The following is a 72,089-nucleotide window of genomic DNA, read 5'->3' as shown; positions in this document are numbered from 1 at the left end:
AGAGAAAACCAACACCACATGTTTCACTCATAAGTGGGAGTTGAACAATGAGAACACATGAACACAGGGAGGGGAACATCACCACCGGGGCCTGTTGGGGGATGGGGACATAGGAGGGACAGCATTAGGAGAAATACCTAATGTAGACAGGTGATGGGTGCAGCAATCCACCATGGCACGTAACAAACCTGCACGTTCTGCACATGTAGCCCAGAACTTAAAGTATAATATAAAAAAGCTTAAAACTAGAATAGATAAATATTTTTCACCAACTGTACACCTCCATGTAACAAGAACTTGAATAAATGTAAGAATAACAGCAGTGAAGAGGCCCTTCCATTCTCCCATCATCAGAGTAATAACTATCATTTATCTGATACCATAAGTTTGTCTTGCTAGTTGTTGATACAAATGGAATCCTATAGTATATATTTTTGGTCAAATCATAACGATGCTTTTCTGCACTGTAATTTGCACACTCAACACTACATACTTAGATTTTTTTCCTTTGGGTTTTCATGTACTTATAATGAGGTTGTATCATTCTGGTTATCAAATCACCAGATACTCTTTCAAATAAAATTGCTACCTCATTGGCATATTGTCATGTGCCCAGCACTTATCTAATGAATCCAAGTGTGTTCTAATTGTGACTTTCAAATTTTTCTGCTCAGTCACAGTGTTCTCACAGGTGCTTCATGGTAGGCCAAGTGAATGAACTGTGGAAGACCAATACATAAACACAATATGATCCCAACATGCTGCACAATGAGTATCCACTGATTTCTTTGCTTATTTTTTAAATGGATTCCATTTTGAGAATACTGAGATGATTCAATATATTTACAAATATAACTGGGCAGTCCTCATTGCCCAGACCTTGTTTCTGAAGGGTGCTTAAGGATTTTGAAACAAAATCTGAATGAGATGAGGGGAAGTTTTAAAAAAAAAAAAAGAAAAGAACCTGTGGTTATAAAGAGAAATTTAAAATTAACTGCATATAATAAACAGTTTATACTTAACATAGCATTCCTATACATGATATTATTTGTCTAGGCGTTACTATCATCAAGTGATGAATATAGTAAATAAAGGTCAGCTGTTGCCTACGTTTCCATGATTAGATGTTGGTCCATATAGAAATTCAAACTAAGGTTTTCTCACTTTCATTTCAGTGTTTTGACTTTTCCTAGTAACAACAAAATATGTCAGTTTAAACTGTATCTCTAGGTTGAAAATATGATTGTTGTGATTTTATGGCATCATAATATAGAATAATGTACTAGAATAAAGAAATTGCTTAGTGAGGCAATTCAAACTTAAGGGGCAGCAACAAACTAAAATTTCTAGGTAGTTCAATTATATATTAAATAGTAAAAACATAATAGGAAATGGTAAAAGGTAGTAGCATGCTTTAGAAAGGTACTTGCATTTATAATCAATAGGTAGCATCTAGCTGCCATCTAAAGATCTTAAGATTTCATACAGGAGGCTATCAAAAGCAATCTAGGAGGGATCAAGGTGTTTTCTATATTCTCCTATCTTGTGTTAAACAAAATAATCTAAAGATCAAACATTAAAATGGAATGTAGATTATGAAACCTTTTCAGAAATGTATTGTGATGTTTTTTCTGATCCTCATTTAGCCATTAAATTATTTTTATTTACTAAATCAGCTATAAAAACATAAATGACTCTTATTTGGAAAATGTATTTAGAGTAATTAAAATAATCATGGAAGAGTTTGATCGGTTATAATATACTTTACATAAGATTTATAAATGCCAATACTTTTTACTAACTACCTACCCTGGGTAATGTCTTGTTCTGAAATAATAATGGTGAACAACAAATATAAATGAGTATTAATATACAGCTCATATCTTCAGAGACTTAATATCTATAGAAAGGTATGAGAAAATATATATCAAGTATCAAAATGAGATATCATACTGTATAAATATTTTTGATTTTATAGGTGAATAGTTCAGAAGACTGTGATTAATTTGTCATAATTTGAAAATAAATAAGCATACTTAAAATTACATTTAAGCTTTTCATAGAAAATATGGGTCAGAAATAAGAAAGAGTACATGTTCTGTCTGCATTTCACAGGCACTGTCATTATCATCACTTTTACAATATTATATGTATTACATAAATATATATAAAATCAAAGTATTTGTTTCACGTCATTTAATTTTTATTTTGCCCTATCAAGGTTTAAATCTTATTTGAGAAACATTTTGTTTGGAAGCAATAACAAGTTTACTGGAAGCAAAACTGAAGATTTGCATCTTCTCATATTGAGGAAAAAAGGCAAGATTTTTCTAGCTCATCACCCTTTTTGAATTTAGATGCCTCTTCTTTCAGTTCTTAAAAATATTATGAAATATATAATATATTTTAAATTATACTTTAATTTCTAGGGTACATGTGCACAACGTTCAGGTTTGTTACATATATATACATGTACCATGTTGCTTTGCTGCACCCATTAGCTCGTCATTTATATTAGCCTATGAGATATATTTTTACAAATATATATTGGTCACAAATAGTAGACTTTGTTTTTCTTTTTGAGTTGAAGTCTTGCTCTGTCGCCCAGGCTGGAGTGCAGTGGCGTGATCTCGGCTCACTGCAAGCTCCGCCTACCGGGTTCACGCCATTCTCCTGCCTCAGCCTCCCGAGTAGCTGTGACTACAGGCGCCTGCCACCACGCCTGGCTAATTTTTTGTATTGTTAGTAGAGACGGGGTTTCACCGTGTTAGCCAGGATGGTCTCGATCTCCTAACCTCGTGATCCGCCTGCCTCAGCCTCCCAAAGTGCTGGGATTACAGGCATGAGTCACTGCGCCTGGCCGTAAGTAGGAGATTCTTGATGATAAAAATGAGATCCTGGGCCGGGCGCAGTGGCTCACGCCTGTAATCCCAGCACTTTGGGAGGCAGAGAGGCGGGTGGATCACGAGGTCAGGAGATTGAGACCATCCTGGCCAACATGGTGAAACCCCGTCTCTAGTAAAAACTGCAAAAAATTAGCCAGGCGTGGTGGTGGGCACCTGTAGTCCCAGCTACTCGGGAGGCTGAGGAAGGAGAATCACTTGAACCCGGAAGGTGGAGGTTGCAGTGAGAGGACATCAGGCCATTGCACTCCAACCTGGGGACAGAGTGAAACTCTATCTTAAGAAAAATGAGATCCTGGTGTACTCTAATATTTCTTTCTGCACTCAGTTGAAATATTTGATTTGTTGAGATGCTCTCTAGAAAAAAATAATATTACAGAATGCCTTTAGAATATAAACGATTAAAAGTTGTGGAAAGGATACATGTTTATACTTATTATGTTGTTTGAACTTTCAACTTTTTTATTAACAAACTTTACAGCTCACATATTGCTAGTGGATCACAAGAAAAATAGATAAATAAATATTTTAAATTAAAAAAAAAAAAAACTTCAGAGCTCACAAAGAAAAGGAAATATAAAATGACAGCCAAGACTAACACAATGAGCAAAACATAATTGTTGGCAAACTAATATGTAAGTGGATGAGAGGATCTTACCTGTTTATAATGGTACATGTGTCTATGTATTTAAAACCAATAGCATTATGATGTGCAAGAAATATAACAGTTTACAAGAACCATTACTGATTTATGGTGTCATAACTTTTTATTAAATGTGTCTCTATTGTAAATGTTCAGGCAGCTTAATACAATTGTACTCCAAATCTGAGTATGAAATATGAAAGACTGATCTATTCAAACAATATTTTCATAATTCATTTACTGTATGTGCAAAACATTTGTTTACTAACTCTACTTGTATTGTTTAACAGGTACAGAAAAAATTAGTGAAAAAATACAGGATTCACTTCTTAATGGTTATTTTCACAGGAAATATTAATTATATTTGAATAAAAGCAAAAAATAGAATATTTAGCCACATATCTGAACCTGACACTCATAACTGCATTTCGATTTTCACTGAATAATAGAACAATAAATGTCCTACCTGAGAGAGCCAAGAGATAAGACTACCTTGGATTTGATTCTCTGTTTCATCTAAAATTTGAGGACTTCATAAGTACATTTGGAATATCCCTTTCAACTTTGCGATATTGAACAACCAGAGAATTCTATTCCTTCAAAAAATTTTCTATTCCTACTGGTAAAGAGAGCTCCCAAGAGAAATTAGAGAAAGACAAATGTCCTTGCAAATAAGAATAACTGAGGAGAGAAAGATCTCAGTAAGTGTAAAAATTTCAGTATCTCTAAAAAAGAAAAGGTAATAAACTGAAAGAAATTTATTCTTTGAGAAAATAAATTTAAAAACGACATCAGGGAAACATCAACTGGATATGCTCTAGGGAATTCGCTTGGAAAAAAAATAAAAAGAAATAAATTCAATTGGAGAAAACATTTTGGAAACCAGTAGACATGAGACTGAATAACTTTATTTCACTTCTTGTTTCACTACAAAGAGTAACCTTTGATCCTCGAGTCCCAGGAATTAATTGTTTTTATACATTCTGAATTGAAAGCTATTATTTCCCAGCAGGGCTTCTCTCTGTTCTCAAATTTTTCTCTTATTAAAAACAAGAGATCTATAAAATACGGACATTGTGATTTGCCTACAGCATGGCTAAAACTTGAGGATGTTTGTTTCTTTGTTTTATGCTGGATCTTTCTCTCATCTTTATCATTAACTTAAGGTTTTCCCCTATGGGCAGACATTGTTTTTCATAAAACACAAAATGATAATTTTGTTTTTCCGAAATATAACCTTTTAAATGTTTGCTATGTTTATAACTTTCCAGGATACTGCAAAATTGTTAGGACATTTAACTACTTAATGTTTATAACTCTCTAGGATATTAGAAAATTGTCAGGACATTTAACTACTTAATGTATGATATAAATTTGAAATTTTAAATGTACTATAAATCAATAGTTTGATACTATTTATGGAAAAATTCCCACCTGAAAGATATGTATGTAATTATCTTACACTAAAATTCCAAAAAATATTAAATAATTTCAAAATAAAATTTGTTCCACCTCTCTGTGTTCTGCTGCTTCTTCTAGGCATGGCTGATAACCTGTCATTGTCAGAGGGATGTGAACCAAAGTAACCCCATCTTGAATAGAGGCTGGCTAAAATGAGACTGAGATCTACTGGGCTGCAATTCCCGAGGGTTAAGGCATTCTAAGTCACAGGATGAAACAGAAGGTTGGCACAAGATACAGGTCATAAAGACCTTGCCAATAAAACAGGTTGCAGTAAAGAAGCAGGCTAAAACCCACCAAAACCAAGATAGTGACAAGAGTGACCTCTGGTCAACCTCATTGCTCCACTCCCACCAGTACCATGACAGTTTACAAATGCCATTGGCAACATCTGGAAGTTACCATATACGATCTAAAAAGGGGAAACATGAATGATCTACCCCTTGATTAGCATATAATCAAGAAATAACCATAAAAGTGGGCAACCAGCAGCCCTCAGGGCTGCTCTGCCTGTGGATTAGCCATTCTTTATTCCTTTACTTTCCTAATAAACTTGCTTTCACTTACTCTACAGACTTGTCCTGAATTTTTTCTTGCACAAGATGCAAGAACCCTTGCTTGGGGTCTGGATTGGGTGTCTTTCCGGTAACATCATGACTAGACAAAGTTGTCAACGTTCTCAAAATTTGACATGGCAAAACTTAAATGTAAACAGAACTCAACGCACTGCTGGTCTTATGGATAGAATATTTGTTTCATTCTAGTACTGCACATGAGCCTGGGGAACTAGAGTGAAAGCTTGGTCTAAAATTAGGCAAAATCCCTTACAGTCTCAGAGTGCTTAGTAAACAACTACTACTATAAGCATGCTTCCATTCTCCTCGGTGACATGGCTACAAAATTTGGAAGCCATCTGAAAAATTGGGCCAAAAATGTTTGGCTGGAAACTTTAATGTGCCAGTTAAATTGGCAGTGTTTAAAGGACTAAAATGATAGAGAAGCAACGGCTCTTCACTAGAACATAAGAAATACACTTTAGAACACGTTCAGGACAACTATTAAAGATCAATGTCTGGTTCGAAAGAAATAATCAGTCCTTCCTTCTATTTACTTGACGAAACAATGAGAAACACTTCTGGTAGAATATAACATCATCAGGAGGCATTTGTTATTCTTTTAGACATAGTATCTGGCATACATTAAAACATTATATGTACAAAGAGGAAAAAATATATGACCAACATGAAGAGAAAAGCTAGATAATAGTTAATAGAAAATACAGATATTAGAATTATTAGCCAAGAAATTAAATAAAAATTGTTTATTGTGCTCCAGAAAATATTAAAAATGGACTTTACAGAAAAAAATGACTAAGAGTTTCAACAGAGAATTGCAATCTCGAAAAATGAATCCAGAACTGAAATATAAGATATTTGAAATTATGAAAAAGATGGGTGAGTTCAACAACATTTCAGATGCTTCAGAACACAGAACATTGGAACTTAAAGATAGGGTAATAGAAAATACCCAAAGGGAAGCACAAAGAAAAAGAAAAGAGAAGAAGGAAAAGAATAGAGTAAGAAGTATGCAAAATGAGTTAGGAAGTTCTAGCATACATATACATGCAATTCCAGAAATAAGAGATTGTATGGTGTAAAAAATAAAATTTAAAAGAATAATGGCTGAGAATTCCACATAACTAAGGAAAGACAACAATCCACAAATGCAAGATATTTAGTATGCAAATACAGCAGAGAAACACCAGCCAAGACAAACAAATAGAGCCATACCTGTGCACAGGAAACCAAACCAAATCAAGCAAACCTGCTGACTACCAAAGGAAAAAGGGAGAAAGAAAAGCTTAGAAGTAGGCTGAGAACTTTTGTTTCAACTTAGGATGTAGGAAGAAATAAGAAACTTTGGCTCTGAATAATGAGAATAACCTATAAAACATACCATTTAAAACCCCATAATGGGCCTGAGGATGCATAGAATACTAAATAATGTAAAATTTAAGAGTAAGGAAAGAAACGAAAAGAAAAGGCATATCTTTGCTTTCATCCTTGGTTGAGCAGCTCATGGAGAACGCAGAAGTCAAAGGAGTTAAGGAACCAGCTGAACTCTCTACGCATTTTTAACGACCAACTGTGTTCTGACATGAAGCTGTAGAATCCCAAGGATACATAGACACAAATAAAATGTGCAGAACTTGCCAACTCTTGGCCTTCACTGCCTAGTCTAATGGAAGTTTGTGGCCAAACTGAGACCACAAACTGATAAAAAGCTGCTGAAGTGTGGGCCCGCATATCCTGCTGAGGACTAAGTCAGGACTGCAAAACCAGGAGAAACCTGGAGAGAGTACCAAAGGCTGGAGCAGAAGTGGATCTGAAGGAGAGCCACACTGCGGCACAGGTACACAGGCATGAAGAGGGCTGAGGGCAGTGAGGCAATGCTAAGAAAAGCCTTTGGAGAGGAACCCTGGCACAGCTCTCCAAGGCTGAGGAAAGGGAAACAATAAAATGTGCTACTAAAATAACAAAAGAAGCACATGTCTCAAAAAATTATAATGTATCCAGTTGATAGAAGAATAGTATCTATCTAGTACCTACTAAATTCAATACTAGAAAACTTCTAGAAAAAATAATCAAGGCACAGATGACATGTTCAGTAAAGAAAAAAAAAATGCCATTAACTTCTTTTTGAAGCCATAATAGCCTTAATTCAAAAACCTTATAAGCACTTTCAAGAGAGCAAAATTTTAGACCAATCTTTCTCAAGAAGCAAGATTAAAACGTATGCAAAATCTAAATAAATGGGACTTTGATATATATGAAAAGGCCTATATATCATAGCCAAGTGGTATTTATGTCGTTATTTTTTAAAGTTTTATTCCATTAGTGTTTAAAAAGCAATTAAAACAATTACTACATTTAGTAATAGTGAGGTCACCATAAATTTAAGCAGGTCATATGATGGGAGTAGATATTCAAAATACAAATATTATACAAAGGATTTTTATCCTGAATGCATCTTAATCTAAATATGTACAGAACAAACTTATATGATCACTTTAATATGTGTTGGAAAACAGCATTGAACTTTTTTTTTTTTTTTTTTTTTTTAGACAAGAGTCTTGCTCTGTCGTACAGGCTGAAGAGATGGTGTGATCTCTGCTTACTGCAAGCTCCACCTCCTAGGTTCATGCCATTCTCCTATCTCAGCCTCCAGAGCAGCTGGGACTACAGGCGCCCACCACCACACCAGCTAATTTTTTAATTTTTAGTAGAGGTGGGGTTTCACCATGTTAACCTGGATGGTCTTGATCTCCTGACCTCATGATCCGCCCACCTCAGCCTCCCAAAATTCTGGGATTACAGGCGTGAGCCACCGTGCCCTGCCCCAGAGCATTGAAAAAAAAAAAAAAAAAAAAACACAACGTAAAATTAAAAAAATATATTTAGCAAAATACATCTCCTACACACATTAAATGAATGAATGAATGAATGAATGAGTAAAGAAGGAAATAAATAAATAAATGCAACTATCACAAACGTCATTCTCTAAGCTGAACTATTGGCAGTTTCAGTCTATAATTGGACACAAGGCAAGTGTGAAACTAAAAAGGTATAAGGATCATCTGCAAATAAAAAAATAATGTACCTACCATTCCATCTGGATTAATCTGTTTTAGCAAGGTCTCTGTATTCAAGGTAAATAGACAAAATCAGTTTTATTATTATCTGCCAGCAGAAAACAAATAGAAATGAAATGTAAAAACATGTATTTACAATAGCATTAAGAAGACACTTCATACAAGAATAATTAGAACTCTACCTTTAAAATGAAAAAATAAAATAAAATGAAATTATGTTGATGAAGAAGATAAAGACTAAAATAGATGGAGGAATATACCTTATTCATGAATGGACTATTGCAAACATTTCAATTTTAAATGAGTTCATCTATAAACTTGATATATCAAGCAAAATTTCATTGAGAGTTAACAATTTTATTCTGTAATTATTATAAGTGCAAAGACCCAAATATACTCAAGATGATTCAAACATAAATCTGGAGGACTTATAATACTAATTCACCTATTGTAAAGCTAGATTACTATTACAGTATGATGGTGCAATTATATATTCACCAATGGCACAGAATAGAGTACACAAAGAAAACAATGCTGTAAAGTCATATACTGAAACACAATAAAGATGGCATATTCTTCCTAATAATTGGTGCCAAGTTAGTTTGATATCCAGTACTTCTTTTCTTCAGTGATGGACTACATGAGGAAGGAATTGGAAGGGGAAAATGGTACTGGAGTCCTGGAAGACACGAACAAAATCAAAATAAAGCAAACACAAACTGAAACTTATTTAAAGCCTCCATACATATTTATATAATATATTGGTTTCAAGATATGTTCCTCTATGATAGATAATCCATACTCTATGCATGATGATCCCTTTTGGGAATATAATTTTTATACAATTATTTATATCTTGCCTGTAGACTTGTGTGGTTAGAAAAAAATAGCCGCTATTTCAAATTTCAAATCTCATTCTCAAAGCACAGAGAGAAAGAATATATCTGCTTAGGATATCTTCTTTGCATAACATAGTAAAATTTAATACAATAAAGTAATTATTGGAAAATATTACACGTATCTTAGGTTCTTATACCCAAATACCTGTTTCAATGTTTTGCTTTCATAATGTGTGCAAGAATTATTACATGTGAATTTTACTGTTGTATTAAATTTTACTATCATCTTCTGCAGTGTACTGAGGTAGAAATGTACTCCAAAGTTATATTGCTTTTTATTTTAAATTGGAATGGGCTATTGAGTTGACAAAATACTGTTAACAAGAATCAAAGAGAAATTTATGGAGAAAGTTAGCATAAGCATTGATTTTAGACAAACTTTCTAAGACTCGTTTGTTCTTTTTCCTTCTGGTCATTTTCTAATGTCACCTAATCCTCACACTCTTCCAACTTTACTTTGTGAACAGATGCAACATCACAGGTAGAGATGTTCCATCAGAGAGCTGAGGAAATGCATCAGTAAGGAGTGTGCTACCTAGAATCAGCATCAAATTTCTACGGCTTTAAATGATTAGAAGGTTCTAAAAGCATGTTTTAATTTTATAAGTCATGACTTTATAGTTTATAATGAAATTACCTTAATATTTTATTTTAAATCACTCATTTATGTATAAGTTAACCACATGTTTACAAATATTGGAAGAGTATTGGTACGCTAAAAGAAGTAGTGATCAAATTTTGTTAGAAACAACTAAGGAGTTTGCCATCTTTGATAAATTATAAATTAAATCACTTTTAGAGAATGATTTTCTAATTTTTTATGACAGATCTTTGGATACAACATTTCATACTGAAAACTTCAGTCATTTTTATCAGAAATCCCTAAAAGTAATCTGTTAAGTGAATATAAATTAATTTTAAAAGATGTTTCTAGGGCTACACAGATGACAAGAAAGGAAAGGGCTCTACAGTCAATAAAGATAACATAATTTAAGTACTTACAAATCAATATTTCAAACTATATATTGATAAAATTGCCAGAAACCTTTATGAAAATAATCAGATACACCACCCTAACATATCTGTCTACTCTGTTTTTTTCTCTCTCTCTCTTTCTCTGTCTCTGACACACACACACACACACACAATAAACAGTCTCTTGACAACTGTAACATTTTAGAAGAAATCCCCAATGAACCATTTTCTGGAGCCCTGCAACCCACATGTTAGAACCAAACAAAGAAATACAAAAACACGATGAAAGTTTAACATGTGCTATCATTGATACAATAAAATGTATAACAATATGACAGAAAGCTTTCCAAAATTGATAGTCAGAAACTCAGTTGCCTTTGAAAAACTTGAAAAGAAATTAATTCCCTGAAGGTAGAGGCTTTGATTTTGTAAGCACCTGAAAATTCCTTGACACACAGAAGGCACTTGATAAATATTTGTAGAAAAATATTCATGAGTAAATGAATAAATGAGCAAATGAAATATTGAATAAAAGCATACAAAGAGAGATGAAGTTTGAAATGTTAGTCAACTATATTTCACATGTAACAATTCTTGGACACATTATGAAAGCAAAACATCTAAACAGGTATTTGAGTATAAGAACCTAATTCATAAAGGAAAGAGGTTTAATTGACTCACAGTTCAGGAAGGCTAGGGAGGACTCAGGGAACATATAATCATGGCAACAGGCCAAGGGGAAGCAAGACACCTTCTTCACAAGGCAGCAGGAAGAAGTGCTGAGGAAAGGGGGAAGAGTCCCTTATAAAACCATCGGATCTCATGAGAGCTCACTCATTATCATGAGAACAGCATGGGGGAAACCATCCCCATGATTCAATTACCTTCACCTGGTCTCTCCCTTGACACTGGGGATTATGGGAAGTACAATTCAAGATAAAATTTGGGTGGGGACATAGTCAAACCATATCATTCTATCCTGGGCCCCTCCCAATTCTCATGTCCCTTTCATATTTCAAAACCAATCATGCCTTCTCAACAGTGCCCCAAAGTCTTAATTCATTTCAGCATTAACCCAAAAGTAAAAGTTTAAAGTCTCATCTGTGACACGGCAAGTCCCTTCTGCTTATGAGCCTGTAAAATCAAAAGCAAGTTAGTTACTTCCTAGATTCCATGGGGGTACAGGCATTAGGTAAATATATCCATTCCAAATGAGAGAAATTGGCCAAAATGAAGGTACTACAGGCCCCATGCAAGTCCAAAACCCAGCAAGGCAGTCAAATCTTAAAACTCTGAAATGATCTCCTTTGACTCCATGTCTCAATCCGATCACACTGATGCAAGAGGTGGGTTTTCATGGTCTTGGGCAGCTCCACCCCTATGGCTTTGCAGGGTACAGGCCCACCCCTGGTTGCTTTTACAGGCTGGCATTGAGTGTCTCTGGTTTTTCCAGGCACACGGTATAAGCTGTTGATAGATTTACCATTCTGGGGTCTGAAGGACGGTGGCCCTCTTCTCACAGCTCCACTAGGCTGTATTGTATTAGTTCGTTTACGTACTGCTGTAAAGAAATGCTCAAGACTGTGTAATTTATTTAAAAAAAATTATTTCCTTGAAATGTAATTGACTCACAGTTCAGCATGGCTTGGGAGGCCTCAGGAAACTTAAAATCGTGGTGGAAGGTGAAGGTGAAGCAAGACACTTTCTTTGCAAGACAGCAGGAAGAAGTGCTGAACAAAGGGAGAAGAGCCCTTTATAAAGAGCCCTTTATAAAACCATCAGATCTTGTGAGAACTCACTCACTATCATGAGAACAATATGAGGGAACCGCCCCCCTGATTCAATTACCACCACCTGATCTCTCCCTTGACACATGCGGATTATGGGGATTGCAAGGATTGCAATTCAAGATGGGATTTTGGGTAGGAACACAGCCAAATCACATCAGGCAGCATTGACAAAAGATAAGAGAATGGAGGAATAATTCAAGGGAATTAAATAACCTGTATCACTTCCTGCCAGGTCACTTAAACAGTTTTTTGAATACAACTTCCTCATGTTATCTAGAAGTAGCTAAGGCTTCCCATTCTTGCTGAAGTAAGGGTACTACGTCATCACTTCTCAATTTTCTAAAAGCCTACCCATGCACCTGTACACAGCCAATTTATTAACTCACCACAAATTACACATCTTGAGTGTTCATACTTCTGCTGGAACTCTGACTGATAAGATCTCCTTCACTTTCATACATGTTCTTGTACATGGAAGTAAACAGATGACTTTCATGGCCATATACTACAATTAAGTAACTTTAATTATACTAGCAGGATTTTTATGAAATATTCAGTGTCTGCTCTCCTATGAATTTCCAAATACTTCAAGATAGTCATGAGTATATGTATTATGTAATTCTTCTTTAAAGGTTGAATGGAGACAACTCAATCAACTGTAGTTGTAATTGATATATTTGTTATTCATAAAAATGGATTTGGCTCTCTCAGCTTGCAATTTAAGCTGTTTAGTGTGGTTGTTCTAAAGCTGGACCGGCCTGGGCTCATTCATGGCCCTGTATTTATTTGACTGGGACTCTTCTGAGACTAGCCAGTCTAAAATATCAATCACATGTCAAGAATGTTGGTTCTAACTGCCAGTTGTCCCTCCCTCTCTCTTTCTCTCTATATGAGGTCTCTAATCATTTTCCCTTTGTGAGAAACTACTCTGAAATATATCATTAACAATTAGTGATATTTCCCCTTTCTTAAAGATTTTAATTTTTAGTTACAGATATTTGAAAATTACTACTACAGAAATGCACTTACTGGGAAGTTATTGGCATGTACTATTTGTATTTGACATAAATTTGATCTTTTCTATTCATCTACATATTCAAGTTCATGGAGTTTGATATAAAGTGATAAAAATGACTAGAAGACATGGAAATATTTTGCAGTCATTCAGAAAATGGAAACCTAAAAAAAAACCCATTGTTTAACCTACAGGGTGTATGGAGAAAATGTTTACTTTTCATTTTATGTTACTGTAAATGCATGCTATAACAACAATAAGAACAATTTTATTAGGAATTTCCTGTATTAATCTAAACAACAATTAGGTGAGTACTAATATATTAAACTTCTAAAAATTTGAAAACATTTGGGTCCACTGTATTCCCTCACTGGCTGAGTGATATAAGATACACTACAAAGATATAAGAGTAAGCCCAACAGTCATGTATAAGAAAATAAAGGCAAATATAACCAAATAACTCAGCCAGTATGTAGCACTGACCACATACTACAAGGGAAATAGGTTTCACAGATTTAGCCAAGGCAAGTTATTAAACAAAGAGAAAAACAACAATTTTCAGGGAGAAAAAAATTATCAGAATCCAGAACTTCTACAACAAAATATTAGAAATGTCCAGTGTTCAACTACAAATTTTGAAATGTACAAGGAAAAATAAAGTATGAACCTATTCAGGAAAATATCACATTAAATAAGATTGTCTCTGAGTTTCTACAAGTGTTGGATTTAGCAGATAAAGACTGTGTGGACACAATTATAAATATATTAAAAAGCCAGAGAAGCCATGCTTAAATAATTAAAGTTTGACAACAATAAATTTACACAGAGGAATTCTCAATAGGGAGAGAAAAGCTATGAAAAGAACTAAATATAAATTCCAGAGTTGGAAAAAAAATTAAAATTGAAAGTTTGCTATACAGGCACATTAGGAGATTTAAGGTACCAGACTGAAGAATTGTCCAATTTACAGACAGATGGAAACAAGTTATTCAATCTGAAGAACAAAGACAAAAAACTTAGTGAAAAATTAACTGAGTCTCACAGATCTGTGAGACCATTTCGAGCATACCTACGTATGTTTAACGATCCCAAGAGAAAGGAGAGAGAGAAAGGTAAGAAAAGTTACTGGAATAAGTAACCATCAAAGCTTTGCCAAATTTGATGAAAACTACTGATCTACACATTTAAAAAAAAAAAAAAAAAAAAAAAAAAAAAAAAAAAAAAAAAAAACAACAACTGAAACCTCAAGGAGGAAAAATAGAAAGAGATTCATAACTAAACCCATTATAGTCAAGTTATTGAGACTCAAAGTCAAAGCGAAAGCATTGAAATCAGAAAGAGAATAACAGCTCATTACATGCTGGGGGAGGAGGCTGGGGGAAGGGAGCACCATGTTGAACAGCTGACTTTTTATGTGAAACAGCATGACCGGAGGCAGTGTAGTGGCATAAATAACATACTCAAAATAATCTGTTAATCAATAATAAATACTGAGATAATTTTTTCTTCAAAAAGGAAGGTGAAATAAACTTTTTTCTTTTTCTTTCTTTCTTTTTTTTTAAGACGCAGTCTCGCTCTGTCTCCCAGGCCGGAATGTAGTGGCGCCATCTCTGCTCACTGCAAGCTCAGCCTAGCAGGTTCACGTCATTCTCCTGCCTCAGCCTCCCGAGTAGCTGGGACTGCAGGCGCCCGCCACCACACCCGGCTAATTTTTTATATTTTTAGTAGAGACGGGGTTTCACCGTGTTAGCCAGGATGGTCTCAATGTCCTGACCTCTTGATTCACCCACCTTGACCTCCCAAAGTGCTGGGATTACAGGCGTGAGCCACCACGCCCAGCCAAAATAAAGTCATTTTTTTTATATTCATGAGTAGTATTTGAGTATTTCAGTTTCTTTATATTTTCACCAAATATCACTGATGGGTATGAAAAATGATACAACGAATCTGGGAAATTACTATGTCTTTAAAAATTAAACATAAACCAATAATTCTACTTCTATACCAATAATTCTACTTCTAGAATTCTACAGATGAGAAACAAAAACATGCATTCACCAAAAGATATGTATGCAAATGTTTATAACAGTATTATTTATAATAGCCCCAAACTGGAAATAATCCTTGCATCCATCAGCTTGTAATTTCATAAACAAAATATTCTCATATTCCTATAACAGAATACTGTATCAGTCAAAATTAAAAATGAACAAAGTGCATGCCATAATATGGAAGAACTTCAAAAATGTTATGCACAATGGACGAAAACAGACACAAAAGACCACATGTTATATAAATTACTTATATGAAATGTTCAGAAAAAGCAAATTTTTACAGAAAGAAAGTAGATTAATAGTTGCCTTAGAGCAGGGAGTAACTGCAAACAGCGATGATGGAACCTTTTGTGCTTATGGAAATGTTCTAAAACTGGATTGTGGGGATGACTGGAGAATTCAATAAATTTACAAAATAATATATATATTTTATGAATTTATAAAGATAAATTATACACTTAAAATGGATGAATTTGTGGTAAATAATTTTATTTAATTTTAAATAAAAATCGTAAATAAATTGTAATAAAATTATTTTTATTTAATTTTAAATAAAAATTATTAATATAGAATAATATAAATAATTATTAATATAGAAAGGAAGTTATATCAACCTTTCAAAAATAAACTAATATTACCATGGTACAAAACTACACTATTGGGGAATACATTCATTTAACATGGACAGTCATGACTGGTTTTTGGCAATGACCCCCTCGGCAAATCTCATGTGACCAAATGTTTCTCATGTCACTATAGCAGATAGCTTGGGAACAGAAATATTGCAAATGCCCTAATGAAATCTCAAAGAAAGATATATTCTGTAATTCAGCCTACTGGGATAATTGTAGATAAGTTATTATTAAATATTCTTACATTTTGAATAAACCTAAATGGTCACTACTAGAAATTTACCTAAAACTATATATGTGTACGTTATTTTCAACTCAATAATTTACAGAAAAATAAGATAACTTTATTTGTACATTCATAATAATTTATATCAAAAAAGTAATAGATTATTCAGAGTCAAAAATTGAAACTAATCAAAAGGAGCGTGTGATTTCATATCCATTCACACAATTTATATAAATGGGGACAAAACAGGAAATTACTGTTTTTCTAAAATAGCAGTCTTGAAACAGAATAATAAGAGCAAGGGTACATTTTTTTTTTTACTTTAAATGATAGAATTTTGGAGTAGATTTTTCTGTACCAGCAATTGCCAAATTAGTCAGTGCCTCCATATCATTGGAACAGAACAAAGGGAAAAATAGTAACTTAGAGTATACTCTCATTCAAAAATAAGTCTTGTTCAATCAGGGCTGCATCTATATACAAACAGAGAAAATTCAAATAAAAGAATTTAAAATGTGGTTTCCTTTCTAGAATGGCTTCTGGCATCGTTTGAATTGCTGCATGAAGAATTATAGCTTGTAAGTTTCCCAGTATATGTAGAATTGGCTTTTTGGTGCACATTTAAATTTTCAAGCTTTCAAATTGGGGCTCATAAATAAGAAAACTATGGTTAAAATAGGAAACATAATGTAGTCCTTATTTTCCTCATTCTTTCTTTTGCTGTAAACTCAGGAAATTTTAAGCAAAAGATTCTCAGGGTTACAGTTTTCTCTAAAGCAAAAATGGTAGAGCTGATAGAACTAGGGTGTTCTTCAAATCATCTTAGATACATGGCATCTCAGGAGCCTCTCCTTGCTTCTCAAAGGAAGTGGGAATAAAACAAACACTCAGAATCAGTAACAGCGTGAAATATCTGTGAGAATTCTCCGAATGACCAAAATAATCCCTAATCAACAATAGCTGTGGTTTAGCACACATACATCTTGTGGTGTGATACTTCTAGTAGAAACACCTAAACAGAAATGTGCTTTTCTGATATATACACTCTTGTTTCAGCTCAGTTGGATGCATAATTAGGCACCATGTCTCCAAACCCCAAATTCTTTGATCTCATTTTCTGGCCAGTCCTACTACTTTCATTTAGAAAACATAAACTTCACTTAAAAATGCTTCATCTTCTGATCACTCATCCACATATTAAATCAACCTACAACCTTGTCTTCCCATTACAACATAGAAGCTCTTTCACTCTTAAATAATCTCAATTTTTCCACCAGTGTTTTATGTTTTTTCTTCCTGTCTTATTAAGAACTAACTACAGGCCGGGCGCGGTGGCTCAAGCCTGTAATCCCAGCACTTTGGGAGGCCGAGACGGGCGGATCACGAGGTCGGGAGATCGAGACCATCCTGGCTAACACGGTGAAACCCCGTCTCTACTAAAAATACAAAAACTAGCCGGGCGAAGTGGCGGGCGCCTGTAGTCCCAGCTACTCGGGAGGCTGAGGCAGGAGAATGGCGTAAACCCGGGAGGCGGAGCTTGCAGTGAGCTGAGAGCCTGCCACTGCACTCCAGCCCCGGCGACAGAGTGAGACTCTGCCTCAAAAAAAAAAAAAAAAAAAAAAAAAAAAAAAAAAAAATAACTAACTACAATTTACACCATTTCCTTTCTTCATTTGGATATTCAGACACTCCTTCTCAGGTAAATATGTATTGATAAGTTAAAAAAAAATTTCCATTAAAACAAAGGCCAGAATCTGTCTCACTCAACTCTTCAAATAACTCTATATAAAGTCTCAAACTCTCTCCTTTCCACCACACTCTACTTCAAACATTTTTGTTTTCCCGTATGTCTCAACCCATTTAATCCTGGACAATGGTCTTATCATTTAACATTTTTTGAAGGAAATAATGTTATTTTTCTAAATCTATTTTTAACTTATCATATTTGATGCTTTAGCAACACTTGACACTATTAATTGCTCCAATTAAAAAACTCTGTCAATTCAGTTGGATTCTCTAACACATCCTTTCTCTATATATTTTCTCTCACATTCTGCTTGTTCTTCCTAGTCTACTCTTTAGGCCCATTATTATTATTATTATTTTTTTCACCCTAACAAACTTTTTTTTTTTTTTGAGACAGTTTCAATCTTGTTGCCCAGGCTGGAGCACAGTGGCGCGATCTTGGCTCACTGCAACCTCCGCCTCCCAGGTTCAAGCGATTCTCCTTCCTCAGCCTCCTGAGTAGCTGGGATTACAGGCATTTGCCACCACGCCTGGTTAATTTTTGTACTTTTAATAGAGATGGGGTTTCTCCATTTTGGTCAGGCTGGTCATGATCCACCCGCCTCGGACTCCCAAAGTGCTGGGATTACAGGTGTGAGCCATCACACCTGGCATCATGTTTGATCTTCTCCTCACTATTAGTTGAAAGAACTAATAGTTAAACTAACCATAAATCGCCAAACTCCTTAGGAAAACTGAGATCAATAATGAAAGATAACAAACTCAAAATAAGAACTAACCCCTTAGGTTAAATGCTAACAAAGCAAGTAGAAAATTACTAATATTATGTTAATAATGATGTTCAAAACTGAAAGATATTACATAAAAGACATCTATGATACCTAAAAATTTAAGACTGAAACATAAAAATTAAAACACAGTAAGTGGGATTAATGAAAAAAAACAAACAAACTATAAAAGCAAGTTAGAGTATGTGGATGAATAAATATTTCCAAAATACAGATCTAAGTTTTAAGGAGTTTTAAAGAATGAGAAAATGTTGAGACATGAAGTTGATCTTGTACTTCTAATATGTGTGTGACAGAAATTAAATAATAAGAGAGACAATGATTGAAGTGGGGAAAATGTAAGGTAGAAAGAGATAAGAGATTAGACGGATAGGTAGATAGAATAAAATTGTTCAGAAATGTAGAATAGTATGAATCTTCCTATTAAAAAGTTCACTTCAGTATTAACTTACATTAGTTTGTGCTATGGTGAAATTTCACAACACACAAAACAACAAGGAGGTCCTAAAATCTTTCAAAAACCAATCAAGCAAACAAATAATTTCTAGCTAACTCAGGTAGTTTTGAAAAGACCATGATGATAGGAAAAACACAGAATGACTTCAAGCTAAATAGCTAGGAGTTGACTTACCAATAGTCAACTGGCATTCCTGCATTTTTTTTAAGAAAAGGGAATTCTATAGTGCCCAAGGGACTTCAGTTCTTTCCACTTTATTAGCACTTTCTGTTATTAGCACTTTCTGTTACATATTAAGAAACAACACAGGTCACACTTCATAGCCATATTTCTGGATTAAAATAAAAAATTAAAATTAAAATCACTATGATTTTTTTTCTTGTAGAAAAGGTAAACCAGTTCTTAACAGTTTTTCTTCATCCAAAGAAATGTGATTTCGATTTTTAAAAGGGTAAGTGATAGCTATTTAAAAATTTTAATGCAACTATTTAAAAGTAAACATGCTTACTCTTTGAGGGGACTCAAAGATTGTTTGGGAAATTTGAATTCAAAGATAAAAAATTCAAATAAAAACTTTATTTCTTAATATAAGTTCCATCAAGTTCAAGGCACTTTTGTAAGCAATGATACCAGCCATTCAGTCCATCTTTAAAGAACTCATACTACTGGGGGATCTAACCATGTTAATGTAGTCTTTTCCACATCATTAACTAAACAAATACGAGTGCCCTTTAGGGTTTTTATCATTAAAAAGCAAGAAGAAGCCATAAGAAGCCAAATCAAGCTGTAAGGTGGATGCCTATTGATTTACCATTGAAACTTTCTCAAAACTATTTTTGTTTGATAAGAGGAATGAGCAGCAGGATTGTTGTGATGGAGAAGGACTCTCTAGTGAAGCATTTGCAGGTGTTTTTCTGCTAAAACTTTAGCATTCTCAAAATACTCCTCTTCTGAGCAGATGTTACTGTTCTTTGGCCCTCTAGAAAGTCAACAAGCAAAATTCCTTGAGCATCCCAGAAACTGTTGTCATGGCCTTTGCTCATGACCAGTCTACTTTTGCTTATGATTGGACCACTTTTACCTCTTTACAGCCATCTTTTTGTTGGTGCTTTGTCTTTAGGATCATATTGGTAAAGCCATGTTTCATCTTCTGCTAAAATTCTTCAAAGAAATGGAAAACTCTGCTCTTATTTTTAGCTGATCTGGATGCAACAATTTTGGCACTTATCAGGTGAAACATTTGCTCAACTTTAATTTTTTAGTCAGAAAGATGTAAGCCGAACCAATTGAGATGACTATGATGTTGGCTGTTGGTCCTGCTCTTAATCATCATAATGTGCTTTTCAAGTAGGGCCAAACATGATTATTTTTTTCCTTGAAAATCGATGTAGCTGGTCTGCCACTGCAAGGTTCATCTTCAGTGTTGTCTGATCCCTTAAAATGCGTTAATCATTTGTAAACTGCTAATTTATTTGTGACATTATCCCCATAAACTTTTTGTAGCGCATCAGCAATTATACCGTTCTTCTACCCAAGCTTCACGATAAATTTGATGTTTGTTCTTACTTCAATTTTAGCATAATTCAGGTTGCTCTAATAGAGGTCCTTTTCAAACTGATGTCTCATTCTTCTCAGTGCCTTCAACTAGATCCTGTTTAGACATGTCATAACAAGTTAGTACACATTTATTTTTGTGCAAAAAGTTGAAATTTATGCACAGTTTTTTTCATAATGCATATTTCCATAAACTTTTTGAAAACTCATTTCCACAACTAACAAACACAGATTCCAAATTGATGTAAATGATTAAAAATCTAAAGTAGGTGCAATATAATGAACCTTTCATGGCATCCAAAACCAAGGCTGTTATTCACAGAAATACACAAAAATTAAGCCATGAAGAAATTTCAGTAATTATTCAAAGCAAAATTCACAGTAAGACTTTAGAAATATAAGGCCTAAGATTTACTATGAGGAATATATATATATTTCTTCTTGTATGTGTCAGGAAAGAGCCAAATGTGAAAATTAATTAACTGAGGAATAAATAATGTAAAAAATACACTTCCTGAAAAAATAACCAAATATAATTTCTAATGTATAAAATATGTGTTAGTTAAAAAGAAAAATAAGCAGGCATAAAATTAAGAAACCCTAATTCTTGTACTTTTAATTTTATGATAATTTTAATTTTTATTTTAGATATAGGAGTTATATGTTCAGGTTTGTAACACGAGTATATTGGGTGATGCTGACGTTCAGGATAATGAATAACCTTGTCACCCAAATAGTGAGCACAGTACCCAATAGGTCATTTTTTCAACCCTTGCACCCACCTCCACTAGTAGTTTCCAGTGTCTATTACTCTCATCTTTATGTCCATAAATAATAAATGTTTAGTTTCTCAAGCAAGTGTGACAATAGTGATGAAACATTTCTATGAAAATACTGCATTTTAACCTATTCCAAGTAAGTTAGAAAATATTTTTTAAATACTTCTTATACTCTTTGGACCTTTAATTATACTATGAGGCCGGGCGCGGTGGCTCAAGCCTGTAATCCCAGCACTTTGGGAGGCCGAGACGGGCGGATCACGAGGTCAGGAGATCGAGACCATCCTGGCTAACACGTGAAACCCCGTCTCTACTAAAAATACAAAAAAACTAGCCGGGCGAGGTGGCGGGCGCCTGTAGTCCCAGCTACTCCGGAGGCTGAGGCAGGAGAATGGCGTGAACCCGGGAGGCGGAGCTTGCAGTGAGCTGAGATCCCGCCACTGCGCTCCAGCCCTGGTGACAGAGTGAGACTCCGTCTCAAAAAAAAAAAAAAAAAAAAAAAAAAGAATCTTAATTATACTATGAAACTCTGCTTGATATTGTCCTACCAGTCACTGGGACTGTTGATTTTTTTCCGTGTTTTTATTTTCCCTCAGTGGGCTTTAGATTTTTTTTTTTTTTTTACTATGTCTCCAGATTTACAGACCATTTGTCAGTAATATACTACCATTAAGCTCATGTAATTATTTTTAAATTTCAAATATTACATTAGTATTTTGTACTTACAGATACTGTAGAAATTTCTTTTGTTAAAATAATTGACATTTATCTTCCCATTATAGGCAACATCTGCTTTACATGCCTAATTATATATATAATGGTGGTTTAAATCCTTGTTCATAATTATATACATTTTTTGGTCTGTTTGTGTGGCCTACTTGATTTTATTTTCTGATAGGAGGTAACATAGTTGTGGTTTTCCACTTATCTAGCAATTTTATATCAATGTCATATTACAAACATTAGATTATTGAATATCTAGGCTGTGTTATATTCCTGCAGAGGATGGGAGATTTTGTTTTGGCAGGTTCTAAGCTATATATGTACCAATTTGATCCTCCTGAAACTTGCTGATAACCCTTCCAAGGAATAGTCTAGACTAGCCTTTACTCTACATTTATGTTGTCTCTAGTCTCAAGAAATAATTTTCCTAGGGTTACTATTATGTTTGACATGAGCTGTTTATTCTCATCAAAATCCGAACGGCTCCTAGACCTGTCTGGCAATTTTTCAGCTTATAGATCCCAATGGTCACTTTACGGTGTTTTACCCTAAGGTATATAGCTCAGTTACTCAGTTAAAGACTTGAGGAGACCCTTATACAAACTTCTAGAGCTGTTTCTCTAGACAACTTACTTCTTTCTGGGACTCTGTCCTGCAAAATTCAGCCAACTTGGCCTCCACAAAATACATTATTTTTTTTCTTGGCTCTGTCAGGATTTTGTCCTATGCTTTGGGCAACCCTACATTGTGGTCTGAAAAAATGTCTCCAGGTCAAAAACTGGAATAACTATAGAGCTCACTCAGTTATGCACTGGAAACTACTCATAACTTTCTCAAGATTTGATTGTATGCACTACATTCTTTTCAGAAACATGAATTGGAAACATATTCAATCATGATGTGAGTATTTGTAACACACAAAAAAATGCAAATGCTAAAGACCAGGGCATCTTTGGTGTTTGTTTGGTTTTTGTTTTAGAGTGTGTTTGTGTGTGTGTATGTAAACCAGTTGTTTCACCAACAAACCACTGAGCTAATTGTATTTCTTTCTATTATCTCAGGAATCAGTGTTCAGCTCCACCTGATTTCTAGTAAGTTTTTCTTCATATATCTTGTCCAGTTTGCTAATTGTTTATGGCACTAAGGCAAATTTGTCAGCACTTTCTTTATGATAGCTAGGCAAAATTAAAAAAATAAATCAATACTTATTAGTCTTAAATTAGTCAAGTTCACTAGTCAAAAACCAAATATTAAATATATTATATATAATATGTATATACTCATCCAAAGGAAAGGGTGTCTGTATATTCTGCCTTCTTAATTTAAACATCCTATTCACTTTTTTAATGAGCTGGCTCTTTTTAACCAGCACTGTTATGTATATAATATCCATATACATATGTACATATGTGCATATATGTACACCTATATCTATATATACTTTTTTCATGATTAAGTTGCTTATTTTAATTTTTTGCACTTCAAAAATATATGCAATCACTTGAACACTAGATCTTTGCAAACCTATATTGAGGTCATATATTCCATTTGTAAGTACTAAATTAGCTAACCCATATTTTGGCAATTTTTATATTGGTAATTCATTTCTATCATATTGCCATTGTCTCAGCTATTGACGTATTTTCAAATTGTTTATATGTCAACAACTGTATATGGCATATATATGACATATAGAAATTGACATTTAAAAATAATAAAAGATGTATTAATTTCATTGAATTTAAAATAAGTCATCTTGGTATTGTTATGTCCAGACCCTTTATTCCCCGAAAAAGTCCACCAGAATCCAGAGTCAAAGCCAAGCGGCAAGGATCTTTAATGCAAGTTCGAACTTGGTCCCTCTGTTTTACAACATACAAGAGGGCCCTGAATGGTGCATGTGGCCGCTTTTTATAGCCCGATGCATACAGGATATGCGAGGTTACAGAGGTACAAAGGAATTCTTTTGGTTGCAGCATTACAACTGGTAATTGGTTAATACAATTAACAGTTTTCCATTTGTTCCCGCGCTTTTAGTAAAACTACAAACGGTTGTGATCTTATCAGGGGCTCTCTAGGTGGTGTTTCTGAGATGTGTGGTGGGGGGATGTGTTTGTGTTGGGCTCAGGAAGTTGGGACAAAATAGAGGATTGTGTTTGTACTGAGCCCAGGACTAAGATATGTGGCAGATACCGGTAATTAGAGCAGGACAGAGACTTTCACAACGTTTGTCCTTACAATGTCCGGAGTCTATAGATAACCTAATTAACCTAATCGGTTAGGTCCGGGGTCGATCTTTAACTAGGCTGAGGGCGCCGCCCGGGCTGTCAGGGCGCCGCCCGGGCTGCTTGCCTGTGGACTTCATTTCTGGCTTTTAGTTTTTTTCATTTGATCTCTTTCATTCCCCCCTTTCTCAGGTACATCTGGAGCCAATCTTGGGTCTTGTAAGTCTGATTCTGTTTCAGCGCTTACAGGTTGGTATTGGGCTCTGAGGACCATGAGCTGTATGGTGTCAAACCTTTCCCTGACAAACCGCAAAATTCTGTTAATAACACAAGGTCCTATGGTAAGCAGAAATAGTAGACTTAGCAGGGGTCCAAGGAAGGGGGCTAACAGGGGAAACATAGAGGAATTTTACCATTGTCATCATGACACTGAGATTACAAACTTTACAAAGTAATACAATATTACAAAGTAAGTGGAGGCAGGATGAGAGCACAGGATGGTGTTAACATTAAAATTGCTAATGAAATTTTGGGCACGCATAATCATTGATAACATTTTATCAGGAAATAGGGTTTGAGAGCAGACAACCTGACTGACCAAAATTTATTAGGTGGGAATTTCCTCATCCTAATAAGCCTGAGAGCACTACAGGAGGCCGGGGCTTATTTCATCCCTTCGGCTTCAACTGTAAAAGGCGGCACGCCTCCAAGGGGGTCGTTTATAGGCCTACCCTTAGAGCGCATTCTCTTTCTCAGGGATATTCCTTGCTGAGAAAAAGAATTCAGCGATATTTCTCCTATTTGCATTCAAAAAGAGAAGAAATATGGCTCTGTTCCGTCTGGCTCACCGGCGGCCAGTTCAAGGTCACCTCCCTTGTTCCCTGAACATCACTGTTATCCTGTTCTTTTTTCAAGATGCCCAGATTTCATATTGTTTAAACACACATGCTCTACAAACCATTTGTGCAGTTAACTCAATCATCACAGGGTCCTGAGGTGACATATATCCTCCTCAGTTTACAAAGAAGATGATGGGACTAAGAGATTAAAGACACAGGAAATTACAAAAGTATTAAAGTAAAGACAGACATAAGAAATTACAAAAGTATTAATTTCGGAGAACTAATAAAATGTCCATGAAATCTTCATATTTTATGTTTTTCTGCCGTGGCTTCAGCCAGTCCCTCCATTCAAGGTCTCTGACTTCCCACAACATTCTCTCTCCCTTTTTCTCTATATAAATGTACCATGGCGATGAAGGCTAGTTCATTTTCTCGATTGTGGCATAGGATTTTTTTTTTTGACTGGTCCAGCACACTAAAAACAAACCGATTAAACAGAGACACATAATTCCAAAATTTACTGCAGTAGAGTTCTCAATAGACCTAATCCAAGTCGTGGGGTTTAATCCATAAAGACTTTTTTTTTTTTTTCACACTTGATCTAATGCCTCAGTTCCAGGCACAATATTTAAATGACTTTGAGAGGCTTCAAAATTTGTTGTTCTAATTTAGAAATGTCTAAAGTGAGATTATCTCCTCTTCCCTGTAGATGGCGTTTTGCCATGTCCCAGTGATGTTTAGACTCATTATAAACTTGGGGTGTAATACAAAAATCTGAAGTATTCCAGTCACACTGTAACTGGAAACAATACCTAATGGAAATATTTATCATCAATTCTTTTTCCTCCGATTAGGCAGGGCAACAATCTCTGTGGGACCAGGTACCTACACACTATTATTAACATATTTTAATAGGATTATCCCTCCATGTGACTGCCCGAATTAAGGGCGGGAAAGGCACATAAGCCCAGTAGGTATAATTAGCTGCAGCTGCTCCTGCAGGCATGGGGAGACTTACCACCGTTGATACAACCATTAAAGCTGCAAGCAGCATTTTTTTTTTTTTTTTTTTGAGGTTTGTGTCACCTTTGTGCTGGCTAGGCTTTTTCTAGCTAACAGCGTCAGCTTCTTTAACTGTGCCCAGGTTGGCAGCTTTGCCTTCCTGGTGCGTGGTGACTTTATCTGTGTTTCCAATATCACCACTTGATTTATCCTGAGAGTCAATGGTGCTCGATTGCGGTGTTTCCGTCTCCGTGGAGGCGCTTTTCTTTGCATCTCCGATGGGTTCATTGTAGAACTTCAAATGTTTAGTGGGTATCCAAATAGGAAGCTGATTTTCTCCTAGTGAAACACAAGCAAAACTTCGTCCCCAGGTTATTACCTTCCTCTATTTCTCATGTCCTATTTTTGTTGTAACAAAGTGAACAGTTGGTTTAACTGATTATCTATGCTATATTTAATCAGAGCTGTCTTAACATCCTTTGTAGCCTGTACTACCTATACAGAATCTGATATAATATCAGCAGGTTGATTAAAATCTTTTAACATTGTAATGACTGCAACCAACTCTGCCCTTTGAGCTGATTGATACTGAGTTTTGACTACTCACTCCTTTGGCCCTGTGTAAGCTGCTTTTTCATTGCTGGAACCATCAGTGAATACTGTCAGAGCATTTTCTAAAGGTTTATGTCTGGTAATTTTAGGTAAAATCCAAGTAGTCAATTTTAGAAACTGGAAGATTTTTGTTTTTGGGTAATGATTATCAATAATTCCCACAAAATCAGCAAGGCCAATTTGCCACGCACCGGAATTGATAAAGGCTCGTTTAACTTGCTCGTTCCCTGAGGTAATACTTTCCACTGAAACCTGGTGGCTGGTTCTTTATTATTTATGGCTGGTAAAGTAAAGGCAAATTTTTCACAATCTTGCTCTGCCAGAGGAATGGTAAAAAAAAGCAATCCTTAAGATCAATTATAATTAAAGGCCAGTCTTTTGGGATCATGGCTGGAGAGGGCAATCCAGGTTGGAGAGGCCCGAGGGGTTGAATTACAGCGTTTACAGCTCTTACGTCCATTAACATACGCCATTTGCCTGATTTTTTTTTTTTTGAATTACAAATACAGGAGAATTCCAGGGTGAGAATGAAGGCTCAATGTGTCCCTTTGCTAATTGTTCCTTTGCTAATAAGTGTAAAGCCTCCAGTTTTTGCTTTGGTAGCGGCCACTGATTTACCCATACCAGTTTTTCTGTTTTCCAAGCTAATGGAATGGGTTTAGGAGGCTCTACAGTGGCCGTCCCTAAAAAGGATATCCTATTCCTTTCCTTTCTTGATTTTTTTTTTTTTTTTTGACTCATGGGGCTGTATAATGGAGCGGGCATAATGACTTCTGCACCCCCTTAAACATAAGGGAGTGGCTGGACAATAGGATCATTGTAGGGAGGAAATCAGCAGTAAGACGTATAAACAAAAATCCCTGTAACATCAATAAGTTTAAAGGAAAATGCTGTGCCTTGAGATGCATATGCAAACATCTCCATAAACCTTTTAGCAGCATTGCTCTGGCAAGTCCCACCTTATTCCTAAAGGCGGTTTTTTCCTTGCTCAGTAAACAAATCACACAATGGGTTTTACACCGAGATGGTCCATTGCCCAGGGATGAGCAGGATTTTTAACCAGCAAGTACTTGCCTTCAAGCACTTGTTTAACAAAGACACATCCTGCACAGCCCAATATCCATTAAGCCTTGAGTCACCACAGCACATGTCTCTGGCAAGGACAAGGGTGGGGGTAGGGTCACAGATTAACAGCATCTCAAATACAGAACCAAATGGAGTCTCTTATGTCTACTTCCTTCTATATAGACACAGTAACAGGCTGATCTCTCTTTCTTGATTATCCGGCCCTAAACAATGTAAAATCATTGTACTTTCATATTCTTCTGAAGATGTGCCTACGCCGACAAGTCTTGTAACAGCCTTTTGTTTAGGCCAATTTTTTTTTTTTTGCCACTGATTTAAAGCAATGACAGAGATATCTGCTCCTGTGTCTACCAACCCTTCAAACTGTTTTCCTTGAATAATGGCCTTACACACAAGTCTGCTCTCAAACACCAGACTTGCCTAATATGCAGCTTTTCCTGCCAGATCAGTGCTTCCGAACCCTCCTGTTCTTTTTATTTTCCTGTTCCCAACTTTAATATAAGGTAGGAGTAATAATTGAGCAATCCTGTCTCCTGGACTGGCACTCCAAGGAATTGAGGAACTAATAACCAATTGAATGTCACCTTCATAGTCTGAATCAACCACACCAGTATGAATTTGAACTCCTTTTAGATTTAAACTTGATCTTCCTAAGATTAGTCCTACAGTCCCCTCAGGCAATGGGCCGTATACCCCTGTGGGGATTTTTTTTTTTTTTTTTTTTTTTTTGTGGAGGCTCCCCTGGAAGCAGAGAGACTGCTTGTAAAGTACACAAATCTACTGCTGCACTGCCACTTGTGGCAGGGGATAATTGCTGTATTGTGATAACTGGCTTATTCCCTGAGACACTTGTGACAGTGGGGGTTGTTATTCCTGAAAACCCTGAGGAAAAAAGGGCTGAATTGGGAATGCCCCAGTTTGTTGCGGGGCCTGAGGCTGGCCCCTCCTCTCGTTTCCCGACAGCGGTTGCCCATTTTTATCATATTTAGAACGACATTGATTACTCCAATGTTGTCCCTTTTTACATCTTGGACATAGGCTATTCTTTTTTAGATGACCAATTTGACCACAATTATAACATTTTCCCCCAAATGTTTTCACTTGTCCTCCTAAAGCAACTCCTGTGATTGCCTGAGCCATAAGCATAGCTTTATGCATAGCTCCTCCAATTCCATCGCAGGCTTTAACGTACTCTGAGATTACATCTGATCCTGCGGAAACCCTTCCTTCTAATGGCTTAATGGCTGATTGACAATCCGGATTGGCGTTTTCATATGCCATCAACTCCACTATGACTTTATGGGCATTATCATCGGTAATTGACTTTTGAGCAGCATCTATGTTAATTGGAGGATTGGCAGTCCTATTTTTTCGGACCTGTACTTGTGCCCCATCAATCCACCAAGTCTTAAATTGTAAAAATTGAGAGGGTGAGAGTGAAGGTTTTGCCAGAATCTCCCAATCATAAGGAATGAGTCTATGTTCATGAGCAATGGAATCTAATAATGTTCTCATGTAAGGAGAGTCGGGTCCATACTGTTTTACTCCTTCTTTCATTTCTTTTAGCATTTTTATAGAAAAGGACTGATATCTGGCTTCAGCTATGGGAGGCTCTCCCTCTTTTTAAGATAATTTTTATAAAGCTGCGATAAGAGGCATATTTACTTTTAGTTTGCCCCATTGTTACCCTAGGTTCTTCCGAGTGCACAAGCTTACCACAAGGCTGACTGTAGACGTACTCGGGAGTCTCTCGTCGACTTGTCCGGCGTACCTTTACCTTAGAGAAAAGCTTCCACGTTGGACGCCAGATGAAGGGGTGGTCTGCCCTTCCACACCTGTGGGTGCTTCTCGTTAGGTGGAACGAGAAACTTTAGAAAAGAAGTAAGACCCAGAGACAAAGTCACCAGCGCTCAGCTTACAGAGGACCCATGCCGGCCCTTCAGAGTTACTTTCCCTTTCAGTGGGTCCGGGTGCGCTGACCGCCTCCCGTCTGCCTGCTCCCTCCTGCGGCTCAGCCTGGGGGGGGGAGCTGAGGCCTGCGGCCCGGAGAGGTACGGAGGGGGTTCTGTGGACAGCGGGTCCTCGCTATCAGGTAGAACAGGATGGGGGGGGCAGTTGGTTGCTTGGATTTTAGCGGCCGAGCAACCAGTGTCTTACAGGGTTCAGAGGCTAATTGGAAAGGGGACAGCCAAGGGGGCGGGTTCCCAGGTAGATCCTGCCATACGAGGATATATGGGATATGATCCGGGTGACTAGCACGCCCAGGCTGGAAAACCTTGGACTTTACTCCAGTGATGACAGGAAGACAGAATGTCCCTTCGGGTGGCCACCCTACGTTAAGGGCGGGCCACTCGGAGCGGCACAGAGTAATTAGCTTTTCCTTCCTGATGTCCATACCAAGATCATGGCCCCTTGCCCTAACATCCTTGAAATTACTTGTAAGGAGAGATAGGGGAGTGCTCTAGGTATTTCCCATCTTGAACAGTAGCGCCCGGAGTGGCGCCTGGAACAGGTCCTGCAAGGGAAAAGTGAGTTGCTGGAACAGGTCCTGCAAGGGAAAAGTGAGTTGCTGGAATATCAACAACAAGTTTACGTCAGTCGCAGGCGCGCACCAGAAATCTGGGTCAGAGCTCAAGCAAGAACCAGATGAGAGCCGGGGGACGTCTCCCACCGGTCTCCGCTGGCTGTCCTATAGCGCGTCCGCCAGGACCTATGCCAGCTTTCAGCTTCAAACCTCGCGAGTCACAGATTGATTCAGAGCGGACTTAGAGAGCCGCGAATTCAGACAGGCCTAACAGCCTCAGGCGGACTTAGAGAGCCGCGAATTCAGACAGGCTAACAGCCTCAGGCGGACTTAGAGAGCCGCAGGTTCAGAACGGACACAGACAGACAAACATAGACGAGCCGGCTCACCTATTAGCAGATCGATCCTAGTAGATCCATTGACTGGGGGTCTGGTGGGCTTGGGGGAATCCCGGACGAGCCCCCAAATGTTATGCCCAGACCCTTTATTCCCCGAAAAAGTCCACCAGAATCCAGAGTCAAAGCCAAGCGGCAAGGATCTTTAATGCAAGTTCGAACTTGGTCCCTCTGTTTTACAACATACAAGAGGGCCCTGAATGGTGCATGTGGCCGCTTTTTATAGCCCGATGCATACAGGATATGCGAGGTTACAGAGGTACAAAGGAATTCTTTTGGTTGCAGCATTACAACTGGTAATTGGTTAATACAATTAACAGTTTTCCATTTGTTCCCGCGCTTTTAGTAAAACTACAAACGGTTGTGATCTTATCAGGGGCTCTCTAGGTGGTGTTTCTGAGATGTGTGGTGGGGGGATGTGTTTGTGTTGGGCTCAGGAAGTTGGGACAAAATAGAGGATTGTGTTTGTACTGAGCCCAGGACTAAGATATGTGGCAGATACCAGTAATTAGAGCAGGACAGAGACTTTCACAACGTTTGTCCTTACAATGTCCGGAGTCTATAGATAACCTAATTAACCTAATCGGTTAGGTCCGGGGTCGATCTTTAACTAGGCTGAGGGCGCCTCCCGGGCTGCTTCCCTGTGGACTTCATTTCTGCCTTTTAGTTTTTTTCATTTGATCTCTTTCAGTATAGGTGATATTTATGTGTAAAGTTTATTCACATTACAATGTTTTAAAATTTGTATTGTTATGCCCAGACCCTTTGTTCCCCGAAGAAGACCACCAGAATCCAGAGTCAAAGCCAAGCGGCAAGGATCGTTAATGCAAGTTTGAACTTGGTCCCTCCGTTCTACAACATACAAGAGGGGCCCGAATGATGCATGTGGCCGCTCTTTATAGCCCGATGCATACAGGATATGCAAGGTTACAGAGGTACAAAGGAATTCTTTTGGTTGCAGCATTACAACTGGTAATTGGTTAATACAATTAACAGTTTTCCATTTGTTCCCACGCTTTTAGTAAAACTACAAACGGTTGTGATCTTATCAGGGGCTCTCTAGGTGGTGTTTCTGAGATGTGTGTGGGGGGGGATGTGTTGGGCTCAGGAAGTTGGGACAAAATAGAGGATTGTGTTTGTACTGGGCCCAGGACTAAGATATGTGGCAGAAACCGGTAATTAGAGCAGGACAGAGACTTTCACAACGTTTGTCCTTACAATGTCCGGAGTCTATAGATAACCTAATTAACCTAATCGGTTGGGTCCGGGGTCGATCTTTAACTAGGCTGAGGGCGCCGCCCGGGCTGTCAGGGCGCCGCCCGGGCTGCTTGCCTGTGGACTTCATTTCTGGCTTTTAGTTTTTTTCATTTGATCTCTTTCATTCCCCCCTTTCTCAGGTACATCTGGAGCCAATCTTGGGTCTTGTAAGTCTGATTCTGTTTCAGCGCTTACAGGTTGGTATTGGGCTCTGAGGACCATGAGCTGTATGGTGTCAAACCTTTCCCTGACAAACCGCAAAATTCTGTTAATAACACAAGGTCCTATGGTAAGCAGAAATAGTAGACTTAGCAGGGGTCCAAGGAAGGGGGCTAACAGGGGAAACATAGAGGAATTTTACCATTGTCATCATGACACTGAGATTACAAACTTTACAAAGTAATACAATATTACAAAGTAAGTGGAGGCAGGATGAGAGCACAGGATGGTGTTAACATTAAAATTGCTAATGAAATTTTGGGCACGCATAATCATTGATAACATTTTATCAGGAAATAGGGTTTGAGAGCAGACAACCTGACTGACCAAAATTTATTAGGTGGGAATTTCCTCATCCTAATAAGCCTGAGAGCACTACAGGAGGCCGGGGCTTATTTCATCCCTTCGGCTTCAACTGTAAAAGGCGGCACGCCTCCAAGGGGGTCGTTTATAGGCCTACCCTTAGAGCGCATTCTCTTTCTCAGGGATATTCCTTGCTGAGAAAAAGAATTCAGCGATATTTCTCCTATTTACATTCAAAAAGAGAAGAAATATGGCTCTGTTCCGTCTGGCTCACCGGCGGCCAGTTCAAGGTCACCTCCCTTGTTCCCTGAACATCACTGTTATCCTGTTCTTTTTTCAAGATGCCCAGATTTCATATTGTTCAAACACACATGCTCTACAAACCATTTGTGCAGTTAACTCAATCATCACCGGGTCCTGAGGTGACATATATCCTCCTCAGCTTACAAAGAAGATGATGGGACTAAGAGATTAAAGACACAGGAAATTACAGAAGTATTAAAGTAAAGACAGACATAAGAAATTACAAAAGTATTAATTTCGGAGAACTAATAAAATGTCCATGAAATCTTCATATTTTATGTTTTTTTGCCGTGGCTTCAGCCAGTCCCTCCATTCAAGGTCTCTGACTTCCCGCAACATTCTCTCTCCCTTTTTCTCTATATAAATGTGCCATGGCGATGAAGGCTAGTTCGTTCTCTCGATTGTGGCATAGGATTTTTTTGACTGGTCCAGCACACTAAAAACAAACCGATTAAACAGAGACACATAATTCCAAAATTTACTGCAGTAGAGTTCTCAATAGACCTATTCCAAGTCGTGGGGTTTAATCCATAAAGAATTTTTTTTTTTTTTCACACTTGATCTAATGCCTCAGTTCCAGGCACAATATTTAAATGACTTTGAGAGGCTTCAAAATTTGTTGTTCTAATTTAGAAATGTCTAAAGTGAGATTATCTCCTCTTCCCTGTAGATGGCATTTTGCCATGTCCCAGTGATGTTTAGACTCATTATAAACTTGGGGTGTAATACAAAAATCTGAAGTATTCCAGTCACACTGTAACTGGAAACAATACCTAATGGAAATATTTATCATCAATTCTTTTTCCTCCGATTAGGCAGGGCAACAATCTCTGTGGGACCAGGTACCTACACACTATTATTAACATATTTTAATAGGATTATCCATCCATGTGACTGCCCGAATTAAGGGCGGGAAAGGCACATAAGCCCAGTAGGTATAATTAGCTGCAGCTGCTCCTGCAGGCATGGGGAGACTTACCACCGTTGATACAACCATTAAAGCTGCAAGCAGCATTTTTTTCTGAGGTTTGTGTCACCTTTGTGCTGGCTAGGCTTTTTCTAGCTAACAGCGTCAGCTTTTTTAACTGTGCCTAGGTTGGCAGCTTTGCCTTGTATATGTATATGAAACCACAAAAGACCCAGAATAGCCAAAGTTATCTTAAGCAAAAAGAACAAAACTAGAGGAATCAAATTACCTGGTTCAGATTATACTATGGAGGTATAACGACCAAAACAGCATGATACTGACATACAGAGACATACAGACCAGACCAGTGGAACAGAATAGAGAACCCTAAATAAATCCATACATCTACAATGAGCTCATTTTTGACAAAGTTGCCAAGAATGTACTTTGGGGAAAAGACAGTCCCTTTAATAAATGGTGCTGGAAAAACTAGATACACATATACAGAAGAATGAAACTACTAGACCTCTAGCTCTCTCCATATACAAAAAATCAAATAAAAATGATTAAAGACTTAAATCTGGCCCGGCACGGTGGCTCATGCCTGTAATCCCATCACTTTGGGAGACCGAGGGGGATCACGAGGTCGGGAGCTCGAGACCATCCTGGTTAACACGGTGAAACCCTGTCTCTACTAAAAATACAGAAATTAGCTGGGTGTGGTGGTGGGCGCCTGTAATCCCAGCTACTCAGGATGCTAAGGCAGGAGAATGGCTTGAGTCCGGGAGGCAGAGGTTACAGTGAGCCGAGATCATGCCACTGCACTCCAGCCTGGGCAACAGAGTGAGACTCTGTCTTATAAAATAAAATAAAATAAAATAAAATAAAATAAAATAAAATAAAATAAAATAAAATAAAATAAAATAAAATAAAATAAAATGAAAACAGGCTGAGCACAGTGGTTCATACCTGTAATCCTAGCACTTTGGGAGGTGCAGGCAGGCAGATTTCTTGAGCCAGTGAGATCAGCTGGGGCATCATGACAAAATCCCATCTCTACATAAAAATAAAAACAAAAAATAAAAATTAGCCAAGCATGATGGCTCCTGCCTGTGGTTCTAGTTCTTGGGAGAATGAGGTAGTAGGATCACTTGAGCCTGAGAGGTCGAGGCTGCAGTGAGCCATGATCACACCACTGCACTCTAGCCTGGGTAACAGAGACACTGTCTCAAGGGAAAAAAAAAAGAAAGAAAAACTATTCCAGTGATATTCTTGGTCCTGGACTCTGATCTTGGATTAGGATTATGAAGTCAGATTGGAGGGTTATCTCTTAATTTCCTTTAAAATAATGAGATATTATGAACACCTTTTTGCTGAGTTTTCTCTACCCTCCTTGTTTCAGGTATCTACATCAGGAAATCACTTTGGTTTAACAAAATTACCTCATTTACAACTTCCTAAAGTTTGCAGCTCTTATCCCAGTACAACCCCAATCAAAAATGATTTTTATTTTTCACAAGTATTTAGAGAATTCCTGGGATGGCTTAGAGACAGTTGTTCTAAAGAAAAAATAACTTTATTGTTTTATAATTTGGGTCTTAGTAAAATAAGGGCTATTTGTTTTAAATCTATTTCCATATCTGGTTTTTCAAATTAGCTTTCTTAGTTCTTTTAGTTTTCAGGTCTACAGAGAGATGATTTTGAATTGGTCACAGTAGGTTTTTTTATTTATTTTTTAATTTATTTTTGAAACAGTCTCTGTAAATTCTGTTCTGTGAACACTTGTGTTTTTAACATCCAAAGATTCAAATCTGTTCACTGCATAAAGTTCTGACCCTGAAGCTGTTGGACTGTGCCTTGGAACTGTCTCAGTGCCAATCTGCATCCCTGCACTGAAGCTGTTGGTTTCTAAAGATTCCTCCAGACCAGTTTTAACCTACAGAATGTTAACATCACATAATATGCATTGCAGCATGTAGACTCTTGCTCTATCCTTTTTCTAAATGGCTCTTTTGGTGTACTTGTTATTCACATCACTTGGATAATGCGCATACACAATTTGGGATCGAGAATTCATTTTAGGGTGTTGTGTCAGCTGTTCTCTTTTAGGCTGTGCTGCCATCCTTGCTGAATTTTAGAGATGCTTAATAAAAGCAAAGAGGGAAGAACTTGCAGTTTGCTTTTGTGAATTTAGGTAGAAGAGAACATTTACCAATGTCAGAAAGACAATTCTTTAATAGATGGTTTTGTGTTTCATTTTAGAATCACAGGAAGCTGAGGAGGAAAGCTGGTAGCAGAAGTGGTTGAAAAATGTTCATCTGAGACTTGGTCTAAACTGTCAGAAAATGAGGTGTCACAGCAGGCCATTGACTCTCTCTCTCTCAGTCAAGGATTTCAAAGAAGAACGTGAACATGATTTTAGCAAAATTTCCATTGTGAGGTCATTTTCAATAGAAACAAAGGATTCCACAGGTATGCTGGCAGCCATCAGAACAAAACCAGCTCATGGCTGTGTAACTGCAGTCTCAGGCTAGGCCTGCCATCTAGCCCACCAGATGCCCTCCAGGACAAGGCAATGACAGAAGGTGGCATGGGATTCACCCTAGAGGCTTCCACAGAAGCTGATCTAAAAGTTGGAAACTCCTGTCTAGAGCCTGTGCCCAGCAGAAGAAGCAAGCTGAGAAAGTCCAAGCCTGTCCCTCTGAGGAAGAAAGCAATTGAAGGAGAATTCTCAGATGCCGGCGCTTCTGTGGAAAGCACACTTCTCCCTAAGGCATCCTACCACTTGAGTCCCAAAGAACTGGATGAGAATACAAGTTCTTCTTTGCTAGGAGGTGCCAGGTTCCAGAAGTCTCCTCCTGACCTTAAAGAAACTCCCGGTACTCTGTAAGCCCTTCCAAGGAAACTTGGCAGGAAACCAAGTAGCAAACTGACTCACAAGATACCAAAAGATGGCAGTAAGTAAGCAGGTGTAGAACAGCCTACAGACCCAGTGGCACAAGATGGGCCTCTCTCCCAAGTGTCTTCCAAGCTAGATCCTAGTCAGTGGGATAACCCCAGCTTCAGCTCCTTTGGGAGCCACTCCATTCTGCAGAACTCCCCAACCCTCTCTTCTGAGGGCTTCTACCACTTTGACCCAAATAACTTTGATGAATCCAGGGATCCCCTTAAACCAACTGTGACCTTAACAAGCAGTGACTTTTGTTCTCCCACTGGAAATCATGTTAAAGAAATATTAGAATCACCCAAGAAGGCAAAGTCACATTGGATAATGAGTGACAGTGGGTGGTGGGGGTCATGCTCTGTGTCTTCTCTGTGAGTTTGTCAGATGGCTACTTTTGGCTTTGGTGAACTGAATTTACCTTTGAGGTCCACCGAGGTTGATACAAAGCTTAAAACATGTGTAGTTTCTGGCTCATCAGCAAGGAGGTAAATTTCCAATTAGAATCAAGAATATTTTAAATGATCAGTTAAAACTGAGTAAATTATTTGGTTTAATCAGTCCCCCCATCTCTCCTGGGAAATCATCTGACTTTTGCAAGGTCCTTGGAGTTTTCAGCGTAATCACTTAAGGTCACATTCTATATCAAGTTTCATTTTAAATTTGCTGCAGGATTACTTTATCACAAAACTTTAGTTAAGTACAGTATAATACAGTCATACATCACTTAGTCAGAGGGTAGTTCTGAGAAATGCATCTTTTGGTGATTTTTTTGTGTGAACATCATAAAGTCCACTTACACAAACTTAGGTGGTGTAGACTATTACACACCTGGGCTAAATGGCACAACCTATTGCTCCTAGGCTACAAGCCTGTACATCACATTATTCTACCAAATACTATAGGTGTTAGGTGTGATGTCTCATGCTTGTAATCCCAACATTTTTGGAGGCTAAGGTAGGAAGATCCCTTGAGGCCAGGAGTTCAAGACCAGCCTGGTCAACATAGTGAGACCCCCCACCCCCACCAAAACACACCTCCCATCTCTTAAGTTTTTTAAAAAAATTAGCTGAGAGTGGTGGTGCATGCCTGTAGTCCCAACTACTCAAGAGGTTGAAGCAGGAGGATTGCTTGAGCCTAGGAGGCTGAGTCTGCAGTGACCCATGATTTTGCCATTGTACTCCAGCCTGGTTGGCAGAACAAAATCCTGTCTAAAAACAAATAAAACAAAACAAAACAAACAAGAAAACAAACTACTGTGGGCAATTGTAACACAATGGTAAGTATTTGTGTATCTAAACATATCTAAGCATAGAAAAGTTACAGTAAAAATGTGGTATAAAAGATAAAAAATAATACACCTGTAGAGGGCGCTTACCATGAATGGAACTTGCAGGACAGGAAGTTGCTCTGAGTGTGTCAATGAGTGAGTGGTGAGTGAATGTGAAGGCCTAGGACATTACAGTACACTACTGTAGCTTGTATAAACACTGTGCCCTTCAGGTACACTAAATTTATTTTTAAAAACTTTTCCTTCTATAGTAAATTTAATTTAATTTACTGTATACTTTATCACCTTTTGAACTTTTAAAGAAGCTTTGACTCTTTTGTAATAGTAATTAGCTTAAAAAACAAACATATGGAACAGCTATACAAAAATATTTTCTTTCTTTATATCCCTAGTTCATAAGTTTTCTTTGTTTAAAATTACTTATTTACTTTTTAAACTGTTTTGTTAAAAACTAAGGCACAGACACACAAGTTGCCTAGGCTTACACAGGGTCAGGATCATCAGGACATCACTAGGCAATAGTTTTTCATCTCCATTATAACCCTACGGGACCACCACATGACCGAGAGTTCATTACGTGGCACATAGTCGACTGTATATCCTTTTGTGGCCCTGTGACATTTTACTAAAAAGTTTCAGTAAAATGTAGATGTAAAGAAGGACCAATGAGTTGCAGGATGAAATATGGAAAAGGAGTACAAGAAACACTATGTTTGTAATTGTCACTGTAGATCAGTTGGGGAAATGCTTCTCAGTGTTGCTATGACTTAAAGAAAAACTCCAGATGGCATGGTGACTTCCAGCAGAAAGGAAGACACCCAGAGGTTTAAAGAGCAGAAGGATGGACTAAAGTACCAAGAAAATAGAGCGATGTAGGAGTCAGTTCTTTAGCAGCCCCAGAATGTCTAAGGGGAGTGAAATGTCATTAGTAACTCTGGATCTGTTCTTTGATTGTATATCAGCAGTTAAATGGTTGTTGACCGGGTGCCCTCTTTTGTGGCTTTTAAGGCTATTTAGTTCTCTCTAGACAGCACTTGGAGTATGTACTTGGCACATCACTGCCTTGTTACTTCCTCTTCTAAATGTGAAATGCTTCAGGAAGTTGATAAGGAGTCATTTGTGAGCCTTTCAGTTGCACGCAAGCAGTGCATTCATGTCAAATAAGATGAAACCTGGGCCAAAGAGAGGGTAATTCATTCAACACTTTATAATCAGCGCAAGAAGCACCATCTTTCAAGTCCTACCACCCTCACCCGGTAGGTAATCTTTTTCCCCTATTCTGTTTTTGTCAAATGAACTTTTCAATCTATTACACTTAATAGGTTTTTTAAAGGTCCTTATGCAACCAAAAACCTTGTTTTCTTGTTCTTTATACAAGAAAGCAGTGCTAGACCTCTTGGAAGTTTACTTTTCATCTATAAATTTGAATTTGTGGCATTTCTGAGTGTTTCTACCAGTCTCTCTTATAGTTGAAGTCTGTTAATCATTCACTCGCTAGTGATAACATTCATGAATATGACATTTTTAATGAGTGTCTCACCTCATAGAAAGAATTGTGCAGTTTTTACATCTGCCAGACTAGAGTTGAATATTCCAGTCTTTATATAATTTTTTTCTCCATCTGTCTGTCTTTCCTGTCTCTTAGTTTTGTTGGTGCATCAGGACTACTGAACAAGTGAAATTTCTCTGTTTTCTATTGTAAGTACTCCTGCTGTTTCTGTTTGTCCCTGGGACCGTTGGCAGTTTTCTCTCCCATACTCCCTGAGCCATCTCTCCATAACATGTTTGCTTCTAATTCTGAGTTTGATCTTTTGATGATTTTTTGTATTTCATTGACTACTTCATGAGTCAACTAAGCTTTGCAGGTGCCCGCATCTAAGGGAGTGGGTCTCAGTCTTTACATCTTAGGTGTGAGAACTTGCACTCCCTAGCTTGGCAAGTGTCATGTGGTGCTTTGACAATACCAAGAGCTGGCTTGGCCCCAAGATCATCACAGCAGTTTGAGGGACTGTTCTGCTATTTAACATTGGAAATCATTGGCTTTTTTGGTAGGATAAAGCTACTGGCTTGGAACAGTTAATTTTACTGAGTCAGCTCAACTTGAGTTTGGTGGCAGAGGGTGGCACTCAGTAAGAAGACTAGGGAAAGAAGATCATGAAGTAGTGATTATGCACATTCTGGCAACTTATGTGTTTGTCTTTCTATTTTTTCTCACAAAGGAAAGAAATTGCTTTTTTTTTTCTTTTTTGGTCACAGTGGTGTTTTTACTGAAAATTCTAAGTTTATTAAAACAGAACAGAATCCAAATTAGTCTTTTGATCATAAATTGTGTGCTAGTCTACAAATAACAGGTGGTTCAAGCTTTCCCCAGCTTCAGGCTTTGTGCAGTAGGTGGCATTAATCTTCCATCTTACTACTTAATAGGAATGGTAACTGTTTACTCACATATTTTTATTTTTACACTTTTATCAACCACAGTTCCTGTCTGTGAGCACACAAGTCTAACTGGAACTCTTTTATGAGACTTCTGTGGCTTTTGTTGCAAAAAAAAGAATTTTTAAAGAATCTGGTCCAGCATGATGATTTTTCTAATGAACGTCAAAGCCAAGCAAGGGAGGCTCAGAGAAGCTGAATGTCTCCAGCTGCTAAGGCTCTACTGTCTGAAAAGCTTTTGGTGGTATGTAATTAAAAACCATAGACATCAGCGTGGTAGTGTTTGAAAACTCACAGAAGCAAGCAAGGGGGTCTTTTCAGAGAATGAGCCCCGGTGTAGATCTTTGTTTACCCCTTCTCTCCGGAGAAAACTCAGGGCATAAAAGGTGTCCCTGCCTCTCTCACGGGTAGATGTATGTTGTGTGTGGTGCTGTACGCTTTGGCTTCTATCTGCACACACTGCTCTCTGTCCCATTTCATACCTTGACAGTTGTCAGTGTGGTTCCAGACTAGCTTTTTTATGTTTATTCTCTTGCCAAGAGTGGCTGTAAGGTGAAGAAGCATGAAACTCAGTCTCTCATTCTGGATGCATGTTCTTAGGTGAGTCTGTGCTCATCCCCAGAACGTCTCTTAGACCAGGGGTCTCCCAGTGAGACTGGATCATAAGGACTTTCCAATGAGTGCCTGAGAAACCAATTTCCAGGTCCTCACTGTCCCTGAACAGAAGGTGCCTGAAGACACGGGAACCCTTTCACAACGACTCTCTCTCTCTTGTCTTTTTTTTTTTGGGGGGGGGGGGTAAAATTCTCACTAAAAGCTACAAAGATGCATCACCACAGGGTGTAAAAGTCTCCAGGGCACCAAAGGGAAGATCTGAAATATTGGTATAGGTTCTAAGAAGATAATTGACTCTAATAACTGAATGATATTTTTCTTAAGTCAGATGGTTTCCCAATTCATTGGTTTCAACAAAATAAGAAGACCCGAGTTGTTGGCTGATAGATCTAAAAATAATGCTTGATGATAGATTTTTTTGGCACATAACTTGGAAAGAGGTTCAAATAACTGAAAGGCACTTCTGTTACAAAACTACCTTCTGTTTCATCTATTGTTTATACTTAGAAACCAGGAATAAAATTGATGTTGACCTTTGTTACATTCTAGCAATAAACAATATGCATCCACGACCATATGAACTAATTGCAAAACACACATAAACCAAAACCCAGGCCCATCTGATTGCAATGAGATCCTTCTGTTCTTTTTAAAACTTTATGTCAATATGCTTATGATTGTAGAAATACATTCATATTGGCTAATAGAATTCAATTTTAACATAACTTATTCTATACAATTTGGTATATGGTGTAAGGTGTAAAAAAAGGGGTGTGGTGGGGAGAAATTTGCAATCTGAGTTATTTTTCATCTGTTACCAATGTGTAAAAGATTCTCCCTCAGATTTTGCTAAAGTAGGCAGCAAGAACTATGAGAAATTTATCTTTTGTTTTCTTTAAAGAAAAACCCAAACCCACATATTTATTGCACTGCAGACGTTTTTAAGATTTAGTGCAATAGAACATTTTGTAAATGATATAAAAATTTACTTTTGTGTCTGATAATACTTATCAAAACTTTCAATATTTTGAAAATAAATTATGTATTAGTAAATGTAACAATAACTCTCCAGCAGAAAAAAATATTTAACACCTCAAGACTTATAGTCAAAGAAAAAACGTAACAGAGACATTGGATAGAAACCTTTAAAAGACTTTCAGTCGGAGTCGGGAGCAAGATGGCTGAATAGGAACAGTCCCAGCCTCCAGATCCCAGCGTGAGAGACAGAGAAGACAGGTGATTTCTGCATTTTCAACTGAGGTACCGGGTTCATCTCATCTGGGCGAGGCATCGCCTCACCTGAGAAGCAAGGGGAACGGGAATCCCTTTTCCTAGCCAAGGGAAACTGAGACACAGAACACCTGGAAAATCAGGTAACTCCCACCCTAATAATACGCTTTACCAAGGATCTTAGCAAATAGCACACCAGGAGATTATATCCCACACCTGGCCCGGAGGGTCCCACGCCCACAGAGCCTCCCTCATAGCTAACACAGCAGTATGAGATCTAACTGCAAGGCTAAGTGAGGCTGGGGAGGGGCACTCGCCATTGCTGAGGCTTAAGTAGGTAAACAAAGCCTCCAGGAAGCTCCAACTGGTTGGAGCCCACTGCAGGTCAAGGAGGCCTGCCTGTCTCTGTAGACTCCACCTCTGGGTGGAGTCTGACAGCTGTCTCACAGCTTTGAAGAGAGCAGTGGATCTCCAAGCGCTGCGGTTGAGATCTGAGAATGGACAGACTGCCTGCTCAAGTGGGTCCCTGACCCCTGAGTAGCCTAACTGGGAGACATCCCCCACTAGGTGCAGACTGACACCTCACACCTCACACGGTGGGGTACACCCCTGAGACGAAGCTTCCAGAGCAAGAATCAGACAGCAGCACTCGCTGTTCAGCAATACTCTATCTTCTGCAGCCTCTGCTGCTGATACCAAGGCAAACAGCGTCTGGAGTGGACCTCAAGCTATCTCCAACAGATCTACAGTTGAAGGTCCTGACTGTTAGATGAAAAACTAACAAACAGAAAGGACACCCACCCCAAAACTCCTTCAGTACATCACCAGCATCAAAGACCAAAGGCAGATTACAACCACAAAGATGGGGAAAAAGCAGGGCAGAAGAACTGAACATTAAAAAAATCCCCTCCAAACGAATGAAGCTCATCACCAGCAACAGATCAAAGCTGGACGGAGAATGACTTTGACGAGTTGAGAGGAGAAGGCTTCAGTCGATCAAACTTCTCAGAGCTAAAGGAAGAACTACGTACCCAGTGCAAAGAAACTAAAAATCTTGAAAAAAGAATGGAAAAATGGATAACTAGAATAATCAATGCAGAGAAGGCCATAAATGAATTGACAGAGATTAAAACCATGACAGGAGAAATATGTGACAAATGCACAAGCTTCAGTAACCGACTCGATCAACTGGAAGAAAGAGTATCAATGATTGAAGATTAGATGAATGAAATGAAGCGGGAAGAGAAGTCTAGAGAAAAAAAAGGAAAAATAAATGAACAAAGCCTCCAAGAAATATGGGATTATGTGAAAAGACCAAATCTACGTCTGATTGGGGTGCCTGAAAGTGAGGGGAAAAATGGAACCAAGTTGGAAAACACTCTTCAGGATATCATCCAGGAGAACTTCCCCAACCTAGAAAGGCAGGCCAACATTCAAATTCAGGAAATACAAAGAATGCCACAAAGATACTTCTGGAGAAGAGCAACTCCAAGACACATAATTGTCAGATTCACCAAAGTTGAAATGAAGAAAAAAATGTTAAGGGCAGTCAGAGAAAAAGGTCGGGTCACCCACAAAGGGAAGCCCATCAGACTAACAGCAGATCTCTCAGCAGAAACTCTCCAAGCCAGAAAAGAGTGGGGACCAATATTCAACATCCTTAAAAGAATTTTCAACTCAGAATTTCATATCCAGCCAAACTAAGTTTCATCAGTGAAGGAGAAATAACATCCTTCACAGACAAGCAAATGCTTAGAGATTTTTGTCACCACCAGGCCTGCCCTACAAGAGATCCTGAAGGAAGAACTAAACATGGAAAGGAACAACCAGTACCAGCCATTGCAAAAATATGTCAAAATGTAAAGACCATCGATGCTAGGAAGAAACTGCCTCAACTAACAAGCAAAATAAGTAGCTAATATCACAATGACAGGATCAAGTTCACACAAAACAGTATTAACCTTAAATGCAAATGGACTAAATGGTCTAAATAAAAGACACAGACTGGCAAATTGGATAAAGAGTCAAGATCCATCAGTTTGCTGTATTCAGGAGACCCATCTCACATGCAGAGACACACATAGGCTCAACATAAAGGGATGGAGGAAGATCTACCAAGCAAATGGAGAACAAAAAAAAAAGGGGGGTTGCAAACCTAGTCTCTGATAAAACAGACTTTAAACCATCAAAGATCAAAAGAGACAAAGAAAGTCATAACATAATGGTAAAGGGATCAATTCAACAGGAAGAGCTAACTATCCCAAATATATATGCACCCAATACAGGAGCACCCAGATTCATAAAGCAAGTCAGAGACATAGACTCCCATACAATAATAATGGGAGACTTCAACACCCCGCTGTCAACATTAGACAGAGCAATGAGACACAAAGTTAACAAGGATATCCAGAAATTGAACTCAACTCTGAACCAAGTGGACCTAATAGACATCTACAGAACTCTCCACTGCAAATCAACAGACTATACATTCTTCTCAGCACCACATCACACTTATTCCAAAATTGACCACGTAATTGGAAGTAAAGCACTCCTCAGCAAATGTACAAGAACAGAAATTATAACAAACCATCTCTCAGACCACAGTGCAATCAAACTAGAACTCAGGACTAAGAAAATCAATCAAAACCGCTCAACTACATGGAAAATGAACAACCTGCTCTGGAATGACTACTGGGTACATAATGAAATGAAGACAGAAATAAAGATGTTCCTTGAAACCAATGAGAACAAAGATACAACATACTAGAATCTCTGGGACACATTTAAAGCAGGGTGTAGAGGGAAATTTATAGCACTAAATGCCCACAAGAGAAAGCAGGAAAGATCTAAAATTGACGCCCTAACATCACAATTAAAAGAACTACAGAAGCAAGAGCAAACTCATTCAAAAGCTAGCAGAAGGCAAGAAATAACTAAGACAGAGCAGAACTGAAGGAGATAGAGACACAAAAATCCCTTCAAAAAAATCAATGAATCTAGGAGCTGGTTTTTTGAAAAGATCAACAGAATTGATAGACCACTAGCAAGACTAATAAAGAAGAAAAGAGAGAAGAATCAAATAGATGTAATAAAATATGATCAAGAGGATATCACCACCAACCCCCCCGAGGAATACAAACTACCATCAGAGAATACTATAAACACCTCTATGCAAATAAACTAGAAAACCTAGAAGAAATGGATAATTTCCTGGACACTTACACTCTCCCAAGAATAAAACAGGAAGAAGTTGAATCCCTGAATAGACCAATAGCAGGCTTGAAATTTAGGCAATAATTAATAGCCTACCAACAAAAAGCAGTCCAGGACCAGAAGGATTCACAGCCGAATTCTACCATAGGTACAAGGAGGAGCTGGCACCACTCCTTCTGAAACTATTCCAATCAATAGAAAAAGAGGGAATCCTCCCTAACTCATTTTATGAGGCCAACATCATCCTGATACCAAAGCCTGGCAGAGACACAACAAAAAAAGAGAATTTTAGACCAATATCCCTGATGAACATTGATGCAAAAATCCTCAATAAAATACTGGCAAACTGAATCCAGCAGCACATCAAAAAGCTTATCCACCATGATCAAATCGGCTTCATCCCTGGGATGCAAGGCTGGTTCAACATACGCAAATCAATAAACGTAATCCAACATATAAACAGAACCAAAGACAAAAACCACATGATTATCTCAATAGATGCAGAAAAGGCCTTTGACAAAATTCAACAGCCCTTCATGATAAAAACGCTCAATAAATTCGGTATTGATGGGACATATCTCAAAATAATAAGAGCTATTTATGACAAACCCATAGCTAATATCATACTGAATGGGCAAAAACTGGAAGCATTCCCTTTGAAAACTGGCACAAGACAGGGATGCTCTCTTTCACCACTCCTATTCAACATAGTGTTGAAAGTTCTGGCTAGGGCAATCACAAGCATTCTTATACACCAGTAACAGACAAACAGAGAGCCAAATCATGAATGAACTTCCATTCACAATTGCTTCAAAGAGAATAAAATACCTCGGAATCCAACTTACAAGGGATGTAAAGGATCTCTTCAAGGAGAACTACAAAGTACTGCTCAGTGAAATAAAAGAGGACACAAACAAATGGAAGAACATTCCATGATCATGGAGAGGAAGAATCAATATCGTGAAAATGGCCACACTGCCCAAGGTAATTTACCGATTCAATGCCATTCCCATCAAATTACCAATGGTTTTCTTCACAGAATTGGAAAAAAACTGCTTTAAAGTCCATATGGAACCAAAAAAGAGCCCACATTGCCAAGACAATCGTAAGTCAAAAGAACAAAGGCTGGAGGCATCACGCTACCTGATTTTAACTATACTACAAGGGTACAGTAACCAAAACAGCATGGTACTGGTACCAAGACAGAGATATAGACCAATGGAACAGAATAGAGCCCTCAGAAATAATACCACACATCTACAGCCATCTGATCTTTGACAAACCTGAGAAAAACAAGAAATGGGGAAAGGATACCCTATTTAATAAATGGTGCTGGGAAAATCGGCTAGCCATAAGTAGAAAGCTGAAACTGGATCCTTTCCTTACTCCTTATACAAAAATTAATTCAAGATGGATTAGAGAATTAAATGTTAGACCTAAAACGATAAAAACCCTAAAAGAAAAACCTAGGTAATACCATTCAGGACATAGGCATGGGCAAGGACTTCATGTCTAAAACACCAGAAGCAATTGCAACAAAAGCCAAAATTGACAAATGGGATCTAATTAAACCAAAGAGCTTCTGCACAGCAAAAGAAACTACCATCAGAGTGAACAGGCAACCCACAGAATGGGAGAAAACTTTTGCAATCTACTCATCTGACAAAGGGCTAATATCCAGAACCTACAAAGAACTCAAACAAATTTACAAGAAGAAAACAAACAACCCCATCAAAAAGTGGGCAAAGGATATGAACAGACATTTCTCAAAAGAAGACATGCATACAGCCAACAGATACATGAAAAAATGCTTGTCGTCAGTGGCCATCAGAGAAATGCAAATCAAAACCACAATGAGATACCATATCACACCAGTTAGAATGACAATCATTAAAAAGTCAGGAAACAACAGGTGCTGGAGAGGATGTGGAGAAATAGGAACACTTTTACACTGTTGGTGGGATTGTAAACTAGTTCAACCATTATGGAAAAGAGTATGGCGATTCCTCAAGGATCTAGAACTAGAAATACCATATGACCCAGTCATCCCATTACTGGGTATATACCCAAAGGATTATAAATCATGATGCTATAAAGACACATGCACACGTATGTTTATTGTGGCACTATTCATAATAGCAAAGACTTGGAATCAACCCAAATGTCCATCAGTGACAGACTGGATTAAGAAAACGTGGCACATATACACCATGGAATACTATGCAGCCATAAAAAAGGATGAGTTCGTGTCCTTTGTAGGGACATGGAGCTGGAAACCATCATTCTCAGCAAACTATCGCAAGAACAGAAAACCAAACACTGCATGTTCTCACTCATAGGTGGGAATTAATCAATGAGATCACTTGGACTCTGGAAGGGGAACATCACACACCAAGGCCTTTATGGGGAGGGAGGATTGGGGAGGGATGGCTTTGGGAGTTATACCTGACGTAAATGACGAGTTGATGGGTGCTGACGAGTTGATGCGTGTAGCACACCAACATGGCACAAGTATACATATGCAACAAACCTGCACATTATGCACATGTACCCTAGAACTTAAAGTATAATAATATTTAAAAAAAAGACTTTCAGTCATGCAGATGTTTTTCGTTGGCATAATTTCTTGATGGAAGTGGAATGGAAATACAGAGGAAAGGGAATAACATAAATTTCTTACTTATTCAGGAACTTGTTCAGGTAAATTTAAAATGGATCATATGGTATCAAATCACAAAGGTAACTAGACAGCATTAAGCAAATTCAGTATTTGGAATAAGGCAGATATTATATTCTTTGCTGTTATTTAAACTTATGCTGAAAAGTTTTTAGATGTCATTTGAAAATGCAATGGGGTCGATAGATTTTTTAAAAAATTAGGAGGTATCTGAGCAAAAAAATTGAAAACCACTGTCTTAGACCACTTAAACTGCTTGCTTATAAACTTAACCTAGAGAAGCTCATTTTTTAAAACCTCAGACTCAAATTACAGAACCTAGGTTCTATAAAACAGCATGTCACAATTGAAAGATTCCAGCTTCCTCCTTGTTTTGTATGCAGATCTGTGGCCCCCTCACATATCTGTATAGAGTTGTGTCCACTTGGTTCCATTCACAAGATGTCACTTTTTCCCACTGCTTGTCCTCTTAAAGGGTAACATCTTCTCTGTTGTGTTTCTCAGGATGAAGGGACAGTGATCTACCAGATTTCAGACATTTATAATAGGGATGTCCAGGCTACCAATGAGGAGAAACTGGCATCCATGTCATGTGGTCAGAAATCAGCTGGGGTCGAGGTGAAAGGTGACCAGAGGAAGACCTGGAGTACTTTGAATGTTCTAGTGTTCCCATGTCTACCATAAATCATGCGTTTTCAGCCTCAGAAGCAGGTATGGAAGCATATCTTCATCTTTCTAATGTATATAAGCATAGAAATGCCTGAAAGCCTAATGAAGCAGGAAGCACCTTACAGAACTTAAAGAATTGGGTCACTGGAAGGATAGATTTAGAATCACTGACCTACGCTTTTGCTTCTTTATTGAGAAAGTGGGCACTAACAAAAGTGGTAATTGAATTACTGGGAATGTAGGGATACTTGTAGCAAGTTGTATATGAGATGCTGATGTGTATGAGACTGCTTGAATTTCTTTATAATTTTCTGTGAATATGGCCATATCTTGTAGTGGTGTGTTAGTTCATTTGTGTTGCTGTAAAGGAATACCTGAGACTAGCTAATTTATAAGAAAAAGAGGTTTATTTGGTTCTTTTTTCTGCAGGCTGTAGAAGAAGCATGTCACCAGTGTCTCCTTCTGGTGAGGGACTCAGGAAGCTTCCAATCATGGCAGAAGGCGAAAGGGAGCAAGTGTGTCACATGGCGAGAGGGAGGGAGGAAGAGAGAGGGGTAGGAAGATGCCAAGCTGTTTTTAAGAAACATATCTCACAGAAACTAAGAGAGCAAGAAGTCACTCATTACCACAACGAGGGCACCAAGCTATTCATGCGGTATACGCCTCTATGACCCAAACACCTCCCATTAGGCCTCATTCACCTCCACCACTGGGATTAAGTGTCAACATGAGATTTAGAGGGGACAAATATTCAAACTATATCAGATGGCCTATAAATATGTCATACATTATGCAGCCATTAAAAAATAATGAGTTCATGTCCTTTGCAGGGATATGGATGAAGCTGGAAGCAATCATTCTCAGCAAAGTAACACAGGGACAGAGAACCAAACACCGCATGTTCTTACTCTTAACTTGGAGTTGAACAATGAGGACACATATATACAGGGAGGGCAGAATCACACACCAAGGTCTGTCAGCGAGGTGGGGGAAAATGGGAGGGGGAGCATTAAGACAAATGCCTAATGCATGCAGGGCTTAAAACCTAGGTGATGCGCTGATAGATGCAGTAAATCACCATGGCAGATGTATACCTATGTAACAAACCTGCACATTCTGCACAAGTATCCCAGAACTTAAAGTGAAACAAAAAATAAATAAAATAAATAGGTCATATGTTTGACTTTTTATGATTTTTATGTTCATTGTTTAACTTACAGAAATAATAACTAATAAATATGGTGACTTACCATGTGCAGGCATTGTTCTAAGTGCCTTGTATGTACTCATTCATAGCAAGGTGTTACTCTTTTCTCGTTTTTTCAGAGAAACAAAGGAAGGCAAAAAGTTAAATAACTTGACTAAAGTCGCTTGGCAAGTGTAGGACAGAAAAGTGGTATCTTTTTCCTCACCCACCACAAGGTTCATGGCTGATATATCTCTAACAAAAGACAGATCAACAAGACAAAAGCATACAAATATATTTAATGTAAGTTTTACATGATATTAGAGCTTCCAGAAATGAAGACCCAAGGAAACAGGGAAAACTGTACTTTTAAGGATAGTTGTGCAGAAGTACAACTGGAGGACAGAAGGGTGTGATCTCATGGTAATAGACTAGGGGAACTTAGCAAATCCTGTTTGTTTCTATTCCTCTTAGTGTCTGTGTCTTTTGGGATAACGACTTTGTTTTTCTCTGGGTATAGGGAGGACCCCTCTGTTATGAGGTCTTATGACCTATTTTCAAGGGAAGGTCTAAGGGATTCCTTTATGGCCTCTTCAAGGGAAGAGGGCAGGAGAGGTGCCGAGAGACCTTCCTGCTTCTGCTGTGTCCTCAAATGCAAAGGCACCATATTTTGGTGCAGCATGTTCTGAACCTTATCATTAGTAAATGGTAGAACTACATTTAACTTTAAGCAGTCTGGTTCCATGGTCATTTAGCCACAATGTCAAAGTGTGAAGAGATTATCTTCATGACACTAGGTTACTGTAACTTTTCCTGGTGCAAGTGTGGTAGGTTGAAATTGACCAGTGCACTGTAAAAATCTTTCTTAAAATGGTAATGAAGAACTTGGACTAAGCAGGGCTGAAGCCTCTTACTGATAGACTCTTCAGATCATTCTAGAGCTAAGCCCCTCTCCTGGGCACCAAGTTACACGCATGACCTTAAACTTTACTTATGAAAAGTTTAGAAACATGTTCCTGACTACATTAAACATTATTAAAACCTTAGATCTTCTTAAACAACATAATTTTATTTGTGGCCTTTTATGCACAGAATTTTAAAAGTCATGATCTGCCATTAAACCAGGGAAGCAGACGGAAAGTCAGGACTTGGAGCAATTTATTCCCCCTGGTCTCCTTCCCATCCCAGGTCCCAGTCTCTCATCTATAAAATAATGGGCCAAGCGTTGTTTCTGATTTTGTCCAACACGGCTTTCTGCCCTGACATCTTTCCCAAAGACTGTGTTCACCATTCCTCCGGTTTCTCAGAGTTAATCCTGAGTATTCTTGCACCTGCCTTCGTTACATCCATCTGAAGTGTCTTCCTTTGCTGCTTCCTACACAGATCTGCACATCCCTTCAGGTCTCTCCCTCATGCTTTATGCTCCCACGACATTTCCTTTTCCCCTTCCTGTTCCAGTGCACCTAGTGCGGTGTGTTAATTACAGGAAAGTAATATTACAAACTTACTGAAGTTAGAGACTAGGAGACAGTCATCTTCGAGTCACCTTTGGCACAGTATATGGTAAACATTTGTGGAATTATATTCTTCCTCACTGGAGGAAATTCCTTCAACAAAAATTTATGTAGACAGCTGGGACCCTTCTTTAAATCTCTTCCCCCTACTGTTTGCTAAATTTGAAGATAGCGCTGTATGCTATCTTCATACTGAAAGACACCTGAGCCCCAGCTGGCCCTCAATGTTCAGGAACTTACAAGCAAGGCGGACACATCTTCTTCCATCTTTTGGCACGTTCTCTTCTCTATGCCTAAGACACAAAGTCATTTTTATAGTTATCCCAATAAGTTGGTTCATTATTGGGAACCAGATTTAAAAGGGGGGAAAGATTTAAAGAACTGGCTACACTGTAACTGATCAGCTGCATCACAGGCAAGTGGAGGCTGCTGTCCTGGGTGTCGGGGTGGCTACAAGCCCTGTTAGGTGTATCCGGACAGTGTCCTGGGGAGTGTCCCCCTGGAGTTGGGTCCTGATGGCTACTTGCCTAGATGTTCTCCAGGAAATGAGACCCTCACACAGCCATGGGAAGGAAGCCGCCATGTTGGTAAAATGCCGGGTTGCTTTCTGTGAGTACATGGCAAGTGAGAAACAAGGTCATACCGTGGAATCTGGGCTTGATCCTATACGTAGAGAGTGGGGAGGCTGAAGGTTTTTGAACAAGGGAGTGATGGTCACATTTGTGTTTTAAATAAGTAACTGACAACAACAGTAGTTGGTGATTGCCATGTGGAGGATTGTAGCTTTAAAGTTTTGTATGCTTTTCTGTATTTTTATGTTTACTTCAATGAGTACATCTTCTGGTTATTTTAAATGTCACCCTCCACCCTAGTAGAGGATAGACCTGAGACAAGGAAGCCCATTTGAAGGGTGTGGAGGGAGAATGAGTTAAGATTTGCTGACTTAAATTTTAAAGCTTATTATCTTATCTGCTGCATTAATTAGACCAAGGCCACCCTTCTGGGCTGGAATTTAAATTCACTCAGACTTGATAAAAAAAAAAATCAGTGTTATGCTGTGTTCGCTTTCTGACACAATGCCATGGCTAGTCCGGTGCATTAGCCAAAATTTTAATGGACACAAGGGGGCAGGCTTGCTGTTCTTTCTGCGTGAAGGTTGACAACCTGTTGCTGGCTGACTAACCTGTGCTCCTCTTCTGAATGTCATGGACTTGTAATGCTGAACTGCACAGCACTCAGCAGAATGCCAGTGCTCCTTTTAAATAAAATTTTGGAATGCTTTTTATGTGTTCACAGTCATTCTTGGCCTGCGCTGGGGTTTCCAAGAGCCTTTCACTAGGGAGGAAAGGAATCAACTTACTGGGATAACTATAAAAATGACTTTCTGTCTTAGGCATAGAGAAGGAGACATGCCAAAACATGGAAGAAGATGTGTCCACCATACTTGTAAGTTCCTGAACATGGAGGGCCAGGTGGGGCTCGAGTTTCTTTCAGTATTTGTTTTGAAGCCCATGTGAATTTGTTAAACTCTGGTCAGTGTTAGGTGATGAGGATAAAATATAAATAAGACACAGTTTCTCCACTTGAGGAACATGTAGTCTCTGCAGTGTTCTATACAGTAGCCCTAGCCGCAGGTAGCTGTTGAGCACTTGAACCATAGCTAGTCAGAATTGAGATATCCAGTATGTGTAATGTGCAACCATTTTTTGAAGACTCAGTACAAAAAGAAGCATAAAATGTCTCAAATGTTTATATTAAGTACATGTTGAGATAATATTTTGGATGTATTGTGTTAACTAAGGTATATTATTAGTATTATTATTAGAGACAGTCTCACTCTGTCACTCAGGCTGGAGTGCAGTGGTTCAATCTCAGCCAACTGCAACCTCCAACTCCTGGACTCAAGTGATCCTCCCACTGCATCATCCCAACCAGCTGGGACAACATGAGCATGGCACCACACCCAGCTAATTTTTGTGTTTTTTTTAGAGATGGAGTCTTGCCATGTTGCCTAGGCTGGTGTCAAACTCCTGAGCTCAAGTGATCTGCCCACCTTGGCCTCCCAAAGTGCTGGGATCACAGGCATGAGCCACCACACCTGGCTGGTTTACTCAGCTCTTAAAACAAACTTCAAAGTTCCTGATTCCCAACTTATTCATCCATAAAATGAGCAGCACCCATCTGCCTCATCAAAGTGGTTGTGAGGATAACATGAAATGACAGTGTGAAAGATTTAATCTGTAAAGTACTAGAATACATTAGTGGTGTTGTGCTAAAATACACTGTTGTGCTAGAATACATTGTTGTGCTAGAATATACTGGTGTGGTGTTGATAGGATATACATGGGAAAGAGTTTGAAAAAGACAGTGAGAAAGAAGAGAGTGAAAAGGAAGAATGGCAAACACTGTCTCTGGAGTCAGCTGGTGAGGAACATATGCTGTGACCTTTTAAAAGCAACTCCATTTGAACTTCCCAACATAAATTAATTTCTACATCCTTAGAGCACTGAATAAACATTGTATAAATAAATTTCAGCATGCAAAATATGGAATGAAGAAATCTGTTTAATCCAGCATTTACTTTTGAAGTTTCTCTCTGTCGCTCTGAAGTCCGTTCCTATGCAGTCTTGTCCCCAGCAGTAGGTGGTGGCTGGGACTAAGGCCAGAGTACAGTCAGTGGTGGGGAGTCAGTCTCACTTTACTTTTCAGCTGTTGTTCTGTAGCACTTTTCATGTAGGAAGTTAACTTTTCTTTCCAAGTTTTAAATTTCTTAAGAGCTGAGTTCATTTGGCTTTTCCAGGCGTGTCTCTGTTAGAGTATGGCAGTGGCTGGTACTGCTCCATCGTGATTGAGGACAAATGACAGGATGAGTACAGTCAGCATACTACCACAGATTAGTGATGCAAATTCTCCTGCCATGAGGACACAGCCACGGGAATCTGTGGCATCTGTGCTCACTATAGATTTGCAACCGGGGGTCCATTGAGTTCTATTGTCTATATACTGGTCTTTGTAGGTCCTCAATTGTGAACGTTTTGAGGGACTGGGAGAAGCATTTGGCAAACATGAAATGAGACCCTTTTGGAAGGACATGATTGATTGATTTAGCATATTAATTAAAGACACACGGGATGGCCCAGGCCTGAAAGAGATCTTCTGGTCAATTCTCTGTGATGGTAGCTTCTATGACGAGGTTGTCCAGTTTGCTTAATTTTGTTGTTGTTGTTCTGTTTTGTTTTGTTTCAGGCTTTTATCAGCCTGAAGCCATGGTTTTTAGTTTTTATCTCCAGTGATAAGCAGAAAAGAGGGATGAGGAAGGAGCTTTACTGTCCCAACCAGTAATAGCAACTAAGAACCCATGACTGTGTTCTATCCCTTGGACACTCCTGTGAACTGTTCTGAACTTTTTGGTAAGCAACTTCAAGGATTAAGAAATATAAAAAGTTATATCCTAGGAGACTGGAAAAGATGACTAAAGTAGGCCATGTCATACATTCCTGCCCTTACACCTGTGAGAGCTGTTGCGTTTCAAGTAGTGAGGCTTGTAGATGTGACCAGGCCAAGAGAAGAGTTGCCAGGGAGATCTGCCAGGCTGAAGAGTCCACTTGCCTGGAGATATCAAAAACCATCGAAGGTCTGATCTCCCACCTCCAGCTTAGGATATCGCCTCTTCTGGACTCCATATGTGTTAGCATTAAGTTGTTAAGCAGATAGACTGAATTCATTTGCCCCTTCAACAAATGAATGAGATGCCAAACTCTGTAATGGACATTGATGTTTTCCTGGCTAAGAAGATTTTTGGGGGCCTTATTTCCCAAATTCTCATGAACCTTGTAGCCATGCGAAGCCCTGAGAGTCTGTTTCCTAAAAGTGACTCAACCTGGGAAGTCTGGCTTAAACTAAGAACTCACAAGAGACTGACCCATGAAATGCTATTAATTTAGAAGTGGAAGTGTAACAGAGAGGTGAATCAAGTGTCAATTTGACCTCCTGTAAAACCTCCATTTAGGCAAATTACAATTTCTTGATAAGAAATAAGGCACAGGAGGTTAATGAGATGATTCAAATGTCTAGGGGTGTATCAGCTTTCTACTGCTATGTAACACATTACTCCAACACTTAAAACAAGTGTTTATATCTCACTTTTTCTGTGGGTCAGGAATCTTGGGCTGGGTGCCTCTGACTATGGGTCTTTTGCAGGCTGCAATCAAGGTATTGATCAGGGCTGCAATCATCTCCAGGCTTGACTTAGGGAGAATCCTGGGAAAGATCTGCTTCCAAGCTCACTCACGTGGTTGTTGGCAAGTCTCAGGTCCCCACTGTCTGTTGGCAGAGACATCAACTCCTTGCCATATGGGCCTTTCCATGTAGCTTCTCCAAACATAGAAGTCAGAGTTTGTTCAGAACCTAACTTCAGAAGTGACATCCATGACATTTGCCATATTCTAATGAGTCACTAGGTCCAGCCTACACTCAAAGAGATTACAGAGGGAGAGGATTAGAACTGGGAGGTAAGGGTTAGTGGAGGGCATTTTAGAGGCTGCCCACTACACGTGCCTTCTGGTTCTAGTGGTAGATCTATCCCAATATAGAAAAGAGAGGTTTTGTGGGGACCTTAGACTTACTTTGGGATGGTGGGCTGTGCTTCCCCAAATGCTGCTGGAACATGGGTACTGCCAGCTTGGGACTTTTGTATTTTGATTTTCTGTGGCCTGAGACAGGTTTCTGTTTTGGGCCCATGGCTGAGGTCTGTGAAGTTGCATGCTAAAATTCTGTTTCTGAGCATTTCCTAGAGAAAGGGTAAAACTATAATGACTGACAAATTTAAAAGTCACTGGTCTAAGTTCACCTTAGACTTTCTGTTTAGTATTTGCTCACACAAGATATAACTGGTTGATTATAATCAATAACTAATTGATCAATTATGCCCACATTTAAGATTAAGATTATCCCAGGTCACTTTGGCATTTTGGATGTTCCCAAAGTATTAAATGACTGACTTATATAAAAAGTTTACTTCCATAGGTGGGAGGAATAGCCAGCAAAAAATCCTTTTGGGAAGGAAAATACTATTAAGTCCATGTTCTTGTGTAAAACAAACAAACAAACAAACAAAAAACAACGCTTGCCAGTGTTTGGCTCTGGAATCTTCTGGAACCTGGGTTTATGATAAAGGGAGCCACCACCTCAGAAGGCGAAGTGCTGCCCAGAAGGGAGTGAAAAACTTAGTAGCAAGGAAGAACCAACACGCAGGCATGGACCTTGACTGATATATGGCCATTTTGCATATAACCAACAATGGCAGACACCCAGCAGGCTGAGTTATGGTGGGAGGTCGCCACGGAGCAGGGGAAGTTCATTATGATCCTGAATCATCTGGGGGGGAGAGTGGTTCGGAGTTCAAATACATTTGCTATTTCTGCCTCCTTAGGCCTGAAAGTTAGTATTTTAGAAATACTAACTTTATTAGCCACCTGCAGTGGCTAAATAAAGATACATACAAAGGATTGACATGTAACAGGAGCAGCTGTCACTTGTTTTTGTTTTTGCTTTTTAAGAAAAGAAAGTTCCATTTACATGGAGCTTATCATCATGAGAAACTTAGTCATGGGTGTGTTTCTCTTTTATCCATGTGGTTCTTTGGTGAGTGACCACTATTCTAAGTACACTTTCCCCCTTTTCGATCAGAAGAAAACTTCTCCAGGTTGTCTGTTCAACAGAAGCTAAGACCACAATATATTCATATAACAGTTTTTCTTTAAATAGTTCTGTAATTAGATTTGTTTTTTAAAAGCTTCCCCCCTGCTGATTTTTCTTTAAACATGGTTTTAAAGGGTGTGGTCAATTTAGTAATGAGGAAGTTGTTGAAGGATATTTGGGGTTAAGAAGCTGAAGACTGGTGTATTCAATGTAATCCTTTTCCCCACAGGGGCTGCTGGAGTCTTCTGCAGAGAAGGCCCCTGTGTCGGTGTCCTGTGGAGGTGAGAGCCCCCCAGTGGGATCTGCCTCAGCAAATCAGATAAGACAGCCAAGCTCCCCTTAATAAGAGAAGAGGTAAAATCTCTCCTATTTAGTCTACTTATCATTCCATTTCTTTGTAAGGCCCATGTACCAGCAGGTAGATTGCATCTCTTCTGGCTCAAGTTATCCCAGGCTGGAAGTTCTTATTTCCTGCAGCTTGTTTAGGTTGTAAAAAGGGCTCCCTGTGGCATTGGTGCTAGAGTCCTGACATTCTGGTCTCCAGGGAAAAATGTTGACAATCTGAAATATTCTTAAGAATTTTGTACCTTTCTTTATGTTTCAGCCCTGATATTTTAAATGTCTAAATTTGCCAGCTTTGTTCACATATGTAACTAAATCAGTGCTTTTATTTTACAGAGGATATATGCTCATGCCTAAACATTTTTAAATGTTTTTGTAGTCATACACAGTTGTGTCCTACTTTCATCTATTCTTTGACTAAACAGTTCAACTCTCCGATTCCTGTATTGAGTTTCTTGAATAGCCTTCATTCAAAATAGGTCACTGCTAGGCCTTGCCTGGTTATCTGAAGAAATATGAAAGACCCTGCTGTGTATCATTGATCAGTTACCACCCTCTCCTGTGTATATTTCTGTGTTGTATTTTGTATGTTTCGTTTGTGTGTTTCTTTACAATTACACCTGTTATTAAAGGAAGGTGTGGCAATTTTATTTTTACAGTATGCTGAAAGTGGTTAAACACCTCAGCTATAGGTCTTTTAAAGCTTTATAAAATAGCATCAAGTTGTTAATGAGAGATGTCAGTTAGTCTTATTTTCAAAACCTGGGAGTAGTGGTAAGGAGGCACACCAAAATCTTTTTTTTTTTTTTTTTTTTTTTTTGAGACGGAGTCTCGCTCTGTCTCTCGGGCTGGAGTGCAGTGGCCGGATCTCAGCTCATTGCAAGCTCCGCCTCCTGGGTTTACGCCATTCTCCTGCCTCAGCCTCCCGAGTAGCTGGGACTACAGGCGCCCGCCACCTCGCCCAGCTAGTTTTTTGTATTTTTTAGTAGAGACGGGGTTTCACCGTGTTAACCAGGATGGTCTCGATCTCCTGACCTCGTGATCCGCCCGTCTCGGCCTCCCAAAGTGCTGGGATTACAGGCTTGAGCCACCGCGCCCGGCCTTTTTTTTTTTTTTTTTTTAAGAGACAAGATCTCACTCTGTCACCAAGGCTGGAGTACAGTGGCACAATTATAGCTCATTGCAGCCTTGCACTCCTAGGCTCAAGAGATCCTCCTGCCTCAGCCACCTGAGTAGCTGGGACAACAGACATGTACCACTATGACTGGCCAAAATTTTGTAAATGAGGAAAATGACTTTATCTTTTTCCTGGGAGTAAAACTGTGGGATGACCACCTAATGGATCAAAGTAAAGAGATGCCAGGTTACCTGAAGCAGACAGAGTACCTTCTAGGTTCTTGAGATCCCAATAAATATAACAAATCTTCTAGAAGAGAGAGTCTCAGCTAGGGAAGTACAGTAAGCTGAGAGCCGTAGCTGCCCATCCAAACCCCAGTTGCCCATCCAAACCCCTGCCCAGGGCAAATGGAGTTTGAGGAAATGAATTTAGAGTATTTCCTTCCAGTTAGCAGAGTATCCCAAATATGGGTCCGGATTCTGGGCTGACAAACAAGACTCTACCTGTGATGATGAATGCTGTAGCTAGATGTAGCCAGCTCAGGGCATTATGTGAGCTCCCTCCTTCTGACTCCATTTTTATGAAGCTGTCAAAAATCTCTATAGAAAGAGAATATGCTGCTCACGCCAACTTCCAATGCTCTGACTTGTGGCAGTTTCATTATCATCCTAAATAAAACTGGTGGCCTGGCATCAGCTGTGATTACAGGGCCTTGGTTAGGGTGAATACCTGCCAGTCAGATGGCTCTGTCATAGTCAGGGTCTTGGCCTGCAGAGCTGAGAGCTAGACCCTGGACCAAGGTAAAGTTCATGGAGGCTGGAAATACCACTTGGAATTTCTGGGAGATGTTCTACTCACCTTTATCTTGGTGTGTACACCGCAGCATCCTGTGTGGCTGAGAGTACACTTTTCCAAATGTGTACAAACATTAAATGTTGAAGTTTATATTCCTAATATAAACAAACTTGGTGAGAGTAACCCTTATCTTTCTGTTTACTTTTCCGCAATTTACTACTCTTTGTTCAAGTTAGTATAGAAGCCTTCAGCCCTCTGTGTAAGCTGCTTCTCTATGCCTTCATTTTTCTTGTGAGGGCTCCCATGCACCTGTCAATCTGCGTTCTTTTCATTCCATCACTCTGTGTGATGTCAGTCCCAGCTGGAGATGTCAGAAGCGGGGAGGAAAAACCAACCTTCCCTACATTATTGATGGAAGATAATGACTACCTGAAGCCCCCATCATGATACTTATGGGTCAAAGGAATGCCACTTTCTGCTGACCAGAATATATTATTTCCAAAGGGCAAGAACCTTAGAGATTATCTAGTTCTTCTCTGTGATTTTATGGATGAAAGACATGAATAGCAAAGTGACCATCCAAGGCTCAAGTAACTTGGTGGCAGTGAAGTGGTAGAATTGTTACTTAGGGATTCTCTTTTTTTTTTTTTTTTTTTCTGAGAGGAGTCTTGCTCTGTCACCCAGGCTGGAGTGTAGTGGTGCAATCTCAGCTCACTGTAAACCACCACCTCTCAGATTCGTGGAATTCTGGTGTCTCAACTTCCCAAGTAACTGGAACTACAGATGTGTACCACCACTGCTGGATAATTTCTAAATTTTAGTAGAGATGAGGTTTCACCGTGTTGGTTAGGCTGGTCTCAAACTCCTGACCTCAAGTGATCCGCCTGCCTTGGACTCCCAAAGTGCTGAAATTACAGGCATGAGCCACCGCACCCAGCTGGTACTTAGGGGTTCTTTCCACCCAGCCACTTTACCTTTCTTGATGCCTGTAAGAAAAATAAAGAAGGCTGAAGTGGGAGGATTACTTGGGTCAAGTAGTTCAAGGCCTGCCTGGGCAACATAGGGAGACCCCTTCTCTACAAAAAATACAAAAATTAACTGGGTGTGGTGGCACATGCCTGTAGTCCCAGTTACTTGGGAGAATGAGCTGGGAGGATCTCTTCAGCCCAGGAGGTCAAGGCTACAATGAGCTATGATCTCACCACTGTACTCCAGCCAGGGTGACATAGTGACAGCCTGTCTCTAAAATAATAAATTAATAAAAATAAAAATTATATCTCTAAGTTTTAAAGAAGAGAGAGGCTGCTCATTATCTTGATAAATTAATTGGAGTCTATGTAAACGGCACCCCCTGGAGTTGTGCCCTGAATTGCCCACGTGGCTGGAGAGCCCTGGTGACAGGACGTGTTTTACAATGGAGAGACAAATAGTCTGTTTAAGGAAAACTAAACCAAACTAGACAAAGCTTTCAATAGCAATGTCAGAAAAGAAGGCATCTTTGCAGATGCAAATAGAAGGGCCATGCCTTACTCTCACAAGTCTATTAGAAAGAACACTTGCGAGGGGTGGAGCAAGATGGCGGAATAGGAATAGCTCCAGTCTCCAGCTCCCAGCATGAATGGCACAGAAGACAGGTGATTTCTGCATTTTCAACTGAGGTACTTGGTTCATCTCACTAGGGAGTGCTGGACAATCAGTACTGGTCAGCTGTTGCAGCCCGACCAGTGAGAGCTAAAGCAGGGTGAGACATTGCCTCACCTGGGAAGCGCAAGGGGGAAGGGGATCCCTTTGCCTAGCCAGGGGAACTGAGACACACAACACCAGGAAAATCAGGTAACTCCCACTCCAATATTGCGCTTCACCAAGGGTCTTAGCAAACGGGCACACCAGGAGATTATATCTCACACCTGGCCGGGAGGGTCCCACGCCCATGGAGCCTCCCTCATTGCTAGCACAGCAGTCTGCGATCTAACGGCAAGGCAGCAGCGAGACTGGGGTAGAGGCGCCCGCCATTGCTGAGGCTTAAGTAGGTAAACAAAGCGGTTGGGAAGTTCCAACTGCGTGGAGCCCACAGCAGCTCAAGGAGGCCTGCTTGTCTCTGTAGACTCCACCTCTGGGGACAGGGCACAGCTAAACAACAACAACAACAACAACAACAAAAAGCAGCAGAAACCTTTGCAGATGCAAGCAACTCTGTCTGACAGCTTTGAAGAGAGCAGTGGATCTCCCAACATGGAGGTTGAGATCTGAGAACGGACAGACTGCCTGCTCAAGTGGGTCACTGACCCGAGTAGCCTCACTGGGAGACATCCCCCACTAGGGGCAGACTGACACCCCACACCACACACGGTGGAGTACACCCCTGAGAGGAAACTCCAAAGCAAGAATTAGACAGGTACACTGGCTGTTCAGCAGTACTCTATCTTCTGCAGGCTCTGCTGCTGATACTAAGGCAAACAGGGTCTGGAGTGGACCTCAAGCAATCTCCAACAGACCTACAGCTGAGGGTCCTGACTGTTAGAAGGAAAACTAAAAAACAGGAAGGACACCCACCCCAAAACTTCATCAGTACATCACCAGCATCAAAGACCAAAGGCAGATTACAACCACAAAGATGGGGAAAAAGCAGGGCAGAAGAGCTGGAAATTCAAAAAATCACAGCGCAACTCCCCCTCCAAAGGAATGAAGCTCATCGCCAGCAACAGATCAAAGCTGGATGGAGAATGACTTTGATGAGTTGAGAGGAGAAGGCTTCAGTTGATCAAACTTCTCAGAGCTAAAGGAGGAACTACGTAGCCAATGCAAAGAAACTAAAAATCTTGAAAAAAGAATGGCAGAATGGATAACTAGAATAATCAATGCAGAGAAGGCCATAAATGAATTGACAGAGATTAAAACCATGACAGGAGAAATATGTGACAAATGCACAAGCTTCAGTAACCAACTCGATCAACTGGAAGGAAGAGTATCAATGATTGAAGATTAGATGAATGAAATGAAGCAGGAAGAGAAATCTAGAGAAAAAAAGGAAAAAGAAATGAACAAAGCCTCCAAGAAATACGGGATTATGTGAAAAGACCAAATCTACGTCTGATTGGAGTGCCTGAAAGTGAGGGGAAAAATGGAACCAAGTTGGAAAACACTCTTCAGGATATCATCCAGGAGAACTTCCCCAACCTAGAAAGGCAGGCCAACATTCAAATTCAGGAAATACAAAGAATGCCACAAAGATACTTCTGGAGAAGAGCAACTCCAAGACACATAATTGTCAGATTCACCAAAGTTGAAATGAAGAAAAAAATGTTAAGAGCAGTCAGAGAGAAAGGTCGGGTTACCCACAAAGGGAAGCCCATCAGACTAACAGCAGATCTCTCGGCAGAAACTCTCCAAGCCAGAAGAGAGTGGGAGCCAATATTCAACATCCTTAAAGAAAAGAATTTTCAACTCAGAATTTCATATCCAGCCAAACTAAGTTTCATCAGTGAAGGAGAAATAACATCCTTTACAGACAAGCAAATGCTTAGAGATTTTTGTCACCACCAGGCCTGCCCTACAAGAGATCCTGAAGCAAGCACTAAACATGGAAAGGAACAACCAGCACCAGCCATTGCAAAAATATGTCAAAATGTAAAAACCATCGAGGCTAGGAAGAAACTACATCAACTAATGAGCAAAATAACCAGTTAATATCATAATGACAGGATCAAGTTCACACATAACAATATTAAGCTTAAATGTAAATGGAATAAAGAGTCCAATTAAAAGACACAGACTGGCAAACTGGATAAAGAGTCACGACCCATCAGTTTGCTGTATTCAGGAGACCCATCTCACATGCAGAGACACACATAGGCTCAAAATAAAGGGATGAAGGAAGATCTACCAAGCAAATGGAGAACAAACAAAAGCAAGGGTTGCAATCCTAGTCTCTGATAAAACAGACTTTAAACCATCAAAGATCAAAAAAGATAAAGAAGGCCATTACATAATGGTAAAGGGATCAATTCAACAGGAAGAGCTAACTATCCTAAATATATCTGCACCCAAAACAGGAGCACATAGATTCATAAAGCAAGTCCTTAGAGACTTACAAAGAGACTTAGACTCCCATACAATAATAATGGGAGACTTCAACACCCAACTGTCAACATTAGACAGATCAACGGGACAGAAAGTTAACAAGGATATCCAGGAATTGAACTCATCTCTGCACCAAATGAACCTAATAGACATCTACAGAACTCTCCACTGCAAATCAACAGACTATACATTCTTCTCAGCACCACATCACACTTATTCCAAAATTGACCACATAATTGGAAGTAAAGCACTCCTCAGCAAATGTACAAGAACAGAAATTATAACAAACTGTCTCTCAGACCACAGTGCAATCAAACTAGAACTCAGGACTAAGAAACTCAGTCAAAACCGCTCAACTACATGGAAACTGAATAACCTGCTCCTGAATGAGTACTGGGTACCTAATGAAATGAAGGCAGATATAAAGATGTTCTTTGAAACCAATGAGAACAAAGACACAACATACCAGAATCTCTGGGACACATTTAAAGCAGTGTGTAGAGGGAAATTTATAGCACTAAATGCCCACAAGAGAAAGCAGGAAAGATCTAAAATGGACACTCTAACATCACAATTAAAAGAACTGGAGAAGCAAGAGCAAACACATTCAAAAGCCAGCAGAAGGCAAGAAATAACTAAGATCAGAGCAGAACTGAAGGAGATAGAGACACAAAAATACCTCCAAAAAATCAATGAATCCAGGATTTGTTTATTTTAAAAGATCAACAAAATTGTTAGACGGCTAGCAAGACTAATAAAGAAGAAAAGAGAGAAGAATCAAATAGATACAATAAAAAATGATAAAGGGGATATCATCATCGACCCCACAGAAATACAAACTACCATCAGAGAATACTATAAACACCTCTAAGCAAATAAACTAGAAAATCTAGAAGAAAGAGATAATTTCCTGGACACTTACACTCTCCCAAGACTAAACCAGGAAGAAGCTGAATCCCTGAATAGACCAATAACAGGCTCTGAAATTGAGGCAATAATTAATAGCGTACCAACCAAAAAAAGTCCAGGACCAGATGGATTCACAGCTGAATTCTACCAGAGGTACAAGGAGGAGCTGGTAAATTTCCTTCTGAAACTATTCCAATCAGTAGAAAAAGAGGGAATTCTCCCTCACTCATTTTATGAGGCCAACATCATCCTGATACCAAAGCCTGGCAGAGACACAACAAAAAAAGAGAATTTTAGACCACTATCCCTGACGAATATCAATACAAAAATCCTCAATAAAATACTAGTAAACCGGATCCAGCAGCACATCAAAAAGCTTATCCACCATGATCAAGTGGGCTTCATCCCTGGGATGCAAGGCTGGTTCAACATACACAAATTAGTAAACGTAATCCAGCATATAAACAGAACCAAAGACAAAAACCACATGATTATCTCAATAGATGCAGAAAAGGCCTTTGACAAAATTCGACAGCCCTTCATGCTAAAAACTCTCAATAAATTCGGTATTGATGGAACATATCTCAAAATAATAAGAGCTATTTATGACAAATCCACAGCTAATATCATACTGAATGGGCAAAAACTGGAAGCATTCCCTTTGAAAACTGGCACAAGACAGGGATGCCCTCTCTCACCACTCCTATTCAACATAGTGTTGAAAGTTTTAGCTAGGGCAATCAGGCAAGAGAAAGAAATAAAGGGTATTCAGTCAGGAAAAGAAGAAGTCAAATTGTCCCTGTTTGCAGATGACATGATTGTATATTTAGAAAACCCAATCATCTCAGCCCAAAATCTCCTTAAGCTGATAAGCAACTTCAGCAAAGTCTCAGGATACAAAATTAATGTGCAAAAATCACAAGCATTCTTATACACCAGTAACAGACAAACAGAGAGCCAAATCATGAATGAACTTCCATTCACAATTGCTTCAAAGAGAATAAAATACTTAGGAATCCAACTTACAAAGGATATAAAGGACCTCCTTAAGGAGAACTACAAACCACTGCTGAGTGAAATAAAAGAGGACAAAAACAAATGGAAGAACACACCATGATCATGGATAGGAAGAATCAATATCGTGAAAATGGCCATACTGCCCAAGATCATTTATAGATTCAATACCATCCTCGTCAAGCTACCAATGACTTTCTTCACAGAATTGGAAAAAGCTGCTTTAAAGTTCATATGAAACCAAAAATGACCCCGCATTGCCAAGACAATCCTAAGTCAAAAGAACAAAGGCTGGAGGCATCACGCTACCAGACTTTAAACTATACTACAAGGCTACAGTAACCAAAACAACATGGTACCGGTAGCAAAACAGATATATAGACCAATGGAACACAACAGAGCCCTCAGAAATAATACCACATATCTACAGCCATCTCATCTTTGACAAACCTGATAAAAACAAGAAATGGGGAAAGGATACCCTATTTAATAAATGGTGCTGGGAAAATTGGCTAGCCATAAGTAGAAAGCTGAAACTGGATCCTTTCCTTACTCCTTATACGAAAATTAATTCAAGATGGATTAGAGACTTAAATGTTAGACCTAATACCATAAAAACCCTAGAAGAAAACCTAGGTAATACCATTCAGGACATAGGCATGGGCAAGGACTTCATGTCTAAAACACCAAAAGCAACGGCAACAAAAGCCAAAATTGACAAATGGGATCTAATTAAACTAAAGAGTTTCTGCACAGCAAAAGAAACTACCATCAGAGTGAACAGGCAACCTACAGAATGGGAGAAAATTTTTGCAATCTTCTCATCTGACAAACGGCTAATATCCAGAACCTACAAAGAACTCAAACAAATTTACAAGAACAAAAGACACAACCCCATCAAAACATGGGCAAAGGATATGAACAGACATTTCTCAAAAGAAGACATTCATACAGCCAACAGACACATGAAAAAATGCTCGTCATCAGTGACCATCAGAGAAATGCAAATCAAAACCACAATGAGATACCATATCACACCAATTAGAATGGCAATCATTAAAAAGTCAGGAAACAACAGGTGCTGGAGAGGATGTGGAGAAATAGGAACACTTTACACTGTTGGTGGGATTGTAAACTAGTTCAACCATTGTGGAAAACAGTATGGCGATTCCTCAAGGATCTAGAACTAGAAATACCATATGACCCAGTCATCCCATTACTGGGTATATACCCAAAGGATTATAAATCATGTTGCTATAAAGACACATGCACACGTATGTTTATTGCAGCACTATTCACAATAGCAAAGACTTGGAATCAACCCAAATGTCCATCAGTGACAGACTGGATTAAGAAAATGTGGCACATATACACCATGGAATACTATGCAGCCATAAAAAAGGATGAGTTTGTGTCCTTTGTAGGGACATGGATGCAGCTGGAAACCATCATTCTCAGCAAACTATCGCAAGAACAGAAAACCAAACACCGCATGTTCTCACTCATAGGTGGGAACTGAACAATGAGATCACTTGGACTCAGGAAGGGGAACATCACACTCCGGGGCCTATTATGGGCCAGGGAGAGGGGAGAGTGATTGCATTGGGAGTTATAGCTGACACAAATGATGAGTTGATGGGTGCTGACAAGTTAATGGGTGCAGCACACCAACATGGCACAAGTATACATATGTAACAAACCTGCACGTTATGCACATGTACCCTAGAACTTAAAGTATAATAATAATAAAAATAAAATACCTCTTCACATAAATGCTGTTCTGGCAAAGGAGAATTGTAACTAAATATTATAGAAGAAATTTAAAAGGAAGAATAAATCACTTTAATAAAGGAAGATTATAAAGTAGACATACAAGAATGCAGAGTAGATAAGGCACAAGAAAGATGAAAATAAAGTATGAGTTTATAAATTGAAAGATAGAATCTTATATCAAAAATAATTGATCCATAATCATAAAAACAGAAACAAATCATATTACTTTTTATAGAACGTTGAAAATAATGAAAAACATATTTGAAGCTCTTCCTATGTAAAACAAATTTATGTAATTTTTAAGTAGCGTAATAACAATATATCAAAATTTCATGGAAAAGTTTTAGTACATACATGTCTAAAATTAATATAAATTATGTTTTTTAACTTCCATATGTCCTCATTTTGATAATAAACCCAAAGTTCATCCAAGTAATTGAAAAGAAAAATCAGATTGGCCTTGGATTTCTCTAGAGTCATTTGCAGTAGCAGTAGACTGTAAAGATCTTAGACAGTTTCATGTGAACTTCTGCAAAATGTGAAATTAAAAAAAATTTTTGCAGCTCTGCTACTCTGATGAATACACAGCCAAAATATAGCCTAGGGCATGTGCATTGACATAATTTCCTCCTGAACAAATATACGGCCAAAAGTCCCTCAAACAAAAATAAAGAATGCTAAATAATCCTACTTGTATCTCTGTATACTCTTTAAATTGAAATTTAATGGAAACAAAACTGTAAAGGTAAACTGAGGCTGGAGCCAAACCGGGAACAAACACATAAGGCAAATGGCAGTGAGAATAGCCTTTTTTTTTTTTTTTTTTCTTTTCGAGATGGAGTCTCCCTCTGTCGCCCAGGCTGTAGTGCAGTGGCTGGATCTCAGCTCACTGCAAGCTCCGCCTACTCAGTTTAGCCATTCTCCTGCCTCAGCCTCCCGAGTAGCTGGGACTACAGGCACCCGCCACCTCGCCCGGCTAGTTTTTTGTAATTTTTAGTAGAGATGGGGTTTCACCATGTTAGCCAGGATGGTCTTGATCTCCTGACCTCGTGATCCACCTGTCTCGGCCTCCCAAAGTACTGGGATTACAGGCTTGAGTCACCGCGCCCGGCCAAGAATAGCCTTTTATTAGGGCTTGCAGGTGAAGTTCCTGGGTCCAAAGGTGTGGGCCGAGGAAGTCGCACTGAGAGAAGAGGGTAGGGGCTTTTTATAGCTCCGAGAGGTAGGGAAGCTGGTTGTGCAAACAGGGCCTGAGGGGTCTTGAAACTACTAGGGCAGGAGTTGAGTAAGTGTCATGAGGAAGGGCTCTTTGGAAACTGTTAACCGAAACTGCTGTTTAGGAACTTGTGGAATGCAGGTGAGCTGCAGGTCATGGGGGAGTGTGGTTGCCCAGCCAGAACTCTGACGCATGTAAGTCTGCCGGTGTGTACAAGGGTGAAGGGAGTCTTTAACAAAAGGCCTGCTATGCTGGGTAATGCCGCCATGTTGGGTCTAGATTCCTGCCTAACAAAAGCATCCACATACAAAATGAAAACTGAGAATGTGTTTAATTTTTTTCCTGTATGTAATGTATATAACATGTTGCTAAGAAACAGGGAAATGGTCTCATTTCTCTTACTACCTATCCATATTTGGTATAATTTATAAGTAGTTAAAAATAGTTAATGTGAATTAACAGTGGAAAATTATGTCTTGTCAAAATAAGATGAGAGAAAATACAAGGTACCACCTCTATCCACCTGTAATCCACTTAATATTTGACAGTAAGTTTGTTTGCAAGAAGATAGCAAGTCTACTAAAACCTGAAATATCTTGTGTAGCGTGAAAAATGCCATTCACTTTTCTAATATTTTGTCTCAAATTTGAAACAGGACATATGATAAACATTTTAATCAGAGGTGAGAAATTTAATAGACTTTGAGCCCAATCCTACAAATAATAACTGTGAGGTCACTATTAGTACTGACATCACAGGGTTTTGACTCACATCATATAAACCTATATATAATATTATTACATTATACACGGAAAATATTAAACACCATGTTAACATTAACTGTTATTATTATATGAGCCACATTCAATGAATGTTTTTCAGAGATCTTCAATGGCAGGCAAAATTTTGAGCACTATGTACCAGTGACCAAAGCAAAGAGTCTTCCCTTGAGAAATTTTTCTCCTAGGATATGTTGGAGAAAGAGAATACAGGCAATAAAATATTTTGTAATCACACTATCATATTTATTATGTGATAAGTGCTAAGAAAAATAAATTAAAATTGAACAAGATATACCTAGATCTCAATAAAATACTTTTAATTTCTTCTGATACAATAATTATTAAAATATATAAAAAGTTATAATAACATAATACAATAATTTAAAATGTAGAGCAAGTTATAAGGGGTTCACAGGACATGGTTGAGAATGGTTCCACTTTTAATTCATCAGAGTAAACCTCCCTGAGTAAATAAATACTATAAGTTGCACACAAATAGAGCAATAGAAAATTGGTGGGTTAATGAACAAGAAAGACCATCTTTATTTTGGACTATTCAATTTTGTAGCGGTACGCAAACAAACCAAACAACTGCAGGCTGTGTTCTGTTTATGTGCTACTGCGTTTGACCTCTACTTTAAAACAGAAAATAACTCCGAGTGACTGCATTCTAAATTGAGTCTACTAGCTTTCAAAGCATTTGTTTTGTCAGTGCTACACACAAGATTTTTCAAGTTAATATAAATGTGGTTGAAATGTATACTAGCTCGTCCTTGAGCTATTGCATAGCCTCTTAACTAGCTGCCTCTCATTGTCTTGTTTCTCTTTCCATCTTTCTTACCCAGAGAAACTGTTTTAGACAAAAGAAATGAATGCTTTACTCACTTGATCACAAGTAGTCAACTCTGCAGTCTACTAAATCAAATCTAAACAGGTTAATCTGTACTATCCTGTCTCTTTTTCCCCAACTACACTTTCAAATGGCATGTTATTTCTTGCACATCACTTATACTGTTGCATTATTCAGCCTTTCCTCACTTTTGTTATTGTGCTTGGAACGTTAATCAACTGCATACCTTTCCACTGAAATAATATCCCATCTTTCAGTCTTATACAGCCAATTCTTCTTATTTTTAGCAACCAAAATAAACTCTTCTGAAGTCCTACAAAAAAAAAAAAGAAAAAAAAGAAAGAACATTTGCACTCTCAGTGGTGGAAGAGAACTTCATTGGCCTGCTTTTCTGACTGTGGCTGCCAGGCTCCTGTCAGTCATGCAGTGAGAAAGCTGCTTTTGTCTTTATTTGGGCTTGAGACTGGTCCTCTGCCCCACTCTGCACCTGACTTGCTGGTCCCAAGTCCCCCTTGTCAGGGCTGACCAACCTCCCTGCCAATGGCTCCTGGGAACAATGATGACTCCAGAAGGGCTTCATCCAGCCTAGAGGGTCTTGCATTGGCTACAGCCCAGGGAACATAAGTTTAAGAAGTGGGAATTTCAGAATGTTGAGCAAATCTTTTTTGTGAACACGGTCTTGTTCTATTGCCCAGACTGGAGGACAGTGGCATGATTATAGCTCACTGCAGCCTCCATCCCCTAGGCTTAAGCCATCCTTCCACCTCAACCTTCAGTAGCTGGGACCACAGGTGCATACCACCACACGTGGCTAATGTTTTCATTTTTTGTAGCAACAGATTCTTACTGTGTTGTCCAGGTTGCTCTTGAACCCCTGGGCTCAAGCAATACACCTGCCTTGGCCTCCCAAAGTGCTGGGATTACTGGCATGAGCCACCATGCTTGCTCAGGGAAATCCTTTAACAAACACTAGAATCAGTTTGAATATGAGTTGTTGAGAAATGGGAAGTTGGTGGGTGAGAGAGCATTGAGTTGGGGCTTTGTGAAGGGAAGAGAATAGGAATCAGTCTGACTGGACACTTGAAAGAAGTTTCCTTAAAATACGAAAATAATTTTACAGAGGCATGTTTACACAAAAACTGATATAAAGAAAAACAGCTTACACACTGGAATCAAAATGTCACTTGATTCCCAGAGAGAATGAGCTCAGAGGTTAAAAAGACAGGGATCCTTTCCAACTATGTAATGTATTTTGAAAGGCCCTTTTGGGTTTAAATTGGTTTCCAGAAGAACACAGGCCCTTATCCCAGAGGAGGTATCTTTGCAGATGCAAATAGAAGGGCCTAGAAGCTCACCATTCAGAATGGGGGTGGCAACAGGGCAAGAGGGCAGAGAGGTCAACCAGAAATACTCCATTAATGGTTGTTTCAGCTGATAAATTCAGCAAGATTTTAAGATCAACCATTTGGAACTTGAGAACTTCCCACTAGGTTTGCTTTTGTTTATCCTGCTTTCCTGGCTATAGAAGTTCACAGAGAATGATATCCCTGGAAGAACTTTGAAAGCAGGTCCAGATTTTCTAAGGCACAGTCTTTGGAATGGAAAACAATTCTGCAAGTTGGTTTGCAAGAGTCATAAATAAACTTTGAGTGGACAGTTTTAATAAGTGTGCTGCCTGAGCAGTTAAGGAAGTTGAAAATGCAGCTGCCCAACTGCAAGCAGCTAGCTAGTCACCACAAGAAAGGGCAACCAGCATGTTCCTGATTCCCA

General features: G+C 38.8%; 1 pseudogene; it reads left to right on the top strand.

Moving 5' to 3' along the window:
- Positions 1 to 36,262: 36,262 nt before the first annotated feature.
- On the top strand, positions 36,263 to 58,051 carry LOC115892032 (annotated as a pseudogene).
- The last annotated feature ends 14,038 nt before the right edge of the window (positions 58,052 to 72,089 follow it).

Source organism: Rhinopithecus roxellana, chromosome 11 (assembly GCF_007565055.1).
Source record: "Rhinopithecus roxellana isolate Shanxi Qingling chromosome 11, ASM756505v1, whole genome shotgun sequence".
Classification (NCBI taxonomy): domain Eukaryota; kingdom Metazoa; phylum Chordata; class Mammalia; order Primates; family Cercopithecidae; genus Rhinopithecus; species Rhinopithecus roxellana.
This window is presented reverse-complemented; position numbering and strand designations above follow the sequence as displayed.